A 59,573-nucleotide genomic window follows, 5' to 3' on the forward strand; every position below is an offset into this window, starting at 1 on the left:
AACCCTTTTGGGGGTCTCTTCATCCACTATCTACACCGTAACTGAGCTGAAAGATCACCTTTCCCTAGCCGGTCAAGCTTTGGCATTTGATTTTCTTTTATGTGCTTCTTAGCCTGCCAAGCAGCTGACAAAACTAAAGTAGTAGCAGAACATTCATATGGTACCTGAATTGCTCCCACCATGAATTCCTTTGTAGGTGGTTGATCCTTTTTCACTTGATGGTTATCCTCTTGCTTCTTCTCTTTGCAAACCCATGTCCAGCTCCTACGTTGAATCACTGGAGGCTTGTAATAACTCCTCATATATGCAGCATACTGCCTCTGCTTTCTCCTCAACTGAGTTCTGGTTAGAGGTGCTGGAAACTTCTTATGTTTCACCAACTGCCATCTGTTGGTAATGGTGCTAGCTGGTGGTTGCACATAGCGCGGTTTCCATCCCTTCTTCTCTTTGTGGACCTGAGAACTTTGAGAATTATGAACTTTTGGTTCCCATACCTGAGATTTTTCCTTCAGTTTCCTTTTAAGCTCCAGGTAGTCACGAAGATCTACATTAATTGCATGCATTGTGGTTGCCACCGGAGGAAATGGATCTTCATCTACCAGCATCGACTCCTTGTCAGGGAATCGCAGGACACCCTTATTTATTTTCTCCTGAATCATGTTCTTCAGAGTCCAGCAATTGTTGGTGGTATGAGACCATAGGTCATGGTATTTGCAATACTCCTTCCCTTTCATATCCTCTTGAGACGGTATTTTATGTCCAGTTGGAAATGTAACAAACTTTTCCTGCCATAGAAAGTCAAAAATCTCCTCTGTTTTGGTCACATCAAAAGTGTAATTGATGTTACCACCCATGGGTTGTTTCTTTGTTAGCTCAATTGCTTTTGGTTTGGATAATGCGGGACAAACCCACACTTTCTTCTCTGAAGTCACCTCTGCAGCAGCCATTTCCATCTCCTGGTAATAAGTTCCCATAGAAGATTTCTTTCTCCTACTTTCTTCTTTCAACAATTCTTCATACTCTGCTACCCCTGCTGCCATCTCATAAAAGTCATAAAATTCCATACATTGGAACTTTTTGAACAATTTAATGTTCAATCCTCGCTGGGCCATCTTGACAAATTCTTACTCAAGCAGATAGATACGGCATCTATTTCTCAGCCTTTTAAAATGAGCAATATAAGCATCGGTGGTTTCTTCTGCCTTCTGCACCAATCTGGATAATTCAGCCACAGACACCTTTGGTTCAACTCTAAAGAACTGAGTATGAAATGACCGTTCCATCTCCCACCATGTGTTGATGGAATTTCTTGGTAATGTGGAATACCAAGTAAAAGCAGCTCCTGTCAAAGAGTTTGGAAATAATCTGAGACGAAGGTTGTCAACGTTGTCATAGTTTGCCTCGCCAAATTGCACAGTGAAATGACCAATATGCTCCACGTTGGACAACCCTTCTTCTCCAGAGAATAAAGTGAAATCAGGTACTCTAAATCCTTATGGGTAAGGATTCTCCCTATCCACAACAGCTGGATAAGGTTTGTGATACTCTGGCCGACCAACTTGTCTATGGCCGTGGCCATATAAATCTTGAACTAACTGTATGAGAGTCTCCAAATCAACAGGTGGTGTTTGTCTTGGAATAATAGGTTGAACCCTACGAGCAGTACCCACCCCTGCAGCGACGTTGCCTCCTTGTCCAGCAAGTTCAGTGGTTGCATAGGCAGTTGGATTAGTCATAGGATTAGTATTCCCATATGCAGCAGGCCTGAAATTCTGACCATTACCAGATGGAGAGCGCATTGGGGGAGGAGTGTAATTGCCGTAACCACCATCAGCCTGGTAGTTTGCTCCTTTCTGTGATGGGAATTGCCCCCCCATAGTCATATCTTCAAACTTCTGCTCCAACTTTCGCTCAACCTACTTCATGGCATCTTCAATTGTTTGGTTAGAACGTACCTCCAGATATTTTTATACTTTTGACCAAATGTTCAAACAAAATGGTGGCTTCATCAGATAGGCCAGCTGGTCGTTCAATGAGCTCTTGCTTTTCTTCAGTGCTACCATCATTGGCGGCCTCTTCCATTTCTACCAGTGGGTTTTCCTCCTGCGGATTCTCCCCAGCAATTGGTTCTTTTCCTGACAAGCAAGTGCCCGGAGCCATGGTAGCTTTCAGATGCTTCTTCTCCATCCCACCGGGTGTGCCAAAAAAGGTTGTTGTCACCAAAAAGTGGCCCAAGGTGATGATGATTTGCAGGTGTGCCAAGGCTTATAGTTTCCTACACTAATTTGAATAAAATGCACCAAATGTAAATAAGACTTCTATCTAGACAATTGAACGAACTATCTTGGGACCTCAATAGTTCTAGGTTCCCCAACTCCACTGAAGTGCGCTTTGTTGAGATTGAAATGAAGAGACATAAATAGACACCAAGAACAATTTACACAACGATGGTTGGCATTGAAACTTGACAAGAAACAAATACAAGAGAATTTGGAATGAATGACATAATACTTGCTTGAAATTGACACGAGTTTGGAAATGTAATTGAAATGCTAAAATGCTAGGAAGCTTGAAAGTGCTTTTAGGCTTGAGTTTTTGTTGTCTGTTTGACTGGTCGTGTGTGTGTGTGTCCCGATCTCTGTCTGTCTACCATCTTTTATACCTTCTGCTTTGCACGAAATCCTCCTCCATAAACCATGATCCTACTGCAGTTATCCTTGATTTACTCCATGTTCTGTAAGTTGGAAGTTACTGCCATCTTCTCACAACAATTTTCCTCATTTCTCTCATGCGCTGCCACCTGGACTATCTTGTTATAACTGCCACCACTTCTTCCTCTTTTCATGGGCCACTTCCAGCATAACTCCACCTGGGCAGTTACTACAACTGGGCTTCTCTATGGGCCTTGTACATGAACTAGGCTTAGCCCATAATATTTTTGGTGCCAACAATAATTAATTACCTTCATTGAATGTAGCAAGAATGTCAAACTGTCTCGCCAAATGTAACATAACCAAGAATAGGGATGGCAATTTGACCCACGGGTTCGGGGACCCGACCCGAAATTTCGGGTTCGGGTGTCACCCGAATGAAGTGTTGTCGGGACGGGTAGGGTATGGTAATGTCATACTCGCCCCCGAACCAGACCCGAAAATATCCCTTTAATAAATAAATATATATTTATATAGATATATCATATATATTATATAATATATTTAGGGTTTAGGGTCCCTAAACCTAAACCTAAACCTAAACCTAAACCCTAAACCTTAATACTTTAATAAATAAATATATATTTACATTGATATATCATATATAATATATTGTACATATATATAGGAATATTAATTTGTATTTAGTATACTTATCTTCTTATATTTTTCATAATGAAAAATATGATATGCTCTCCTAGTCCATAGGGTCCCTAAACCCTAAACCTAAACCTAAACCTAAACCTAAACCCTAAACCTTAATACTTTAATAAATAAATATATATTTACATTGATATATCATATATAATATATTGTACATATATATAGGAATATTAATTTGTATTTAGTATACTTATCTTCTTATATTTTTCATAATGAAAAATATGATATGCTCTCCTAGTCCATATTATATATAATTATAAATTATAAATTTTTTGTTAAAACATTTGATCATTAACTCAAATACTCAATAACCCAAATATATTTTTTATTAAAACATTTGATCATTATAAATTTATAATCATATAAACCCTAAACCCTACTTCCTAAACCCTAAACCCTAACTAAATAACAAAACCAAATTTTTTTTTTTGTAATTTGGATCATTATAATCATATACGTAAACCCTAAATTATAAACCCTATGTAGTCATAAACCCTAAATAAACCACTAAACCCTATACATTATATAGTATAAATAGTTAAATACTTTATACTATGATGTATATATTAGTATAATTTCTTTTTAAAGTTTACGACAAATTAAATATTTAAACATACTTGTTTGATAATCTCGACACTCTAATTCTCTAAATACTAATTTAAATATAAAAAAATTTGAATTCTCCCGGTCAGGTAGGGGTCGGGGTCGGTCGGGACGGGGATGGGGATGGCATACCCGCCCCCGCCCCGCCCCGTTGCCATCCCTAACCAAGAAGTAAAATATTGGATGATTGGGAAAATCAAAACACATTCCATGCAGGTCCCACTTGATATATAAAGTAATAATCTCCTTATACATGAAAATGATATATATACATGACTCAATTAAGAGGCCTTTGTAAATATGACACAAATGTCACTTGTTTCCTCTTGAAATTGATGTCCCATTGGACCTCATCTCTTACTTTTCTTAGTTTATTATTAAGAAGCTCTAGTGTAGTATTCTAGTATTGTAAGAGAAAATTATGTAATGTGATTGTTGTTGGACCAAGACTTAGCGTCTAAGTCAACATTGTGTTTTTGATGATTGTGTGTCAAAATGTGTGTGGGCGTACTTGACTTTAATATGTCTTAAAATTTGGGAAAGCATGTTTTGATGTTTGCTTCAACATACATGCTGAATATTCTGACTTGCTTGTGCATCAATTTTTTCTTAAATCATACTTTGAATACATGATCTTAATTCTTAACTATGATTATATCTTGATTCAATTATTCATGTGCTAAATGTTTATGCTTATGAACTCTATTAACCGAGCTTACAAGCATTTTTAAGATTATTTCAAGTTATAATTTTTAAGTCTTTCCGGCAGTTCAGGAATGGTCTTGGAAGATCTAGGACGTGCATGCTAAGAAATACTTAAGCACTTTGACAATCCACTAAAAGCAAATTGGAGCAAATTTGAAAATTTCCATGTTGGCAAGTGAGGTGGCCAAGCATGCAATATTGCGTGGATAAATGGCAAGTTTAAATTATTATTCAAGGTTGCCATTATAAATTTCTGTTTGCATCTCTCTTCCCTACACTTTTACAGCTTTACTTATTGCTTTGATATATTTGATTTATTTCCATACATTGATTAGTGCTTCTAGTTAATTCATTTATTCATCCGGGAGGTCGATTGTGCACCAATCTGTTTTATTAAAATCATATCTTGATTGATTGCTTTTATTAGTGAATAACTTGAACTTGGACATTACATATAAAGTTAGAACAAATAATTAGGTTCACGAGCCATACTTAGAGACAATTCAGAATTGGATTTTTGCTTGAACTTGAATAGATATTGGGTAGTAACACTTAACCGTGTGTGTTGTGCTTTGTGTGATGATTTTGTGAAAGAGGACTCCTAATAGGAATTTGTGGACACAATTCACCCTCCTCTTATGTAGCCTAGCTCCTTCAACCGTTATTTAATTTGAGTACATTTTTGCGTGAAACAGGCTCCAGTACAGAATTATCGTCTTCAACGATTGTCAAAGATACTAATAAATATGTAGGATGCTGTAAGTTCTACTGTTAATTAATTTATATAGGTCCAACTTATTGGTTCAATCACACAAAGAATACTTTCGTAACTCCCAACCAAATTACATCTCGTCAAAATAGCATACATAAACTATGCTTCACAATTAATTTTCACACACCAAGTAAAATATATATATTTAACGACAAAATGGAGAAAATATTGACTAGTCCCATTGATTGTGGTGTTTTATTAGTCTCCATTTCATGGCTTTTGTCAGGTAATTTGGTTTGTGGCAGTTCTTCATGATGCATGATTTTGCTTAGGGTTAATATAATTATTGGCCATTAAAATATGGTCAGTGTTCTAAATTGGCCACTGACAATCAAGTTGTTCCAAATTGATCATCGATACTTCAATTTGAGCCAATTAAATCACCCGGAAAGAATGAGACAATTTCGGTCAATCAACTTGTTAAGGTGGCAAATTGACCGTTAAATCAAAAGTTAAGAGTTTGCACATGTGGCAAACCACGTTTCACATTTGGCTAACATTGTAGAGGTGTCAAAAACCCTAAAATCTCTGGAAAAATCTTCACCCATTCTGAACCTCACAGAACCCTAGTTCCTGAGGAGAACACCTTCAATTCAAGCCTTGCCGCGCATCAACTGTGCGATGAAAACATCAATGGTCGATGGATGTGCAAAATTGGATCTTGACAAGGCAGGTGCAACCGCCGGCGAAACATTATTGTGGGTGGATCTGCAAAATTGGATCTTGACAAGATAGGTGTGTTGACTATGAAATTTAAAAGAACAAACAACCCATAATACTTGTATAGGAGACAGCAGCCTCAAACTTTCATTGAACTTCCACACAATACAGAGTGCGGCTAGGGTTTTGTTCTCACCTCAATTTCAGACAGTGTGCACTCCAAAGCAGGATCACACGATCATAGCTTTACTGAATATGTCAGCAAGCTATTCATCTATAACACAGTGCTCCAGCTTCAAAAGCTTGGCTTCAACAACATCCCTAACATATTGATACTTAATGGCAATGTGCATAGTCATCTTGTGGTCAACTGGATTCCTTGTAATGGCAATGGCATACCTGCTATCACACAGAACTTCAGTTGCACCTGACTGAGTTAATCCAAGGCCGTCCAAAATCCTCCTAATCCACAAAGTACTTCAGCAGGCCCAAGTCACTCATTTCATAGGTCTCTGTCATGTTGGTTTTGAACTCTTGAATCAGGTGCTCATCATTCCCAGTAATTACTAGGTCATCCACATAGATAGACACAACAAGAACTGAGGTTCCTTTCTTCAAAAAATACAAGATTTCTTTCATTTCTACCTCCCTATAACCCTTTCTGCCTGAAAAGCTTGTCAATTTCAGAATACCATGCTCTTGGTGACCGTTTAAGTCCATAGAGGGCTTTTATGAGCTTGTAGACTTTGTCTTCTTCACCTTCAACTAGGAAACCCTCAGGTTGATCTACATGGTCCTCTTCTTCAAGCCTTCCATTTAGAAAGGCAGATTTGACATCCATTTGATGTACCCTCCACCTCAGTTAAGCTACTTCTGATAGTTTCCAGTCTAGCCACTAAAGCAAATATTTCATGGAAGTCTATGCCTGGTTTTTGTCTGAAGCCCTTTTCTACTAATCTAGCTTTGTACTTCTGAACACTCCCATCAGGATTCAGTTTTGTTTCATAAATTCATTTGACACCTAATACATCCCTCCCGGGGGGGTCTGGACACTAACTTCCAAGTCTTGTTCTTCTGAATCATAGCTATTTCTTCTGACATGGCTTTTCTCCATACTGGGTCAGCTTGAGCTTCTGCAAATTTTTACAGGTTCCTAAGTGGCAAGGTTGCAGGACTTATTATATAGATCTGACATTCTTCTCATCTTTAAGGGAGGAGACTGGTTCAGAGGAGTCTGAATCACTGCCTTCCCCTAAATCTCTTTCACCTACTCCTGTCCCTAGATCATGTTCAGGCAAAGTGTGATCAGCTTGTACAGAAACTTCATCTCTAGCTTGTACTGCAACTTCATCTTCAATTCTAGTCTCCCCCACAATTTGAACTTCAGTAAGGTCTTCAGACTCCAGAATTCCTTTGCACTTTTCTGTATTCCACCAGCTTGACTATCCCAGTCCCAAGTAGCTGGTTCATTAATCATTACATCTCTGCTCACCAACAGTTTGCTAGTCTGCATATCAAAAACACTGTAGGTTTTTGAGTTGGTGTTGTACACCACCAGAACACATTTCTTTCTCTTATTATCCAATTTGTCCTCTCTTTAGATGGAACATGAACATAACATACACTCCCAAAGATTTTGAGATGGTCTACTAAGTGTTTAACACCACTCCAAATCTCCATAGGATTCTTGTCATTAAGTGCTCTTGGGGGACTCAGATTCAGTAGATACACAGCTGTGTGTACCGTCTCTGCCCAGAAGGTGCTGGACATACCCCTTTCGGCCACCATAGCCCTGGCCATCTCCATAATGGACCTGTTTTTCCTCTTAGCCACCCCATTCAGTTGGGGGCTGAATCCAGCAATTAATTGTTTCGAAATGCTTTCATCTACACCTAATTTTTCTAATTTAGTGCATGTACACTCACCTCCCTTGTCACTTCTTATTTGTTTGATCTGCTGTCCACTTTGTTTTTTTCACTAATGCTTTGAATTGCTTGAAAATGTCCAGTGTTTGAGACTTCTCCTTCAAGAAATAAAACCAGTTCATCCTTGAGAAGTCATCAATGAAAGTCAAAAGAATCTGCATTGGCTAAAAGAATGTTCTTTTATTGGTCCACAGAGATCTGTGTGAACCAATTCAAGTACTGTTGCTACTCTCCAGTTGCTTTGTTTTGGGAAGGGTTGTCTGTGTTGTTTACCTAGCATGAAGCTTTCACACAAACCAACATTTTTGGTAATTTTAGCCAATGCAAACACCATTTCTTTCTTTTTCAGTAACTTATGACTGTTAAGATTAAAATGACCCATCCTCTTTTGTCACAGAGAAGTCTTCTGATTGTTCTCACCAGTAGCTAAAAGGGTTTTTTTTTCTTCTGGTTGAAAATATACCAAAAAATTCCTACTGTCCTTTATGGGTATTAACATGAGCTCCTTTTCTTGATCAAATACCTTGCATCCTCCATTCTCAAAGAGAAGTTTGTACCCCTTCTCAATCATTTGACCCACACTCAACAGGTTACTACTGTTCAGAGTTGGAAAATACAGGACATCACACATGGTCTGCATCCCTTCCCTAGTATGCAATTTTACTTTTTCCCTTCCCACTGGCTTCTACTACTGAACCATCTCCCAAACATATTCTGGAAGCTACAATGTAGTTAATTGAGTTTGATAGCATGAAATGTTTATGTACTTTATGCACTTCTAAGTTCGGTTTTTGTTGAGTTTTTTATGAAACTTTGTACATTTCATGCCCATATATTGTGTTTTGTAGTGCATTGAGCTTTATAGCTGATTTTGGAGAAAACCATTGATATTTGAGCATTTTTGGGTCAAGAAAGGAAGAAACTAGAAATGTAGATTCCAACCGCTCAAATAAATGCAAGGCGTGCTAACTACAATGATGATTGTGGATTAATTTATAGTTGTTTGTTCTCATGTCAAGACTTGCCCCAAAGCCTAAAAGTTGTGACATATAGGAAGACTAAGACCAAGTAAATGCATGGCGTGTTTACTACGATGATGATAATTGACTAATTGATACTTGTTTATTCTCAAATTGGAACTTGCCAAAAGCCTGAAAATTATAAATGATAGGAAGACCAAGACTAAGACCAAATAAATGCATGGTATGCTTACTACAATGATGATTGTGGACTAATTGACACTAGTTTGTTCCCATGTACTTGCCCAAAAGCCTACAAGTTGTAACATATAGGAATATTAAGACTAAAGCCAAGTAAATACATGGCGTGCTTACTATGATGATGATAATGGACTAATTGATACTCGTTTATTCTCATGTCAAGACTTGTCCTAACAGTCGGAAAGTTGTGACATATAGAAAGGCTAAGACCATTTGCCCTGTAAGACCTACAACACAATTAATGAATGAGCTACAAACAAACGGATTCTTTTTGATAAGGGAAGGGGATGAGGCTTGAACTCAGGATTCGAGATTATATATAACGTAGTTCGCCAATTGAACTACCAGGGGTTGGTACAAACAAATGGATTCTTCCAAATGCAAATATCAAATCAAGACGTGAATGAAGACATTGGTTGAAATTATTTTCATGAATTTCGATCATCAAGATGACACAGCAGCCATATCTATGAATTAGGACACCGACATAGCAACGGCCTATAAGGTACTAGATATCCGTTGAGACAACGAATTGGAAGTGCAGATTCAGTCCACAAAACAGCTGACCCGGCGTGCAACGGCGGAGCCGGTGATGGTCCTAACGTTACGGGCAGAATTTGAAACTCAAACTGCTGGAAAATGTACGGATGGTATGCGACTGTCAAATGGCATGGAGATAGCTCAGAATAGGTCTCTTGGCATGGAGACAGATCAGAATAGGTCTGCTGACCTACGTCACTGTGGTACAGGTTTGGAGAACATCACTAACAGGGAGATAGACATGAACAAGGTGAGTGATATGGGCCTCTCTAATGGGCCAGAATGTTTGGATAGGGGTGATTTCAATTTAAGAGTTGAGCCCAGGTAGCAGAAACACCATGATGTAGTAAGTGAGTGAAGTTGCTTTAACTGAAGCTAACTTAGGGCTTGAAATTGGCCCACAAGAGCTTAACAAAACTCTAGCAGCAGAAGGAATATGATGTGAGATTTAAAATCCGTTAAAAATATAACGATTTCAAACCCAAATTATACTCGCTAGTGCACGAATCAATTGTAGTATAGAAGTGGCAAATATGAGTGTCGTATCCACAAGGAATGAATATTAAATATCTGTAATTCCAACTCTTTGTAATTATTAGTGGAAAACAAAATGAATAACAATTAACACCAATAGACAAACACTAAGGATTCGATTTCATCAACTTTATTGTACTTAAATTATTTATCCGACAGTTATCATTTCATTCATGCATGTCAAAGATCAAGTCTCCTAATTTATGTAATAGTCATGGGCATCTAACTTACCACGTCTATCCTTAATTGCAACCATCCATAGGTGTTTGGATTGGCTAGGACAATCAAGAACGCATTAGGATCCATTGTAACTTATGTAGCGATCACAAAGACCCTAGCATATGACATTTATGTCTAAGTAACTCCGATGTTAACTGTAAGAAGCTAGTCTCAAATTAAACATGGGCATATGCCTCAATTTACATCATAGTAATCAAACTTATATGGTAGCTAAACATCAGGATTTAATTATGAATAAAACATAGTTAATTAACACTTGACATAGCATAAATAAACTAACAATTAATCAAATCAAATTTATTTAAACATAATAGAGTGGATCCATCGTCACCCTAGAGCAAGGATTAGTTCCTCGTGCTAGGCTTAATTACACAACAAATAATATTCATAAAGCAAATAGGCCTTGTTCTCCTTTGCCGCACGAGAACCCTTTCACTTTCAATGTAACTTTCTTGTATGTGTTGTGCTCAATTGTAATTAGGTGTGGGATACATTGATGGAGGTGGACCATAGGTGGAACTGAACTGATACACATATGTCGGTGACGGATTGCAGAAGCTGAAAATATGGATGAAAACTTCAAGTAGAGCAGAGGAGTTGGTGATGCATTTATGAGATGGACTTTCTAATTGTAGGCTTTTAAATTAGATCGTTAACAAATAAATGATGGGCTTTCAAATGATATTAAGAAGATGGGCTCCTCAAGAAATGGACCAGCAAATATCCAACATGGGTTGGCATGAATTGAGCCTCAAAATATAAAAAGAAATACAAAGTGATTAAAAATAGTATTTGTATTTTTTTTTTTTTGAAAGGCTCACAGACCACACACACGCTAAGTCATGCCCGAGGGGCATGAAGGCCACCACAGCGGATGGAAAACTACCCAAATCCCAAACCCCCTGGTGAGAATAGGACCCTGGATCCCAGGATCCTAGGCAGACAACCTGATCAATCAAGCTATCTCCCATTCTCTAGTATTTGTACTTTTTTTTTTTTGAAAAGGTCAAGAGACAATATATGTATTCATATACTCAGCTCGTGAGTAAAAGAAATGGATGCCATTATAGGCACTCGGGCCACCATATAGGTGGAATACAATCAACCTCATAAAATGAAGGACAAAACAAAACAGTTTTTATCTAAAACAAAACATAACAGAATAGCTCAATAGCAGTCATTAGCATGGCTTTGACGAGTTAAAGTCCAGGAAGACTTCTCCGCCTGAATAATATGCACAACCGAACAAAGTACCTCCTCAATCCAAACCCGCATGCCCTGAATGAGAAAGGCATGCTTAGCCATGGAATGGGCGGCTTCATTGGCCGTGCGTCGTATATGGACAAATTTCCAACTCGACAAGAAGCGCAATAATCTCTTTATCTCCATGATAACCGGACTCCAAATAGCACGATGGACATCACTTCCATTAATGGCTTCCACAACCACTGCAGCATCTCCTTCAAAAATCAGCTCTGTGAAACCCAACTCCAGTGCTAACTTCACAGCATGAAGGGCTGCTAAGGCCTCAGCTAAAGAAGGATGAAGTGCAGTCATTCTCAACAAAGAACTACTTGCCATGACCTCCCCACTAGCATCACGAAATACGACACCCATACCCGTACGATCATTTTGAGATTGGATTGCTGCATCCCAATTGGCTTTAATAAGGTTTATTTGTGGTCCTTTCCAAACCTGCTGGAGATTACTTGAAACTGAATCTCGCTGAACATTAACTCCATCTACTTGAGCAGATTTAAAATCATTTGCTAAATTCATACCTTGTAGAGCTACTTGTGTAGGATGTGTAAGAGTCCCCTCATGGACAAACTTATTCCGTCTAAGCCAAATCAACCTCATTGTAATAGCTAGAGTAGCTACCTCATGTGAAGAAAGAACAGCTGAGGAAGCAATCCAGAACTGGGCGAAAGAGCCTTGAAAAATAGAATCCATCTTTTGCAACTTCTTGAGGCTCATAGAAAACACATCTTTTGCTGCCGGGCATTCCCACAAAGAATGCATAACTGATTCTTCAGCACTTTTACAAAGAGGACATACCGAACTATCACATATTTGTCTCCTATGCAATTGTGAAAAATTGGGCAGAATATCATGAACTGCACGCCATAAGAAGACCCTTGTAGATGGAGGCACCACAAGCGACCATATATGAGTCCATACCGAATCTAGAGGATTAGCCAATGGCTCTGAACAGCAAGCAGACTCCCTTCTTCTTATATCAAGTGCATGAAAATATCCACTTCTCACAGTATAATTCCCATGCTCAGTTCCATTCCAAAATATCGAGTCTTGCACATGTGGAGAACCAAGTGGCTGGGACATTATCATTCTAGCTGTGTCAACATCAAATATTTCTTTAATTAAACTAGCATCCCACCACCCAGTGGTCCAGTCTATTAAAAATTCAACTAAGATAGACTTTTGAACCCCTTTATCCACTAATTGCTCATCATAAAAGATTGCTTTCGGCAACCATGGATTACCCCATATCTTCACCGTCCTCCCATTGCCTATCCGCCACTTCAATCCATCCAACAACAAATATCGTGCACTCAGGAAGCTGGACCATAGAAAAGAGGCATTTCTCTTTTTCGAAACCTCTAAAAATCCGGAACTTGGGAAGTACTTTGCCTTCAAAACACGGCTGGATAGAGAAGTTGGATGAACAATGATTCTCCAACACTGCTTTGCTAACAATGCATCATTAAAAGCCTCGGTATTTCGGAAACCCATTCCTCCATTCTTCTTTGATTCACATAGTTTAGCCCAAGGTAACCAAGCCATATAATTATTCTTATCATTCACTCCCCACCACACCTTACGTAGAATTTGATCCACTTCAGTACAAAGGCCTCCTGGAAATTTAAACAATTGCATCGCATAAGTAGGAATCGCCTGAAGGATTGATTTAATAAAAACCTCCTTGCCTGCTTGAGATAAATTGCGATGAGACCAGCCCATTACCTTCTTCCTTATTCTGTCTAAAATAAACATAAAAGCCTTCTTCCGTGATCTACCAACAATAGCCGGTAATCCCAAATAGTGATCAGAAATCTTTGCTTCCACAGCTCCAATCAAAGAAATCATCTGGCTTTTTTGCTGAGATGAAGTATATCTGCTAAAGTAGATACTAGTCTTGCTATAATTAATCATTTGGCCCGAGACTCTACCATACTCCGTCAGAATATCGTAGACACACATCCAATCCTCTTTTTTAACCCGACAAAAGAGGAGACTGTCATCAGCAAAAAATAGGTGTGAAATCCGCAACCGACCTCTACCAAAAGGAATTCCACAAAACATATTAGTATCATGTGCTTCTTTTAAATTACTACTAAGACCCTCCGTACATAATACAAATAGCAAAGGAGAAAGAGAATCACCCTGCCTTATACCTCTTGTTGGGATAATCAAATTTGTAGTAGCTCCATTAATAAGCACTCTATAAGTCACAGATCTAATACACTGCATAATCCACCCCTGCCATTTGTCTGAGAAACCCAACCGAGACATAATTTCTTTTACAAAATTCCATTCAACCCTGTCGTAAGCTTTGCTCATGTCAAGCTTAATAGCCATGTAGCTGGTTCTGCTCTTGGCCATCAGGCTCATAGAGTGTAGTGCTTCATACACCACTATCACATTATCCGTAATCAACCTATCTCTAATGAAAGCAGATTGGTTACCTCGAATAATATTGGGGAGAATGAGACTCAATCTATTAGACAAGATTTTGGAAATGATCTTGTACGAGACATTACATAAACTAATAGGGCGATACTCAGTAACGCTTAGAGCTTCTTTCGTTTTTGGGATCAAAGCAATAAGAGTACTATTTATCTCAGAATCCATAATACTCGTATCAAAGAAATCCATCACAGCATCCACAACACTATCTCCCACAGTATCCCAATGACTATGATAAAAACCCGCTGAAAATCCATCGGGGCCTGGAGCTTTTTGACTACTAATACTTCGAACTGCATTCCAAATTTCGTCTCTTGTAACCATCCTACACAAATACTCATTAACATCAGCATCAACTAGCCTTGTTATTGAATCTAAAAATGAATAATTCTCCACAATACTTCCAGCTGAGAAAAGACTAGTAAAGTAGGCATGAAAAGCCTCAGCTATTTCCGGTTCAGTAGTTCTCAAACATCCACCTTCATCCAGGATTTTGTCAATGCCCTTTAAATTCTGCCTCCTCTTCATACTATTATGGAAAAAACTAGTATTTTGATCACCAGCTTTTAACCAATGTTGTTTACTTTGATTTAACAGCACCTTTTCTTCTAGTTCACATAGCTCTTGCAGCTGATGTCTCATAGCCGAAATAGCTTCTTGATTTTCATGACTCTCCTTTGCAATTAGTGAATCAAGTTTGGACTTCAAATCTTTCTCTGTATACGCATGTCTCTGTCTCTCTTTCACTACCCACTTTTGAATTTTTGGACCAAAAAACTTTAAATTCAACTGCAAATGCGATAAGGCAGACTGAGCACCTCCCCTATCAATTCTCCGGACCCACTGCTGTCTCACAAGTTGGTGGCAAGCATCTTTAGCACCCAAATTTGGTTCATATCTGAATCTTCTTGTAAGAGCACTTCTTCTTAATGATCTATCATCCCAGCAAACATACATACAACTGTGATCCGAAGATATAGTTGTTAAATACTCCACATGATAGGTACCCCATCTTTGTAACCAACCCAATGAAGCCAATGACCGATCTAACCTCTCTTTAATAAATGATTCCGGACTTTTTCTCCTATTACTCCAGGTGTACTTATTTCCTTTGAAGCCCAGGTCGACAAGCTTGGAATCTGATAAAGCATCATTAAAGTCATTCATCATAGTACCCCCTCTATCACTACCACCAACCTTCTCCCCCCCATTTGATATGGCATTAAAATCCCCCACACAGAGCCACTGATTGTGGATAGTATTTGAAAGAAAACGCAAGAGGTCCCACGAGCACTTCCTTTTAGAGACATCAGGATGGCCATAAAAGAAGGTTATATTCCAAGGGAGAGAACCACTCCCTTCTTTAATCGTAACATGAATATGCCTTAGTGAATAAGAATGTACTGTAATATCTATTTCTTCTTTCCACAAAAGCATTAAACCACCACTCTTCCCTACTGAGTCCACTGCCAGACCATGCTTAAAATGTAGTTTATTACGGAAAAAATCAACTTTAGATGAAAGGATTTTTGTTTCAATTAAGAAACAAATTTTTGGGGACTTCAGCTTGACCAAGAGGCCAAGTTCACGAATTGTAGATGGGTTCCAAAGCCCTCTACAATTCCATGATAAAAGACTCATTGATCTTGGCGGGGCTGTACAACAGCCGCCGCCTCACTAAAGCAATGTTTTTTCTTCACCAACTCTTTCTCGTTCACCAATCTCTTACCTTGGCTGTTCATCACTCCACCAGAATCGAGTTCAATCTCCATATTGTGATTATTAACCAAACGTGCTCTCCTTTTCCAACTTGATTTTGGACGTTTTTTTTTCATCTGTTAGCACTATCATAGAATTCATCTCCTGTACCACCATCCCACTAGTCTCCGTACAGTTGGCCACCTGGACCACCTCATTGGAATTATTAACCCCATCCCCAGGTGGGCCCAACACTGATGTTGATACATAAATAGAATCAATATTTGAATTAATTTGGACCTGATTTTCAACACCAATTCCCACAATTAAAGGCAAATTATCAATCCCGTGATTTTCTGAGAATAACTCCACAAAATCAGGTACCACTTTTTCCAGCTCACGCGTTTGACTTCTAGCTGAACTGTAACTCTGCTGTTTGCCATCATCGGCGCCCTTCCGATCATCGGACATTGATGGCTTATGTCGAAAATCATCACTATTCATGCCAACATTCCGCCTCATAAAACTTGGTGCCCTCATCCAACTCCCATACTCCGGCTGCTCCGCGTCCCCATGTAAACGGTTAGAACTAACAATCAGACAGCCGCCCTTGTCATGCAATATACGGCCACATTTGTAACAAAATTTTGGTAGAAACTCATATAAGAATCCTACTGTCACAGATCTATCCGGCAAATCAATCTTCTTTCCCCTTGGGAGGGGCTTATGTAAAGAAATCAAGACTCGAATACGAAGGTAAGGACCCCACCCTATTCCATTCTTCTGTGTATCAACATCAACACAAACTCCTATTGAATTGCCAATGAGACGACCCACTTTCTCCGTCATTGCTGCAAGTGGCAGATTGTGTACTTGTACCCAGAAAACCTCATCATCAAACGGGATCTCCCTCACAGGAACAAAACTCTGCATCTCTTGAAGAACCAAAAGGTGACGATCAAATAACCACGGTCTTCCCTCCATGATTTTCAATTTATCCACCTCATTGTCGAACACAATCGCATACAAGTTTCCACCCAAATCTCTAAACGAAGGGTGTTGTCGTAGTTTCCAGATTCCTTTCATAGTATTAGAAAGGATTTCTCCAGTAATGTTTCTCACATGATGCAACCTTCCTAATAGACTTAACTCCCCCTGCTTTGTTGAAGGTTCCAGATCTTCTTCTCCCAAGTGTAAACCTTCCTCTTCCATCCCCGTAAGGGTCAGATTCTTCCACTTATCTGTAAGATCTTCCATTGGAAAATCTACAGATTCTACTCCCTGCACCAAGACAACAAGAACTCTCCTTAGACCCTTTCGTGAGAAAGAGAGAAAACCCTTCCTTACGAGAGAGAAAGACTTAGGTTTTCATTCTAATTTCTCTAGTATTTGTACTTAAATGGTGTAATAATCACTTTAAGTCTTAATTGCATAACAAAAGCTCTTATAAATTATCATTAGAAGTGTACATTTTTGGCAGTTATCAGAATACTAGTCTCTGAAGAATCAATTATCTCAGGCTCACAGGACACCACGGAGAGTATACCCCCAGGTTTTGAACCTGATGCTGTACATGTGGCCTCCTGGAAACGAAGAAGAGAAAAGGGGAAAAATTGGAGGAAGAGGGTAATATTTAAACCAACTGCTGCTAGAAGAGTGGCTGAGGAAGCAGGGAAAAAGAGCAAGCAAAGGCAACATGCAGCTGCTAAGAGGAGACGTATAATCAATTTGAACCCTGAAAACACTGTGGGTAACACAGATGTAAGTGCATGACAATAACTCAGGTGCCAATCCTTCAAATACGCACAATAAGCTTCCTATCACAAACCCCCTTGTGGAGGAGGTTCAAGGCACAATAGATGTTTGGGAAAAGTTGGGCTTGGGAAGTAAGACAGTTGCATGTATAATTTTCTACTCATAGAATTGTGTAATTTTTGTGGGATTTATGAGTAATTGGTTTTTGTATGTGTGCAGGAGGTTTAGTGAAATATAAATGAGATTTGTACCCATTACGCCAAATGAAAGGCGAAATTGATTGTTCCCAAGTTATTTCTTGTCCAATGCCTAGAAATTGTAAATGAGAGGAAGATCAAGACTAAGACCACGTAAATGTATGGCGTGTTTAATACGATAACAATAACGAACTAATTGATACTTGTTTGTTCCCAAAGTAAAGACTTGCCCAAAGCCTAGAAGTTACAAATGATAGGAAGATCAAGACCAAAACCAAGTAAATTCATGGTGTGCTTGCTACAATGATGATAATTGACTAATTGATACTTGCTTGTTCCCAAATTAGGACTTGCTAAAAGCCTAAAAATTATAAATGATAGGAAGACCAAGACTAAGACCAAATAAATATATGGCGTGCTTACTACGATGATGATTGTGGACTAACTGATACTGTTTTTTCTCATGTCAAGACTTTCCCCAAAGTCTAGAAGTTATAACACATAGGAAGACTAAGACCAAATAAATGCAAGGCGTGCTTACTACGATGATGATAATTGACTAATTGATATTTGTTTGTTCCAAAATTAGGACTTGCAAAAAGCCTGAGAATTGTAAATGATAGAAAGAACAAGACTGAGACCAAATAAACGCAAGGCGTGCTTACTATAATGATGATTGTGGACTAATTACTTGTTTGTTCCCATGTCAAGACTTGCCCCAAAGGCTGAAAGTTGTGACATATAGGAAGACTAAGACCAAAACCAAGTAAATGCATGGCATTCTTACTACGATAATGATAATGAATTAATTGATACTTGTTTGTCCCTAAATTAGGACTTGCCAAAAGCCTAGAAACTATAAATGATACGAAGACCAAGGTCGCGTTTGGTAGGAAATGCTGTGGGAAATATGCTGAGCTTAAAGCTGTGGAATATGTTGTGAGGTGTTTGGCGAACTAAAAATTAGATTTTATCATTTTGAATTAAAGTATTATATTATTAAATTTTATAATTTTTATATCAAATTTTGTTATTAAATTTAATATAATAAATATAATTTTGTCCATAAAACTAATAAAATAATTATTTTTATTAAATATTAAATATAATGATTTTATAATAATTTTTCTTTTTATCAATCTTACATTTAATTTATTAAATAAAATTTACTAATAAAATTAATGTTAAGTATAAAATTTAAATATTTTAAATATTATAATAATTACCTATGTAAAATTAATTAAGATACGTGCTAAGTTAAAAATGTTAAAAATAAAAAATAATGTTGTAAATATTAATAAAAAATAAAAGAAATTAATGTTGTAATGCATGTGGGCCAACCTTTATTAAAAAAAGTAATAAAAGTGTAATCATTATCTGGGACCCACATAAAAAATTTTGAAAAAAAAAATAATGTACATCGGAAATGCTGTATAAGCTCCCAGTGGGAGCTCATAAAACTCCAGTAGATCCGCTGGACCCGTTGTGCCGTTTGGCACAGCGGAAGCCGAAAGCGGCTCCTCTTCAGCTTTTGCTGTGCTAAATAGGCAGCAAATAAATGCATGTCGTGCTTACTACAATGATGATATTGGACTAATTGATACTTTGTTGTTAGCATGTCAAGACTTGCCCCAAATTAATCCTGAAAGTTATAACATATAGAAAGATGAAGACCAAAACCAAGTAAATGCATGACGTGCTTATACGATAATGATAATGGACTAATTGATACTTGTTTTTTTTCCCTCAAATTAGGACTTGGCAAAAGCCTGGATATTGTAAATGATAGGAAAAACAAAGACTAAGATCAAATAAATGCATGGCGTGTTTACTACAATGATGATTGTGGACTAATTGATAATTGTTTGTTCCCATGTCAAGACTTGTCCCAAAGAATGAAAGTTGTAACGTATAGGAAGACTAAGACCAAGTAAATGTATGACGTTCTTACTACGATGATGATAATGAATTAATTGACACTTGTTTGTTCCCAAATTAGGACTTGCTTGTGGTGGCTGAATCGTTAGATCCAATTGGGTATTGTCATTTGTTGTTGATTTGAGGTGATCATACGTGTGTTCCGCTGCACTATACCCGAACATAATCCTACCGTTATATCAGCCGATTCCCATTGAGTAGTTGGGTTGCAAAATAAATTTTGGTATGTGCGAGTTAGGCGGACGTACCCAAATTTTGACTCCATACTTGGAATTATATTCACTATTAATAAGAGATATGTAATGACATGTACTGTTGTTATTAATCCATGGTGGATCCCGGAGTGAACACTCTTGGCCGTGTATTAATGAATGAGCTAGAAAGAAACGGATTTTGCCAAATGCAAATATCAAATGAGGACCCAATAATTTGATTAATCCATGTGAGTGCAACACCCTTATAAATCCATACTTATCCCCTTTCAAAAAAAGACAATATGCAAGGAGAGAGACATTATATTATTGTCCCACTTTTATTTGAGTTGGCGTAGGACCACTTTTGCATATGTGCATCAAAAAAAATTAGAAAATTATGAAAAAATTATAAAAATGTGGTATATGATTCGATGTTTCGATCGGGCTGAATTTGATTTTTATTTCGAACAAGAGATATATCATTGGGTTCGTTATACTAAATACTACACATTTATAAATTTTTAGATTTTTTCCAAAAAATTTTGTTGAGACAAAGTGGTGTTAATATATTAATTAGATACTATAGCATCATGACATATTGACATGACATGAGGATAATGTCTAGATATAATTTCCTTTAATCTTTAACCGTTGATCAGCATGATTAAATAATGAATTTGGTTAGGCCTCAATCAAATTAGTGTTATAATTTATTAGAAATATAGACCCTCATATATGTTAATAATATTGTTCGTTTTGGATTATTCGATTCCCGAAGATACATTGGACCCACACTTCCTAAGACCGAAGTCACATACTCACTGGGTCAAAGCCCAACTACTAATGAGACAAAGTCTAATTCACTCCGCTTGGAAAAAAATCTTGTTGTATGTAAGGGGTGATTTCAATTTAAGAGTTGAGCTCAGGTAGCAAAAACACCAGGATGTAGTAAATGAGGCAGTTGAACTAACTGAAGCTAACTTAGGGCTTGAAATTGGCCTTCAAGAGCTTAACAAAACTCTAGCAACAGAAGGAATACTAGTCCCTGATGAATCAATTAGCTCAGGCTCACAGGATACCACGGAGAGTATACCCCTAGGTTTTGAAAACCTGATCCTGTGGATGTGGCCTCCTGGAAACGAAGAAGAGAAACGGGGAAAAATCAGAGGAAGAGGGTAATATTTAAACCAACTGCTGCTAGAAGAGTCGCTGAGGAAGCAGGGAAAAAGAGCAAGCAAAGGCAACAAGCAGCTGCTAAGACGAGACGTATAATCAATTTGAACCCTGAAAACACGGTGGCTAACACAGATGTAAGTGCATGACAATAACTCAGGTGCCAATCCTTCAAATACGCACAATAAGCTTCCTATCACAAACCCTCCTGTGGAGGAGGTTCAAGGCACAATAGATGTTTGGGAAAAGTTGGGCTTGGGAAGTACTTAAGACAGTTGCATGTATAATTTTCTACAAATAGAATTGTGTAACTTATATGGGATTTATGAGTAATTGGTTTTTGTATGTGTGCAGGAGGTTTAGTGAAATATAAATGAGATTTGTACCCATTTTGCCAAGTGAAAGGCGAAATTGCTTGTTCCCAAGTAATTTCTTGTCCAATGCCTAGAAATTGTAAATGATAGGAAGATCAAGACTAAGCCCACGTAAATGCATGGCATGTTTAATACGATAACGATAATGGACTAATTAATACTTGTTTGCTCCCAAAGTAAAGACTTGCGCAAAGCCTAGAAGTTACAAATGATAGGAAGATTAAGGCCAAAACCAAGTAAATTCATGGTGTGCTTTCTACGATGATGATAATTGACTAATTAATACTTGTTTGTTCCCAAATTAAGACTTGTCAAAAGCCTAAAAATTATAAATGATAGCAAGACTAAGACTAAGACCAAATAAATACATGGCGTGCTTACTACGATAATGATTGTAGATTAATTGATACTTGTTTTTTTCTCATGTCTAAGACTTTCTCCAAAGTCTAAAAGTTGTAAATGCATGGTGTGTTTAATACAATAACGATAATGGACTAATTGATACTTGTTTGTTCCCAAAGTAAAGACTTGCCCAAAGCCTAGAAGTTACAAATGATAGGAAGATCAAGACCAAAACCAAGTAAATTCATGGTGTTCTTGCTACGATGATTGATAATTGACTAATTGATACTTGTTTGTTCTCAAATTATGACTTGTCAAAAGCCTAAAAATTATAAATGATAGGAAGACCAAAACTAAAATCAAATAAATACATGACGTGCTTACTACAATGATGATTGTGGACTAATTGATACTTGTTTTTTTTTTCTCATGTCAAGACTTTCCCCAAGCAAAAACACCAGGATGTCGTAAGTGAGCTTGTTGAACTAACTGAAGCTAACTTAGGGCTTGAAATTGGCCCACAAGAGCTTAACAAAACTCTAGCAGCAGAAGGATTACTAGTCCCTGATGAATCAATTAGCTCAGGCTCACAGGATACCACGGAGAGTATACCCCCAGGTTTTGAAAACCGGATCCTGTAGATGTGGCCTCCTGGAAACGAAGAAGAGAAACGGGGAAAAATCAGAGGAAGAGGGTAATATTTAAACCAACTGCTGCTAGAAGAGTGGCTGAGCAAGCAGGGAGAAAGAGCAAGCAAAGGCAACATGCAACTGCTAAGAGGAGACGTATAATCAATTTGAAACCTGAAAACACGGTGGGTAACACAGATGTAACTATGTAAGCGCATGACAATAACTCAGGTGCTAATCCTTCAAATACGCACAATAAGACTTGTCAAAAGCCTAAAAATTATAAATGATAGGAAGACCAAGACAAAGACTAAATAAATACATGACCTGCTTATTACAATGATGATTGTGGACTAACTGATACTTGTTTTTTCTCATGTCAAGACTTTCCCCAAAGTCTAAAAGTTGTAACATATAGGAAGACTAAGACCAATTTAATGCAGGGTGTGCTTACTACGATGATGATAATTGACTAATTGATATTTGTTTGTTCCCAAATTAGGACTTACGAAAAGCCTGAGAATTGTAAATGATAGGAAGACCAAGACTGAGACCAAATAAATGCATGGCGTACTTACTATAATGATAATTGTGGACTAACTAATACTTGTTTGTTTCCAAGTTAATATTTGCCGCAAAGCCTGAAAGTTGTAACATATAGGAAGACTAAGACCAAAACCAAATAAATGCACGGGTTTCTTACTATAATGATGATAACAGATTAATTGATACTTGTTTGTTCCTAAATTAGGACTTGTCAAAAGCCTAAAAATTGTAAATGATAGGAAGACCAAGACTAAAACCAAATAAATACATGGCGTGCTTATTACAATGATGATTGTGAACTAATTGATACTTGTTTTTTTATCTCATGCCAAGACTTTCCCCAAAGCCTAAAAGTTGTAACATATAGGAAGACTAAGACGAAGTAAATGCAGGGCGTGCTTACTACAATGATGATAATTGACTAATTGATACTTGTTTATTCCCAAATTAGGACTTGCGAAAAGCCTGAGAATTGTAAATGATAGGAAGACTAAGACTGAGACCAAATAAATGCATGGCGTGCTTACTATAATGATGATTGTGGACTAATTGATACTTGTTTGTTCCCATGTCAAGACTTGCCTCAAAGCCTAAAAGTTGTAATATATAGGAAGACTAAAACCAAAACCAGGTAAATGCATGACATTCTTACTACATGATGTAATAGATTAATTGATACTTGTTTGTTCCTAAATTAGGACTTGCCAAAAGCCTAGAAAATGTAAATGATATGAAGACCAAGACTAAGACGAAATAAATGAATGACGTGCTTACTACATTGATGATATTGGACTAATTGATATTTTGTTGTTCGCATGTCAAGACTTTCCCCAAATTAATCCTGAAAGTTGTAACATATAGAAAGACTAAGACCAAAACCAAGTAAATGCATGACGTGTTTATTACGATAATGATAATAGACTAATTGATATTTGTTTTTTTTTTCTCAAATTAGGACTTGCCAAAAGCCTGGACATTGTAAATGATAAGAAAAACAAAGACTAAGACCAAATAAATGTATGGCGTGCTTACTACAATGATGATTATGGACTAATTGATACTTGTTTGTTCCCATGTCAATAATTGTCCCAAAGAATGAAAGTTGTAACATATAGGAAGACTAAGACCAAGACCAAGTAAATGCATGACGTTCATACTACGATGATGATAATGGATCAATTGACAGTTGTTTGTTCCCAAATTATGACTTGCTTGTCGTGGTTGAATCTTTAGATCCGAATCTTTAGATCCAATTGGGTATTGTCATTTGTTGTTGATTTGAGGTGATCATACGTGTGTTCCGCTCCACCATACCCGAACATAATCCTAACGTTATATCAGCCGGTTCCCATGAAGTAGTTGGGTTGCAGGATAAATTTTGGTACGTGCGATGGTGAATCCCGGAGTGAACACTTTTGGCCGTGTATTAATGAATGAACTAGAAAGAAACGGATTCTGCCAAATGCAAATATCAAATGAGGACCCAATAATTTGATTAATCCATGTGAGTGCAACACCCTTATAAATCCATACTTATCCCCTTTTAAAAAAAGACAATATGCAAGGAGAGAGACATTATATTATTGTCCCACTTTTATTTGAGTTGGGATAGGACCACTTTTGCATATGTACATCAAAAAAAAAATTAGAAAATTATGAAACAATTATAAAAGTGTGGTATATGATTCGATGGGATTGAATTTGATTTTTATTTTGAATAAGAGATATATCAATTGGTTCATTATAATAAATACTACACATTTGTAGTTTTTTTAGATTTTTCCCAAAAAATTTTGCTGCCCCAAAGTGGTGTTAATATATTAATTAGAAGATTATAGCATCATGACATATTGACATCTAGACCCCCTATATGTTAATAATATTGTTCGTTTTGGATTATTCGAAATGTCAAGACCCCCTATATGTTAATAATATTGTTCGTTTTGGATTATTCGATTTCCGAAAATACATCGAACCCACACTACTTAAGACCGAAACCACAAATTCACTAGGTCAAAGCTCAACTATTAATGGGACAAAGTCTAATTAACTATTCTTGGAAAAATATCTAATTCACTATTCTTGGAAAAAAAATCTTATTGCATGTAAGGGATGGGCTTCGCCCTTATAAATTACTTGGTTGGTACAAGGCCATACAATGTGGGACAAATCTTAACAACAACAACAAAACTAGTTTTGACGGTCAACAATGAAATGTGCTAAATGGTGCAAAGGAGCAGCCCTCGCAGCATCAAAATGTGCAAGCTCTGCTACCGCTTGATCAACCAATTTTCGCGCAAAATTCCTCGCATTCTCAATCCCCATCAGCTTAGGAAAAGTCGCCTTATCGCTCGTCAAATCCTTTCCGGCAGTCTTCCCTAACTCGGCGGTGGACTGTGTCACGTCCAAAATATCATCCACCACTTGAAACAACAACCCAATACGACTCCCATACTTCCTGAGTCTTTCCACATCCGACACACTCCCTCCCCCAATTATCGCTCCGCAAACAACCGACACCTCTATAAGCCTCGCGGTTTTGTGTACATGAATATACTTCAATTCCTCCAAACTCACTTCCTTCCCTTCACTCTCTAGATCCGCAAATTGCCCCGCCACGAGTCCGTCCGTCCCAATCGCTGAACCCAGCTCCAAGATGGCTTGAACCACCCGCTCCGCCGGAACATTTTTGGTCTTTGATGCTATGTGCTCAAAGGCGAGACAGAAGAGAGCGGCGCTAGCAAGAATCGCGACGTTTTCGCTGAACATTTTGTGGTTTGTGAGATTCCCTCGCCTGAGATCGTCGTTGTCCATACAGGGAAGATCATCGACAATCAATGAACAAGTGTGAATAATCTCCATCGCACACGCGATTGGCATTGCCGATGCTTCATCTCCACCTACTAATTCACACGAAGCGATACATAGTATCGGCCTCACCCGCTTTCCTCCTCCAAGAAGCGAGTACCGCATCGCCTCCTGGATCGTTTTCGGGGTTTTTACTGGAACTGCTTTGTCAAGTGCACTGTTCACTCGTTTCAGCTTCGAATTCATGTAATCTTTCAGTCTAAACTCGCCTAATACGTTACTCTGCAGCTCCGTAGAACTGAAATTCTTGTTGGGCTTTACTAGATCAGAACTGGGTGGGTCAATTTCAGCCAAAACGAACTTGAAAGCAACATGTTTCAGAAGGAAAATCAGGACATGGACAAGCATGTTTTTGTATTTGCGGAGGAGGATTTTGAGGAGTGAAATTGTGATTTGCGCAAGTTTTCGATGGAGCTTCAATGGGACTATTCCATCAAGTGCCGTGTTGAATCTTCTGATCTTCAAAGTGATGTACTCTCTGAGCTGAATTATGCTGAATTCCAACTCTGTAGTGATAATTTGTTGGGCTAGAGAAGGTTTTGGTGGTGATGAAGAACCCAATAGTATATTTTCAGAAGTCAAAAATTTGAGAACAAGATGAATGAGAAATAGAAATGCAAATCTAAGTAGGTATTTGTAAGCAGTGATGAGGGTTCTCAGAAGTGAAAAAGCCATTGAAAGTACTAGTGGAGTCAACAGTGCTTATAGAGAAGTACTAATTTAGCTTCTATGGGTGTTCTTTTATAGAGAAGATGTATCATAGATTCATAGGATACCCTGGATTGCCATTTTTTAGAAACAAAAACAAAATATATTGAATAAAATTCAAGATTCCCTTTCACTTTATCATATCATCAATAAGATATATTTTTTTAAGACTGGCAATTAACCAACTGGAAATGCACTAATTACACTTAAAAAATTAAAAGACAAAATATTTTGAATCGAATTCAAGATTCCCTTTCCTTTATCATCATCATCATCAATAAGATATATATATATATATATATGTTGTTTTAAATTGAGGTTTGGAGTGGGGTAGAATTCGAACTCATGTTTTAATGAGTGTGTGATTCCTTACATACAATCATGGTAGAGATAAATAATAATTGAAAATTGATCAACATTAAAGGACAAAATATTTTGAATCGAATTCAAGATTCACTTTCCTTTGATCAACAAATATTGTCGATGATTTTTTATATTTTAAAATATAATATTAATAATTTATAAGACTAGACTAAACCTATTTATTGGATCCTTTTATATTTCTTATGGACTTATGGTTATGGTTTAGTAAAATTTTAAGATACATAAATATTAGTGGGGTCAAAATAAAAAATGTTATATATGTATATGAAAAAAAAAAATTCGATCAGGTCAACTGATCCACTCTCCATAACGTGGGTTTGCCCTTGAATAACTCTGTCTCGAGATAAATCCGAATAGACTACACAAAAATAGAAACCAAAAAACAACACATATGGATTAGATCAAGATTCTTGAATTTCCCTTCATCACAAAAGACCTATCTCCATCGGATCTAAGAAATAAGAACCCCATCACTGTGCATCAAATATGCGTAGTTGGAATACATCAACATAATCGGTACAAACTAAACCTTCAGACATTTGTTTTTTGAAAAAAAAAAAATCATAGAAATTTGAAATGATGATAAATAATGAAAGGCCAGCAAATTTTTTGATAAATAAAAAACAAGAAAAAGTGTTATGACTTATGATGGTCGTATTCCAGAATCATGTAGGGATATGAAATTGTTTGGTGAGTGTTGAAAGGAATCATGAACAAACTTGAGGTTATTTTCCTTTCCACCTAAAAATGAAAGTTGAAAGTTTAAAGTCGAATAATGAAGAGAAAAAAAGACCTTTTTTGTGGAGCTTTTTAAAGTCATAACTACTCTCATTAATTACATACTGGGACACTCATGAAATACGTGCTTCTTTAGTCAATTCCATGTGAAAAGCCGCTGAATGGAATCATTTCTGGGTCAGTTAAATCACCCCATGCCCTGTCAAATTTGCTATAATATTATAAACTCTTAATTAATGGACTGGTTGTCAACTTAGTTTTGAACACTATAACTTGAATTTATTTAGCAAGTCAATTCGTTCATACTCACTATTAATGTACCGTGGATGACATGCAGCTGAACATGTATCTTAAAGAAGCTGCCTCAACAATAAATCTAAAAAATCTTCAAGTATACATGCATGCTTACCTAATAAGACAACAACAAATCGTTGATTGAGATGGTAAACTTGATCGTAATAATTCTTAATGCAAGCAGGAGGTTGTGAGTTAAAGTTTCATAGGTATTTTCATTACCGCAATTTCTAAGATGGGCCCTTACTCAATTTAGCACAAGCGATAGTGAATTCAAGTTTCATGAGTATTTTCATTATCGTAATTTCTGAGATAGGTCGTTGCTTAGATCAGTTTGTGTTAATGTCACCTTACTTTATCTTTCCGTATTGGGCCTTGACCGAAATCTCAATTAGTTTTTTGGTGGAATTACCTAATAAGAGGACATTAGTACATGTATTTTATTCCCTCTGTCGCAATTTGTCTATCATTCTTTAAAAATCCAACTTCTTAACGAGACATTATTTAATACAATTTAACTGCACAAAATAACCATGTTATTCTAAATTTACTCTTATTTATAGTAGTACTCTGTGAAAACAAAGGTAATTTTGACATACAATAATAAAATTATTAATTAATAAAGAAGAGTGACATTAGTTTTGAGACAATCCAAAATAAAAAAGAGAATAATTAAAATTGGAGGGAGGGATTAATTACTATTGGTAAATGTATTACAAATTGGTACTTACCTAATTAATACACCCTAATCTCTACAACTCTATCTCTCTCTCTCCGAAGTGGTGTCAGCATCAACATGTGATACTCATCTTCATATAGCGGGAAAATCAAAGCCACCACACACCACAAGAAAAGACAAGACCATGGTCTATGTCAGCCAACTCCCGTAATTACAAGTACTCTCGACTCATGTGAAGGCACACCAAACGCAAGATCTCTTGGAGAAGTGGGGAGTGGAAAACTTTGTTAAATTATTCCGTTAGACCAGGGAATAGGGATCCAGGAGCTGACAATAATATTGTCATCGAAGGCCCTACGACAATGTGGGCACGCATCACGCATGCGTCCTATTAGTATTCATATTATTAAAAATAGTCAAACCTCGCTTTCCATCTAACTCATGGTCATAAATTTTTGTTTTAATTTTAAAAAAAAATTATATTTATATTTTGATCGATTTTACGAATCTAATGATATTTTTTTTTTGTTTGAAACAAAAAATCAAATTCAACATGAAAAATGTTTGTAATGCTCTTGATTTATATCCAATGATCAAGAATTATTATGCACTTTTCTTGTTGAATTTAATTTTTATTTCAAACGAAAAACAAAATACAAGAATGGTCATGCACTTACTGGGTGTTGCATGGAGGATATATTCGTACACATCTCACATGTTAGAGACAGTTTCTATATAATAAAAGTCTCAATGTAAGAATCGTACGTCTCTATGAATTCATCCATAGTTCAGGTGGTGTTAGACAAACATTGGATTGAAATATTATTCCTAATCATAGCGGGTTTGACAATAAAGGACAATATTTTGGGAGCTTAGATTTAATTATATGTCATATGGAGTCCCCTTGGTAGCCCTATTTTAGTCTTTTGTCCTATTTAAGGAATATCAACAAAGTTTACCATACCACAATAGTTATTGGGATATTAGAATTTGTATGACAAATAGATATAATTCTATTGGGTTTTGGTCTTCCAAAGACAACCCTAAGATAAAATTATTTTTTTTCAAAATATACAAAATTCTTGTAAGTGTATTAATGATAGAATAATAAGTTCGGAATTTTGATTTAGAATATAAAATAATTATTTTACAAAATCTAAATTAAAGTCAAGAGTGATGAAGGAGCAAAATAACATTTGAGCATTGAATTCTTGAAGGATTGAGTCCAAGGGCGGGACCAGGAATTAAAGTTGCGGGGGGCTATTAGAAGTTGGCGGGGGTCCGGGGGCAGCGTGCCCGGAAAATTTTTTAGGATTTTTTTGTTATATTACACCTATTTAACGCATAAAATAACATTAAAACGTTAGTATAAATACATATTGAAGTTTATGAAACAATAGACCATACACAAGATGAGACTAAGATTACCCATATCCCCATAAGCCATAATCGTAATTTACCCTGTTACCCATAATCCATAACCCTAAAATTAGCAAATTAGGTATTTCATATTTGGACAATTGAACTTACTTAGATTGAGAGAGTGAGAGTTGAGACTTGTGAACCAGAGAAACAATCAGACGAAAGCTGAAGGCATAATTCATGCTGCATGAAGCAAAGCCAATAAAGGATTCATCACTCACCAGATGCACAACAACACAAGAATGACACAATTCGAAGAAATTGTGTGGCTGTGTCGTTGTGTGAAAGTAGCTTAGTTGTGCTGGGCCATATTTTATTTAGATGTATTAGTGTTAGTTGGGCCTTAGTTTATTAAGATCTATTAGTGTTAGCTCATAGATGTGCCTTAGTTTTAAAGACAATTCCTAAGTTATGTGTATACCGGGTAATGGATTAATGGGCCTTAGTTTATATATATCTTTTAGGCTTTATTGTGTATTTGTCTTTCATTTGTGTATATATTCATATCAGTATTATGGGTAACCTATTTATGTATATATATACATGTGCATAAGTATATTTTTTTTTTATAAATCTGCACTGGGCTACAGCCCACCCTGCATCCGCCCTTGATTGAGCCAAAAAGAAAACTTAGAAGTTGAATAAAGTTGGACAGATTCTAAAGGTTACGTTTTGGGCCGAGCAAGGCCCAAATGAGGCCTTGCAATATAAGACACGCCGGCCCTACGGGCAAGCTAGAATCGGCGCTACAAATTCACACAAGTAATTGGTAATTTGGTATTCTGATTTCTAGTGTGGTTTGACTTCCAATAGAATTGGAAGATTATATCCTAAAGAGACTTGATATCTAATACTATATAATCTAATATATATATAAAATAAGTTGTGGATGTCCGCACTTGAGAATGTAAAATAAATATCATTTTTAATAGTATGGATGAGTGAGATGACAAATGAGACTTATTTTTTTGGATCTCACATATTTCAAATGAATGGTGTAAAGACATTTACTTTACATCGTTAATAATGGTGTAAAGCCATGATACAGTTTTGAGGACTTTCATCCGATATAAAACGAAAGGAGAATAGCAAGGGTGTAGCACGGTTTTAGAGGCAAATTTCTTTTGAATAAAATTCTGGAGAGAAATTATAGTGTTGCTTGATGAAAGGCCGAGTTACATATATTCCATAATAGCCGTGTGTGTTTTTGGTTCATCACCAATCGATGTTTTTTGCTTTGCTCGTTCGCAAAGAGATTAAGGGGAATATCGAGGAAATGACGTAGGCATTCAAAGTGATGGTTCGTGTGTTCAAGAAAAGAAGAAAACGTAGGACCTCAATATGAAGAGGTTGGTAGTTTTCTGAACTTTCTCTATGTCATGATATGTACTTGTATGATCTAGATTTAATTTTGTATAGATATAAATTTTGAAGCATCCTAAGATTATTTACGAAGATTAAAACTTGATCTAATATGTTTGTATGTCATGTTAAAAATATCATTTGTAACCAAATAAATTTTTTATACACATGCTAGACAAACATACTTGGGCCATTGGATACAAAGGGGTTGTAGGGTATCATTTGTTAAAATTTTGATTTGTACCTATACTAACCCGATCCTAGAAAGCTTCTGTTGATGTCTAAAATAATTTCCACAACCAACAGATACTTGCTAGCGAGCTCGAGAACAAAGAACCCAGTGTAATTGATGGTTTTTACTAGGGGTGTCAAACAGTCGATTCGGTAGGGTTTTTTTTTTTTCCCAGTTTTTTGATATAAATTTAACCTGACGGTTATTTATCGGTCCTAACTAACATATATTTTATAATAACTGATCAATTGGTCGGTTTAACTGTCTATGCGATTTATGCAGTTTTTTTTGAAAACCCTAGTTTTTACAAGTTTACCGATTTTCAATTTTGATAAACGAAAATGAAATTTTGGGATTCTCTTCGGATATGTGCAATTATATCGACAAATATTCAATTGATGAGGAATCCCTTTTCATTTAATCATCAGGAACAATTTATGGATTGCACTCAAGTGCCATGCACTCATTATGTACAATTCAATAAATTAAGATGCTAACCACGTGTTTTAACGATTTACCTAAAAACTTTCATTGATTAGTGAAAACTTACTCAGTAATATAAAATTTATATGCCAAGTACCTTATGCCATCATGTGTATATTAAATTGCCTATATATCTATTACTTATAAATTAAGAACTATGTGTTAATTACTTCGCATGTTATTGCAATGGTTAAATACGGACATGAATGATTAGAAGATACCAACTGATGCACGGTAGCGTGATGAAAGCAACATTATACTTAAAACTATTAATTCGACTCGCAAATATCAAATTAAAAACTTCGAACACTTTGCTAATTTTAAAAGAATAGTAATACCGCTCGTCTATTAATTTATCAAAATATTGTTATGGATTCTTTCAAGTTAGACATTGATTTTTTACAATGGTTTAGGTGGATGGATTGTTTACGATATTCCACCCCAGAGTGGGAGGACTTTTATAATAGTCTTTTGTTAAGGAATTCGGACCTACTAAATTTGAGGATTGTGCAGAGTTAGTACTTAAGTTGAGACAAAGTGGTACTGAAATTAGTCCAATGACGATGGAAAGTTATTTTTTTTGGAGGGCTGAAACCTGAATTAAAGTTTGATGTGAGGTTAATGAGGCATGCATGCAAACACACAAGAGCAAATGCTTTTGCTACACAATTGGATGCCAAACTTAACCACTTCAGACCTAGTGTTTCAAAATCATTACCTGTTAAGAAAAATATCTCCAGAAGAGGTATACAATATCGAAAAATGAAGGGATCATCCAGCACTTGAATTCCAACAGTTAGAGCTTAGTGTTTGTGTCTTTTATGGTATAGCAGCTTCATAGCCAATGAAAATTATGAAGATTAAAGGCTACCTTAAAAACTATCCAGTATTAATTCTGGTATACTCTGGTAGCACTCATAATTTTGTGGACTCGAGATTGATTAAACATTTGGGTGGACCTATGAAAAGACTAAAGAGTTTGAGGTCATGATTGTAGTTGGGGGAAAGATAAGAACCATGGGATGTTGTAGGTCCATTAGTCTCACAATGGGAAAGTATAGTTGCGAGACAAATTTCCTTTGGGGGCTGTGACAAAGCATTGGGAATTCAATGGATTTTTACAGTAAGTCTAGTTTTAAGGAATTTCCAAACATTAATAATGAAATTCTCTGTGGGAGACAAGATATTCCTGTTAACTTATCGCTATGGTCTACTACAAGCGACAAAAATAGAGAAAGCTGGATACAAATTCCTACGACTTATTGATGACTTGTTAGATGAACTGCATGGTGCAAAGTATTTCTCCAAGCTAGACCTAAGATCGATCAGGTTACCACCAAATTAGGATGCACAAAGATGACGTGGAAAAAATGCTTTTAGGACTCATGAGAGTCATTATGAGTTCTTGGTCATGCCCTTTGATTTAACAAATGCACCAGTCATTTTTCAATGACTTATGAATGATATTTTCAAGCCATTTTTCAGGAAATTTATGCTGGTACGCCAGTTGGGACCTCCATTAAAAAAGCTTAAAGCAGTCTTTTGATGTCTTGGCGAAGCATCAACTCTTGGTGAAAAAATAAGAGTGTGCTTTTGGACAAGGTAGAGTGGAATATTTGGGACATATTTGGCTCTAGAGATGGGATTACTGCTGACCCATCTAAGTTGGAGGCAATAGTGGAATGGCCTCTGCCTAAAACAGTAAAAGAATTAAGGAGATTCTTGGGTTTAACTAGATATTATACGAAGTTTGTCCCTCGATACGGAAAAATTTATCAACTATTGTAACAATTGACAAAGAATGACAGTTTTGTTTGGTCTACAGCTTCAACTGAGGCATTTGAAAGTCTTAAGAGTGCAATAGTTTAACCTTAAATACTGGCTCTTCCAGATTTTTCAGCCCCTTTTGAATTAGAGTGTGATGTCTTAGGGATTGGGATTGGGCCAGTTTTACAATACAGGGGAATGCCAATTGCATTCACTAGTCAAGCTTTGGGGCCTAGGAACCAGCCGTTGTAACTTATTAAAACAGATCATAACAGTTAGAAATATTTCCTCGACCAGAGACCTACTACTCCATTTTAGGAGAAATGGATAGCTAAGTTGCGCTAGGTTTTGATTATGAAATTCAATACAAGCAAGGAAAGGATAATGTTGTAGCTGGTGCATTGTCTAGGATGTCGGGATCCACTTCACTTCCTACAGTGCCAGTCTCTTCCAATGTAAAGTGCAGTGCTGTTTCATATCCATACTTTGGATGGATGGATGATTTGAGGAGGCATTTGGAACAAGATGAATGAATTTTGGTAAAAATGCAAGAAGTAAGGAAAAAAGATATCGCTGCTGCTTCTTCTAAATTCTCAATAGATAATGGATTTTTAAGATATAAATTCAGAATTGTATTGAGTCCTACTTTTACCTGCAAATCCAAACTATTTGAGAAGTTTCATGCTACACCTACTCTACACTTACTGTAGGTCATGCTGGAGTTTTGAAGACTTATCGAAGGATTAAAAGAGGCTTCTATTGGCAAGGTGTGAAGAAGGACGTCAAGCACATGGTGGCTGCTTGTAATATTTGTTAGCAAAATAAGCTATGAGACCATTTCACCACTTGGATGTTAAGGTATGTTTTGATACAAAATATGCTTGTTGTGTTTGTTGTGCTTAGTATGTATCTATAATCAAATTTCTAGGGTTGTTAATGCTATATGATTAAGTTTATTATGTCTTCATAATGTTAAATACTTCCCTGCATACTCCATTCATAATTTTGACTAACTTTTATCAAAGACATGAAGCTTACTTATAAGCTTACAAGCTGCCAAGTTTCAGGACTATATAAATCTACTATGACAACATATGATGTGGAAGATCTTTGCTGACCTAGACACTTGCTGACTAGGCTCAAGTAATAGGCCATGAAATTGGTGTAGATTTTAGAAGTGTGAAAGCAATAAGAATCACAGTAAAGCTGGAAACAATGATTATGACAATATCAAAGCAAATTGGAAGATATGAGTTGATTGAGCAATCAAAAGAAATATTCTCTGGAAAAGGAAAGAAGATTCTTGGAAAAGAAGTAAGGAAAGAAAATTTGATTCCTTGAAGACAAGAAAAGAAAGAAGAAATGATAGGAAGGGAATGGAGATAAATTAGGATGATTTCAACTCCTACAATCAAGGACATGATTCAAACGGTCAAGAGAGAAACCCTAGTCCTATATAATCTTCTCAGAGGCTACCTAAAAAGACACATAAATTTTATACGAGCTTCCAAGCAATTCTTTTTATTCATATCTCTAGCCTACTGTTTCCTACTCTTTGTTAGAGGTTCTTTACACTCAAAATTTAGTTTCTAAACCTCTAGCCATATCAAAAATACAAATTTATAAAAGTGTGGTTGGTACTTGAGCCAAAACCAGTTGTGTAAAGAGGTGGGCTTGTCTCTGCATCAACAAGCTGTCATAGTGGATTTTCAAATCTCAAGGAGGAGCCTTGAATAGTAGAGTAGGTCCAATTCTGGCTGAACCACTCTAAAATCATTTGCACTCACTCTACCCTTACTTTTTACGGTCTTTACATTGCTTGATTGTGTTTTATTATTTGTTATTGCTCTGCTCTTCTTATGCTTATTTGTTTGATCAAATTGTGTGAACATTATTTGAATATTCTCTGTTAGAATAATTTTAGCATCTTGTTTGTTGAATTCTATTCTAATCCTAGACTATACAGGTTAATCAATCAGTTTCCAGAAGAAAACCTAGTTTAGCAATCACAGAAACCAAAAACGAGTTTTAAAAAGACTTACTTTATACAATTCACCCCCCTCTTGTATTAAGTCTAAGGTCCTAACACTAGATTACTTCAGCCTTTACCAATTCCATAGTAAATTTGCAAGGATATATGCATGGATTTTATTGTGGCATTACCTAATTGTAAAGGTTAGACGATGATAACGGTGGTAGTTGATTGTTTGTCAAAATATAGTCATTTTGTGGCTTGGCTCATCCATGTTAGAGATAAAGGAGATAGAGCAGTTACCAATGTTGACGTTCTCCCTAATAGATAATATGCACCCATCCATCTGTTGTTAGCTGTAACTGTGGGCTATGTACATGTGATGTTATTTATATCAATTCTGTTGTATAGGTATGTTATGTATATCCTTGTATTTGGTGTAACTTCTTACCACAAGATGTGGGTTAGGTTGTACACAAGCAATATAATGAAAAGCCTATCATGAGCTCGGTCTGGTATATGTTTTGATACCAGTCTTATTCTGCATTCACTTCTTTAACTTGGTATCGGAGCTTTTGAGCCAACGCTTGTCAATTCTTCATCCAATGGCAAATGCTAATTCCTCCTCCATATCTTCTGACATAACAATTGCTTCTGCCACCACTACCGTTCCCTATCTAAACATAATGCAATTGGTGTCTGTCAAACTTGATGGAACCAATTACCTTGTATGGGTGGCTCAATTCCTGCCACTACTGCGTTCACACAATTTCATGGGTATTGTTGATGGTTTAGATACTTGCCTAGTATAGTTCATTGATGATGTTGCAAAGGCCTCAGGGAATGTTAACTCTACTTATCAAATATGGCAGAAGAAAGATCAGCCATTACTCAGCTGGATCAATTCCACCTTGGAGCCTTCTCTTGTCTCAACCATGTATGGCCTCAATACAGCCAAACAAGCTTGGGACTCACTGGCCTGCAAGTTTGCCTCACCCTCACGCTCACGCTCCAGAATCTCACATCTCAAGAGACAACTGCAAGGCATCCAACAGTCTTCTCAGAACTGCATCACGTACCTTGCACAAGCCAAGCCCCTAGCCGATCAGCTTACAGCAGTTGGTAAGCCAATTAGTGATGAAGATCTCATTCAACACATTACAAATGGTTTGAATGTTTCATTTACAGCCTTTCTTACCTCACTTTCATTTGCTATGCGTGATAATTCAATGAGTTTCACCGACTTTCAGGCTGAGTTGTTGAATCATGAACTTCTTCTTGATCAACAACAAAGCCGTAATATATCACCCGAATCTGGTTCTATTGCTTTCTATAGCAACAGGAATGCCCAATGTAAGCCTCATTCGTCCACTCAACATCAGCTATCCAATCGCGAGTATCATTCCATGGGTCGCGGCACTTCCATGCCAAAATTCAACTCCATGCAACCACCAACTAGCCATGAAAATTGTGAGAAGTGTTAAATATGCAAACCGCTCTAGACTGTTTCAAAAGGATGGATTTTTCGTTCCAAGGGAGACGCCTACCTAGTGAACTTGCTGCCATGGTTGCTGACACAAATGACAGACTGATGAACACTCAATGGTTTGTCGACAGTGGGGCAAATACCCATGTCACTGCTGATGAAAATAACATTGACAATCCGCAGAGCCATTTACTGGTAATGATGGTGTGAATGGTATAGGTACTGGTTCATCTCTTCCTATGCCTAGTATTGGTTCCCATTCCTTACATACATCACATAAACCACTGCTTCTCACGGACATCGTTCATTGTCCACAAGCCTTAACAAACCTACTTTCTGTTAATAAATTTTGCCTTGATAATGATGTGTATTTTATACTCATTGGTTGTGGTTATGTTGTGAAGGACATGCAAACGGAGACAATGCTACACTAGGGCAAAGTGAGAATGACCTATATCCTTTGAATTTCCGGCAGCTTTCTAGGAATCTTTAAATCTGATACATGACAGACAACCGTTAAAGTTCTAATAGCTCCAACTTACAACTGGATATGAATTGAGCATTTCCCAACAATCTTGCGGAAAGTACCGTTACCCACCAAGACTGTGCCACCTTTGAATGAATCATACGTATTGAACGCATCTCTATAAGGAGACACATGATAGGTGCAACCCGAATAAAAAATCCACTCCTCCTTGGTTCTCAACTCTTTCGAGTTCAAAGATGCCCTGACATTGACCAAGGAGATTGAATTCCGTCCATATAGCGTAGAATTAACAAAGGAATCATAAGAAGCTAGTAGCGAACACAAAAGAATAAGAGTTTGGTCCTCCTCGTCAACCAAGACTTCAATGTTCTCCAAATCCATGATAATTCGATTAAAATTATTAAAGTGTTGTTGTATTGACTTACCTGAGTTCATCTTGAGAGTATACAATCGTTGTTGCAAATACAACCGGTTCGTAAGAGACTTCGTCATATTCAAGCTTTCTAGCTTGTCCCACAACCCATTGGTTGTTTCTTTGTCTGCTACCTCCCTAAGAACTGCATCCACAAGAGATAACTGAATTACACTATACGCCTTCTCCTCCATCTCTGTTGCCTTTTCTTTGGGTAACTTGGCTGCCACTTTTGCATCCAAAATCTTCATTAAACCATGTTGTCGTAAAAGTGCGAGCATCTTGACACGTCACAAACTGAAACTGTTATCTCCATAAAACTTTTATATCTCAAATTTTGCTAGAGCCACTGAACCTAAGCTCCGACACCAATTGTTGGGATTTAATGAAACAAAATTGAATATAGAAAACGTACAGAAACAAAGGAGAGAAAGAAGACACAATGTTTGACGAGGTTCTGCACAAGTTGTCTAAGTCCCCAGGCGAAGAAGAATTCCACTAATATGATAATACGAAGATTAAAAAAAAGGATGAATTCTTGAACTCAAAAACTAACCAACAAATCTCTCTCTCACAAATACTGCCTTTTTACTCTCGGTTCAACTCATTCGGTACTCTCCCATTTAAAAACAAAAATTTGAAGACTTCTCCACCTAATACAAGGAAAGAGAAACCAATTAAAAGACAAAAAGGTCACAACTTTTACATAAAATTGAACCCAGACTTTGTGTTCTATTTTTCTCCACATGGGCCCACCCGTCCTTAAAAGGGAGACTTTGAGTTGTATCTAAATTTTAGTCAAATTCTAATAGTGATTGCTTCACGTGATTCCTTGAGTAAGAAAATCTTAGTGGGTGATTGATTCTCTATACTCTGTGTTCTTTCTCGTCGATCCTTTTGTTCTTTCCAATACCCAATTTGCATTGTTTTTTTATCCCAAAAAACCCTTTTCTTGGGTTTGGGTGGGTTCTACATTTCTATACCGAAATAATGAATTGAGTTCGTATAGGTATTTTTGAAGCCGCTTTCGTCGGGTTACGTCATTGTAATAGTCTCCCATCTCCTTTGTATTTATTATTTTCTTCGCTTTCTTCGAGTTTGTGTGAAAAAACTCGTGTGTTTATACAATCAGATAATCAACACTTTATTAAAAGAAATGCGGAATTAATAAACGAACCAAACGCCATAAAATTATCGAGGAAAACCCTCCCGAGAAAAAACTTGAGTCTTTCAAGCGATTAACCTAAAAGCAATCCACTATAATGAAGTTGAGATTACAAAGGAATTACTTAACTCAATTGAAACATTTAGTACATCTAAACTCAACGTATGTCTTAGTCCAGCAAGAGTCCACCATTGCTGAAGTTGCTTTGGAGTCCACCAAAGATTTTCGACTTGTGTAGACCTTCAATCATAATCCACCAACATGAATCAACTCAGTACCGCGAGCTTTTCACTGCTACGGCCTTCACCAGTGTTCCACTTGAGCAGAGATCACTCAGACTACCATTCTCTCACTTGTGTATAACAGATACTTAACATTCATTAATAAAGTAACAAAGAAAAACACGAAACTCAGATTTGGTAATTTTGCAGTATTGAATTCCTTTCATGAGATCATTATCCTAAGAACATACAAGGATTGACAAAGGACAAAAAAATGCTAGATTCATCGAATGAAATGTCTATATGAAGAGTCATAACTAAGAAGATAAATGTATAAGTAAGACTCATGACTTGGAAAAGGGGAAGAAGAAATGGGTAGAGCAACATTCTGCAATGACCGTCAAAACATGATAATTTTAAAGAAAAGTCTTACTCAGATTTGGTAATTTTGCAGTAATTATTAATGTCTTTATCATTTAGTTTAATCAAAGGGAAACCACAATTGACTTTTTTTGTTCCAAGTTGTCTATGAACTATCAAAAATGTCTGAAAATGAACAAAGAGAAATAATTTGGCAAACAATGAAAAATGATTAATTAATTTAATGACTCTTGAGCAAAGGTACTCATTATGTACAGATCATTGGTTTAAATACACAAAACAACAACGGTAATAAAAAAAATAAATAAGCAAAAAATAAATTTGCTTTAAAATGCATATATGATCTCCTATTTTCCTCCTTAATGTTTATCTTTCCTAAGCTTGCTTTAGTCCACTCATTAGCTATTGCCTCAGACCATTCATAACAGAAACTATAAATTTACAGTAAAAATACACTTTTCACATAATTATAGTTTCTCTAACAGTATCATCATGCAACACACACTCTAAATCATTTAAATATTCATTTATACAATCATTTTTTTTTTATTTTTTAAACTCAATTTATTTTACCACTTTCATAATATAAAAATCACATTAAAATAATAAATCATTTGAGATTAATATTTTTATAAACCTAAATACATAATATAATAATTATTTTATTTAATATTTAATATTCCATAATTTATTTTCTCACATTATTTTTTCCACCGAATTAACTGCATGAATGTGATATATATATACCTACTGCACGAGTGTGTGTATTGTTTCAAAAAGATCAAAGAAAGTTAATATAATAATTTGAAATCTGGGTCCACAGGAATTAAAAATTCTTAAAAATGACATCAAATTTGCTACAATAGCCTATAGCTTTACAGTAACACTGTAAACAATTTCATAACTTACAGTTTGGTATACAGTTTCTGATGGATGGAGGCCATTTTTGCTTAAAAACTCAATCACAGACTCTACATTTACAGTAGAGTATGCATTCCCAGTCTTACATAGAATGAGGTTTGTCTCCAACGATCCAAGAGTCATTTTCTATTGTACAATCTCTTTCTCAGTCATTAAATGCTTCGATATTGGCTTGGTTTGTGTCGCTGTTATCAGTGTAGAATGGTTGACATTATGAGGATGCAAGTCCAAGCTAGCTGTCTAATTAGTCATACGAGTAATTAATTAGGACGGCCCACATTGGAAGATTCATGTGATCATAAAGTGCCCCGGCCCCATTAAGTGATGTCTACAGAGAAAAGTTGCCAAATTGTGTGGACATCTTTGCTTGGGAGTTGGGACCTCACACCTCCAATAATGAACATTGGGAGAACATGCAAAGATGTAGAGTAATTGTTACAGCCTACAGGTCTTATCTTTTACACTAATCTAATTAAACTCCTCTCTCTTGCTAGCACAAGCAAACCATAGATTAATATCCGTTAGGGTAATATATTTCTTTTAAAATACATGAAAGAGGATGGAGAGGCATGAACTCGAGATTTGTATGAGATACCATACACATAAATATCATTTAAGTTACTCGTAATTCTCTAGAGTAGTAGATTTAAATAAAAAAAGAGATTTACTCTTTTTACTACCTTGAACTTTTACTGAGAGAACTAAAAGAAATCAAGAGTAAGTACCATCAAAGATCAAACTCTCAAATTTTGAGAAACATCTATAAAATATCAACACAAACACACGCATACATTGTAAACATAAGAAGGTAGCTAGTGCTGTGTAGGACTTTTCTGGACAGCGGGGCTTCTACTTCTTGGATGGAATACCAATTCGTTGGCATCTAATACCCTGAAGGAACAAGCTCTGTCCTCATCAATTTTCCCAATCTTTCCAACCCCAACACTGTAACTCTTAATCTTTGTAATTCCACTAGACTCCCCTCGTACTGTCTGCTTCATACCGGGTTTCGAAGAGCCGAAACTGACACTCGGACTCCTTGGGGTGTTTTGAAGTTTTGCATGTTGATGTTGTGGGGAAGGACAGGGTAGCATCCCTCCCGACGAAACATTCTCCATGCTCTTCATATACATGGTATTAGCCCTCCCAATAACTCTAAAAGTTGCTAACACAAGCTTCATCAACTTCCCTCTCTTGCTTGCTTTGCTTCTCGTCTTTGAGTTAGTTGAATCGATCATTTTTGGGGCAATTACTATCTAGAGATGGAGTAGAGTTTTCTTTTCAACGAATGTTTAGTTTGTGAGATGGTGATGAAATGAGTCATCACCACACACACACACACACATATATATATATAAACACACACATATATATGTACAAGTGGGGTTTTTCACTCGGGTGGTCCATGGAAGTAGGTTTGAACAAGCGTATGCCAGAGTGGACAATTGACTTTCCAAGCCCAAAAAACATGTCATGTTTTCAAATATAGTTGAAACCAATTATTCTTTTATTACAAGAAATGGTGTTTGGATGGTCGAAGCCAAAATTGAAAGGGAGAAAAACGTGAAGGATTATTTGATATTATCAATCATAAAAGGACAAGGTTGGTTGTGTGTTTTGTGGAAATGTGTATATAAGTAGTTTAAAGCGGAGTTGGGGTCTCCACAATTCCGAGTCTACAATCCACATTTAATGGTATAGAAAAAGCTAGCCAAATTTTAAAAATGAAAAATAAAAAATATAGAGTGATGTGACACACCTCCCAAATTATTATATTCAAATAACACTCTAGAATTTTAGACAAATTGAGGAGCTCCATGTCAGTTTAAAGTGGGCACGTGAAACCAAAGTTGATAATTATATCGTAGGCAGGCGTAGGAATAAGTAAATCTTGGACCACCAAGGGAGAATATACACTTGATCTATATTTTTCAAGTTTTGACTTTTACATGAGGAGATAAATATTGTACAGCTTCGACTCTTTCTTCTCTTAGACGCTCTCGACCGTCTCTAAAGAGAATGACGAGTCTCTTCTCGTGAGAGTTTTAGTTTGTTTCCCGATCTCCTCTCTTCTCAGTTCAATGTTTTTCTTCTTTTTCGGTTGGCTAGTGTGGAGGATCTAACTTTGAAGGGGAGTTAAATTTTTCTTACAGTAGAAGAAGGTGAAGCTATTTGCATACCAGATCTAGATCCAAACGTCAACAAATCTGTCTCATAGTGCAGTATTGTGGGGAAGATCTTGATGGAGCGGCCAATCAATAAAGCCATCTTGGCTAAGACAATGGGGAATATATGGAAACTCTCGGGGAGTCCCTCTTTCATGGAGGTAGGGCAGAATACATCTATAATAACTTTTTCTAATATTCGAGATGCGAAATGCATAATGGCAGGTCATCCGTGGTCTTTTGACCATCATCTTTTTGTTCTAAATCAGATCGATACTGCTATCCCTATTGAGGAAACGACATTTGATTCAGAGGTTTTTTGGGTTCAAATCCACAACCTTCCTCTCATGGCAATGACGGACGCAGTATGGAAGTAGATTGGCTCTTCATTGGGAGAGTTAATAGAAGTTGATGTGAATAGTGATGGGCTAGGCTGGGGGATTTACCTCCGTGTTCGTGTTCAGATCCAGCTGAAGAATCCCTTACTTAGGGGGAAGCTCCTGAAACTTCCTCAGAAAGATTTTATGTTGGGCTTTTAATATGAAAAGCTCCCTCGGTTTTGTTTTAAATGTAGGCGAATTCTTCATCACCAAAGGGTTTGCCCTATTAGTACTGACGATCGTCTTCATCGGAACAATAATGGGGATGAATATGGGCCCTGGTTGAGGGCTAGTCTGTAGAATCGCAAATCTCAAAATACAGATAGGCTTAAGACTTCTCAATCTGATTCTATGGGTTTCTCAGCTGAAGATACTTGTAGTGACCATGAAGTTTTAGAAGGTGATGATGGTGTGTATGACTTAGCAGTAGGTGGAAATGCGGGAAAGCAATTGCTAGTTATTGAAGATGGGGTGAATGCAGGAACTAAGGTGGATTCACACCAGATAACGAAGGGGGGTCCTCTCATGGCGAGGTTAATATAGAGGAAGAGTCCGCGACAAAGGTTTCTCTCGGTAAGGACTCTATGGATTCTTCTCCCGACATAAAAAAGTGGAAGCATAGAGCAAGAGCTAAGGGTGTAGTCTCGGGTACCACTACTGTCTTGGCTAAGAGAAGGTTGGATGGCAATGAAAGTGCAGTTCAGGGGGACATCGGAAGGCTTCCAAAGAAGGGTATATTTGCTTTTTCATATGATTACAGCAATATTGAGGTTGAGGCGGCAGCTAGTGACCAGCCCTGCATAGAGTTATAAAAACCTTAGTTTGGAACTGTAGGGGGCTTGGGAACCAGCCTAGAATTTGTGAGTTATATCAGTTGGTGACTAATAAGATGCCCAATTTTTGTTTCTTAATGGAAACAAAGATTTGTTCTGCTTAAGCTCAAAAGATTCGAATTAAGCTTGGGTTTGATAGTGCTTTTTCGGTGGACTCTATTGGTAGAAGTGGAGGTCTACTATTGTTGTGGAGAGATGATGTTAAAGTGTCTCTTACTAGTTATACTATGTTTCATATTTTTCTGGATTTTATTGCCATCCTACTTCATCTATGCAGGCTCAATCTTGGAAGTTACTTCGTAAGCTCCTTCCTCCTAATCAGGCTTGGCTTTATGTAGGACTTTAATGTTATCTCCAATTATCACGAGAGGGTTGGGGTAGCTCAAAGGAAGGCCATTTCATGCAGCGGTTTAACCAAGCCTATCAAGATGTGGGCTTGTTTGATTTAGGCTTTTCAGGGTCAAAATTTACGTGGACTAACAAGAGATCTCTTCCAGCGTCTTTCATCATGGAATGCTTAGACAGAGCGATGGCAAATGATGTCTAGTTGAATACCTTTCAGAATTTTGAGGTTTAGAATATTGCCACTTCTTCATCCGATCATTGTTGTTTGTTAGTCTCATGGGAGGTGGAGGCTACGCGAAGATAGTATACTCGTCCACGTTTCAGGTATGTTAACTAGTGGGGTAATTGGCCTGAGTGCAATAGAATTATTCAGCAGCAGTGGCATCAAAGCGGGGCTGGAGCGTGCCCCAATTCTAAAATGCGAGGTCTCCATAATAATTTGTTGGGGTGCCAGAAGAGTATTCAGAAGTGGGTGGTGAAGTTCAAAAATGATCAGAGTAGCCAGACTAGCTCTTTGTAGTCTCAACTTTCTCAAAATCTCCATGGTGAGAGCATTTAGAATCAAGAAGCGCTTTCTAGGATTCGTTCTTCCTTGGATTTTCCTTGGGAGACCGGGGAAAGTATTCGTAAGCAACAATCTAAGATTCAGTGGTTACAGGAGGAGGATCGAAATACTAAGTTCTTCCACCATTGTGTTCAACAAAGGAAAAAGGGTAAGTTAATTGAGCAAATTCAGGATTTATACGGAACCATTTAGTCTTCAGAGGAGCTGATTAGATCTTCTTTTCACTCTTACTTCTTAGGTTTATTTCATTGTCACTACAAGAAATTGGGGTGTATGGTAGTGGTTCTCCTGCAACGGTTACCAAACTGTTGCTAAATAGATAATTGGCAACGGTAAAATTAACCGTTGCCATAAATATTATTTTTAGCAACGGTTTTTGTACACCTATTGCTAATATTAATGTTTTGCAACAGTTAAAGTCAATCATTGCCTGTACTTAAAAGGAGTGCAACCGTTATAACAACGGTTGCTAATGATTATGCTTTAGGCAACGGTTATCGTAAACTTATTGCTAAAATGAATATTTTGCAATAGTTAGAATTAATGGTTGCCTAATGTTTATGCTTTTAAGCAATGGTTATTACCACAACCGTTGCCATATATGGTGAATAAGAAAATTAATTTATATTAAAAAATATTACTACTTACTATATAATCTTGTTGCTTTAGCATATGGATGTTTAATTTGCCCAAAATTATTTATTGAGCACTCTTTATCAATCTTCTATAGTAATCATACTCCTCTCTCAACTTCTCTAGCTACGATCATAACACCATTTGACAGCATTCATCTACATCAACACATAGCCCTAGAGAGGTGATACAATTTTCTGCTTTAATAGTGTTTGAGTGAACTCAAAACATATTTTTGACAGAGGATATGCTTGAGTTGAGTTTTAAGAATAACACTTGTTAGCTAGACATCCCTTTATCTGATGATTTTGGGTGCTATATGTTGCTACTAATTGAGTTTGTGCTCATACTTCATGATATTAGCCCACGAGCAGGTTTAATAAAACTTTACCTTGAAATCTAAATTTTTTCCATCCTTTTGTAGGTTACCAAAAACGACAATGATGGTCGTGATGAGGAGGATCATGAAGAGGATATAATGGATGATGCATAATAGGGATTAGGAGTGAACTCTTGACTTCTCTTTGGAATTTGTGTTAATTATTAATGAACTAGCAAGTAGTTGTTATTTTGCATTATGTTTGATAAGGTATGTAATTTTGTTGTTGCTCGGATTATAGCTTTTATGGATATTAATTTGGTGGGTTGATTTAGATTGTGATGATTATAGGATGTGAAATATGTACATTTGATTTGATTCTGGAAATTTATTAGGCATTACAGGCATCAGATATGAAAGAATATAGCCAAATTAATTTGCAACGATTTTGGAACTATCGCAACTGTTGCAAAATAGTACCTTAAACTGTTGCCTAAACAAAATCTACAACCATTGCAATTACTAATTTCAATCATTCTCGTTAATTAACCTTGCAACGATTTTAAAACTGTTACAAATAAACATCAATGGTTACCCAATACAATCGCAACGGTTTGAACTCGTTACAAATAAGTAGGCAACACTCTAAGCATCTTGTTCAGCAACGGTTAAAACCGTTGCTAAATATCAATTATAGCATGCAGCGGTTAAATAACTATTGCAAAATATAATATAGACAATGGTTTACACCCGTTGCTAATAAGTTTTGGACTGTTGCATAAAGTAGTCACTTGCAACGGGTATAATAACTGTTGCAGTAAATTACAAAACCGTTGCCATAACCTTTTGCAACGACGATTTATGCAACGGTGATATGAACTGTTGCAAATGTTACTAGTAACGGTTTAACATAATTTTGCAACGGTTACCGTTGCAAAATACCCCAAATTCTGGTAGTGTGTTCAGTTGACCCTTTGCATCGCAATGATTTTTTATCTGATCTGCTTAGTAAGGTGTCGGCTTCTATGAATTCTTTACTGTGCAGATAGTATTCAAAGGATGAGGTTTTTAAGGCTGTGTCCCAAATTGATCCTAATAAGTCCCCTGGTCCAAATGGTTTTTCTTTGACTTCTAATAAGGAAAACGGGGATATTTTTGGTGAGGAGATGTTGGCAGTTGTTACTGAATTTCTTCAGTCGGGCTCCATAGTTCCCGATATTAACAACACATTTATAGCTCTTATCCCTAAAATGAAGAATGCTTTGAAGCTCACTGACTTTAGATTGATAAGCTTATGCAACGTCCTCTACAAAATTATTGCAAAGCTTTTGTCTAATCGATTGAAGTTGGTCTTACCATCTATCCTATAGGACAACCAATCAGCCTTTATCCAAGAACGATTAATCACTGATAATATCATAGTTGCCTACGAAGCTTTATGCTCCATGGAAACGAAGCATCGTAGTAGCAAAGATTACATGGCAGTTAAGCTCAATATGAGTAAAGCCTATGATATAATTGAATGAAACCTCTTGGAGGCGGTTATGGTGAAGTTGGGCTTTTGTGTTACTTGGGTGCAGTGGATCTCCCAATATATCCGGACTATTTCTTACTTGGTTCTCGTGAATAGCGTCCCTAGTGATCCAGTTATTCCCTCTCGTGGCTTGCGTGTAACAACCGGGGTCACGACGCGAACCGACGATGGAGGATGAAAAACGTTTAGGGTCGCCACCAATTGAGTTAAGGTGCAATTGGACACCGTAAAGACCTGCGAACCAGAGAAAATGGGTACAACGATCGATTGAGTGTGGGCAAGGTGTTAGGCACCCCACAACTCCCGTTTGAAAACGGTTACCCTAATTAATTTAATGGCTATCTCATGGAAACTTACTCTTTGCAAGATATAATTGCATTGAGAAAAAAATTTATATGAAAAATACTATCAACTTATGATAGTTTTGGAAAAAGGTTTGGAATAACACTATCAACTTACGATAATTTTTGAAAAAAAAGTTTAGAATAATACCATCAACTTATGATAGTTTTTTTTTTGAAAAAACATTGGAGTATTACTGTCAACTTATGATAGTTTTTTGGAAAAAAAGTTTGAATTATTACTATCAACTTATGATAAATTTTTTTAGATAAAGTTTAGAATGATACTATCAACTTTTGATAGCTTTTTAGCAAATGGTTTTTAAGATACTAACAGACTATTTATTGAAATGAAAATAAATGGTGCTTTTAATAAAATGCACTACCAACTTTTGGTAGGTTTAATTTTAAATATCAACTTATGGTATAAATGATCTATTGAGAAAATGTCACTTATCAATTTAACTTATGATTGTCAACTTATGAAAAATTCATAAATGAAATCAAATAAAGTCCATAATCCCAATAAAGAAAATCAATTTATGATTTCCTTAATTGAAATGACTCACACTCAATTTAAACTTACACATTCGTAATCCATACAAATAAAGATAATCCGAATAACAAATGTCCAAATTATACATGCCAATATGAATGAAATAAATTACCCAACATAGGAGCCAAATATACTTATATACATACGTAATTGAATAACAAAAACATAAAACAAACTGAAAATTATAGAAAGGTCAAAAGAACGGATAAAACCCAGCATGTATATATTTCTGTGTATAAACACTTCATTGTAGAGTGAGCACACAAAAAATCACCTTTACCATCACTGACCTCATCTCTTTCTACAACAAGAGCCATGCCATAACACATAAAAAAAAGTTCAAATGATACCGATCTAAAAGCCTAGGAAACCAGAACAAAAATAAAGCCGCAAGATAATCCTTAAAACCAACAGAAAAGTCCAAACGTGATATGCCTAAGGGAAGCACTATCCCAACCCCCCTACTTTCAACCCCCCTACCTTCTCTAGACTACTTTAATGACTTTTTTCAATCTCATCCGTTGAATGACTTTTCAATGGTTTGAAATTGTAAAAAAACATCACCTTTTGCTTAGTGGTCCTTGCATCGTAAAACTCGCCAACCCCTTTTTTTGACCGTTCATGTATTCAATCCACCACTCTCTCATGGACTCCAACTCAATATATATTCTCTGTATAGGACAGAGAATATATTCTCTGACTATACATGTGTACATATATGGCTATAAATTGAGAAGAGTTTGCAGAGCATTTAAAGAAGCTGCAAGAGATAGCAGTAGTGTGTGAGAAAAAAACGAGAGAGAGTCTTAAAGTAGTCTGTTGTTGAGATAAAAAGAGAGTGAACCTATTGTGGATATGGATTACTTTAGTGATATTTTCGACTACCACTTGTCAAGTTGTTCAAGTGAACAGGTAAATACATATACTGATGTAAATTATATTGTTGTTTTTTTGTAAATGCACTCATATGGATTCATCAAATCTTCATCTGAAGCTTTTATTCATGTACTTGAATAAATTATTATCTATGTCTTACAAAATTATGATAATTAAAAAAAGCAAACAAATAATCTTAATCAAAACATTTAAATTAATAAATGTATATATATATTCTCTGTCTTATATGTGTGTATGTATATATCTATATATATATATGTGTATGTATATGAGATGAGACATGATGAAAAGACATGACATGACAAGACAAATAGTGACAACCTAGGGGGAGGGGGTTTAAAATAGGGGGGGTTTGTTTATCAATTTCCTATGCCTAAACCACGCAATAAACTAAAGCATAACTAGAAGACTAAAAGGGAAAGCAAGTCAAATGTGTAGGTAGTACCCACTCAACCAACCAACCTTCTTTATTCAACGAGCGCCCGTCCTCTCTCCAACTTTCTCTCTCATTTTCTTTTGTTTGTGCGGCCGCTTCCTTCTTTGCTCCAATCAAAAACCTCTTTGTTTCTGCCCTTTTTTTGTTGTCCCTCTCCGCCTCTTTCTTTCTCCCTTTTATATTATGAGACTAAAATCCTATTTTCCTCTCTTTACCAAAAAGCCCCCCAAACCCTATTTATTCTCTTTTTAGAAACCCTACGAAGCTAACCCTTTTTGTAAAAACCTAAAAATGTGCCACCTCTTCTCTTTTTAAGTTTTTATTTCCAAAATCTTTTAATTCACTTATTTTTTAGATATTTTCTAGGGTTTAGTAGCATTGAGGCTTGAGTTTGAATTTTTATGGGCCTATGGTCCAAAAAATGGGTTTTTGCATATTTGTAGGCTTGTGGGCCTGAGAAACAAGGTCTTGGAATTTTTGATTTTTGATTCTTGGATTTTTGTATTTTTGTATATTTTTTAATTTTTTTACTCCTTTTTGTTTTTATTAATTATTCTTCAGCCGGACGAAAACCGATTACTACAGGACCCACTATCACCACTCTTGTTTGTTATTTGTATTGAAGCTTTGAGCAATAGGTTTCACCAGCTTGAGGTGTCGGGGAATATGGAGGACATTCCATTTGGTGGTGGCAATATCAGGGATTCCCATTTATTCTTTGCGGATGATTGTCTTCTCTTTTATCGGGCTACTTTAGAGGCTTGGGAGTATGTGCGATCTGTTTTGACAAAGTACGAGGAGATTTTAGGGCAGAAACTTAATGTTGAAAAAATGTCTTTTTTCTTTAGTAAGCACACTTCTGATGGAGTGAAAGATCTGCTGAAGGCAACTATAGGTGTGCAAGAAATCAAAGCGTATGAAAAATATCTTAGGCTGCGTATAGTGATTGGTAGATCTAAGACTGAGTCTTTGCTTTTTATGGTGGATATGGTGAGAGATAGGACTCAAAATTGGAAGAACCGTTTCCTCTCTTATGCGGGAAGGGAAGCTCTTATCAAGTCGATTCTCCAAGCAATTCCAACTTATAGTATGTAAGTTTTCCATTTCCCTGGTGGTTTATGTAAAGAGCTTAATGGTTTTATCTGCCAATTTTGGTGGTAGGGGGCCTTGAAGTGCAAAGGTGTATGCTGGATGTCGTGGGATAAGTTTTGTAAGGCCCAAGACAGCTGGAGGCATCAGCTTCAACGACTTTGAGTCCTTTAATGAAGCCTTCTTAGCCAAATAAGGCTGGAGAATTATCAAGTTCCCTAATTCTCTTGTGGCAAGGGTTCTTAAGGCGAAATACTTCAGGAAGGTGGAGCAATAGACATACCTCTAGTATTCTCACATCCTCCATAAAGAAGGAGTACGACCTAGGATGTCCACATGATGACCACTACCAGAAGGATGTTGCGTTTATGAAGAGTTCTTTTGAGGGGAGCTGTTAAACAAGATAAGAACAAGATGTTGATGCCTCAAACCAAGACCAAGATGTAGCTGTTCATAGTTCTGTTACATAGCTGCTGTTATAGCTTTGTATTTGTTTCAACTAATAGATAAAGTATATATCATGTATAAACAAGTTTATTTATCTCTCATAACAAATCATATTATTTATTGAGATAGGAACAACTGATAGATGAATATGTTTCTGTGTGCATTGGGTGCGGATTACTTTGTTGTAATATTCTTCCACCTACTTTGTATTTACTATTTTTTTGGCTCAAAAGTGTTACTGATCCTAACAATTGGGATCTCAGTTATCCTAGTTATTGAGGTGTATGTATAAGTTTTAATGTACATGTAGAACCCATCATATGGACATTAAATCCTGTACGTACACCTCAACAATTGAAATAACTGGGATTCCAATTATTGAGATCTTTATCTTTTTTCGTTCTTTGCTTTCCTCAACTTTGTCTAACCTCGGTTTTGCTCTGTTATAAGTGAGGCTAACAATAAATATTGGAGGTACGGTCCTCTTTTATATATATAAAAAAAATCTTACACAAAAAAAAATTCACACAAACTCCTACAGAATTATTCTTTCTAGCCCATGCATGAGAAGTACATAATCAAGGGGCTCATACAACTTGGTCAAAAAAGGAAACCACTATGAAGAATCTCTCAAACAGAACAAAGAGAAATAATTTGGCAAACAATGAAAAATGATTAATTCATTTAATCACACTTGAGCAAATTACTCATTATGTACATATGATTGGTTTAAATACACAAGACAACAACGGTAACAAAGAAATAAGGGAAAAATAAATTTGCCTTAAAAGGCATATATACTCTCCTATTTTCTCCTTTAATGTTTGTCTTTCCTATGCCTTGCTTTAGTCCAAAAGAGATTTTCTCTTATATAATCTCTGATATTTAAAGAGGATATATCACACTCCGGCCCACACAATCCTATCAAGAAAACAAGGTCCAAATGGAACTAAGTAACTAGGGCCCATATTAGTAACTTCATGTTAGGCCTAGCTAATGTCTTTATTTCATATTCCTTGTAAGTCTTCTCCCAACGACTAGTTGGTCAGAGAATGTCCTGCCTCTGTACAATCTCAGAACTAGTTTGTAGGCAATAGCCGTTATGATTTCTTGTACTTATAATCTCTGTATCTTCATTTGTCTAGTAATAAAAGTAATTTCATCAAACCTCTTTAATATTGACTTGATTTGTGTGGCTGTCGTCGGTCTAGAAGGTTGACATTGTGAGGAGGCAAGTCCAAGCTACAAGAGCCGCTGGAGATGCCCTAACACCTCAAATAATGAACATTGGGAGAATATGCAATATGTAGAGTAATTGTTACAAGTCTTTTATCTTTTACACTAATCTAATTAAACTTCTCTCTCTCTCGCTAGCACAAGCAAACCATACATTAATATCCATTAGAGTAATAGTTTTTTTTTAATGCATGGGCAGGGGAAGGGGATGGAAAAAGATCGAACTCGAGACTTCTATGACATTTCACACACATGAGTATCATCTGAGCTACTCTTGATTCTCTAGAGTAATAGATTTAAATAAAAAAAAGAGATTTACTCTTCTAACTACCTTGAACTTTTATGCCAAACAGATGAAATTCGTCAACGGATCCACTGGCTAGAAAAAAGCTCCCATAGGAAGCTTCTTTCACAACGGAGGCAGCGGATGCTCTAGATGTTGCCTCCTTTTATTATTTTTTTATATGTGGGGCCCATGTTATCATTGTGTTTCTGACTTTTTTACATAAATAAATATGGGCCCCACAACTTTAATAATATATATTTAATACATTATTTAGTTTTATAAATAATTTTTCAGAAACAGTAAATATTTTGTCAATGAATTTAATATTTATAATTGATATTATAAAAAATAATTTAATATTTATAAAAAAAAAGAAAATACACATTAATAAGCTTAACATTTTACTTCTGACATTCATCCACTTTTAATTATATTAATATTTTTTATTAATTTGTGAGATTTTAAATAAAAATAATATTAACATTGTTACTGTAATGTGGGCCCGCCCACAATATTAAACATATATATTTAATAAAGTAATTAATTTATGGAATAAATACACCTTAAATATAAAATTAAATTCAATATTTGTAAAGATTTAAGTGCAAAATTAATCAAATCATTTGTTTAATAAGAAAATGATTAAAAATTTATTATTAAATTCAAGATAACACTTTTAGTCAACAGTTTTTCCGCTAGCGTCAACTTTGAATTCACCAAACACCTCACAACATATTTCACAGTTTTAAGCTCAGTTTTTTTTCTACAGAATTTCCGCTAGCATTGAAAATCAAGCTTTCCGCTCTACAAAATGGAGCCATTATCTATCTAATAATTGACATTTCGGGGCATTTGGTTCATATATAGTGAAATGAACCTAAAAACTGGGAATTGGAAACAAAAATTACTGAGAGAACTAAAAGAAATGAAGAGTACGTACTATCAAACTCTCAATTTTTCTGTAAAATATCAACACACACACTAACACACACGTATATATAGATGATGAACATAGTTAGATAGGTAGCTAGTGCTGTGTAGAACTTTTCTGGGCAGCGCAGCTTCTACTTCTTGGATGGAATACCAAATCATTGGCATCTAATACCCTGAAGGAACAAGCTCTGTCCTCATCAATTCTCCCAATCTTTCCAACCCCAACACTGTAACTCCTAATCTTCATAATTCCACTGGACTCCCCTAACGTCTGCTTCATACCGGGTTTCGAAGATCCGACACTCTGACTCCTGGAGATGTTTTGAAGGTTTACATGTTGATGTTGTGGGGAAGGACACGGTAGCACCCCTCCTGATGAAACCTTCTCCATGCTCTTCATATACATGGCATTAGCCCTCCCAATAACTCTAAAGGTTGCTAACACAATCTTCATCAACTTCCCTCCCTTGCTTCTCGTCTTTGAGTTCGTTGACTTGATCATTTTTGGGGCAATTATTATCTAGAGATGGGGTAGAGTTTTGTTTTCAATGAATGTTTAGTTTGTGAGATGGTAATGAAGTGAGTCATCACCACAGATATTTATACACACACAAATATATGTATATACACAAGTGGGGTTGCGACTTGGTTGGTTCATCGAAGTAGCTTTGAACAAGCGCATGCCAGAGAGGATAGTTGACTTTCCAAGCCCAAGAAACAAGTCATGTGTTTATATATAGTTGAAATCTATAATTTTTTTATCTAAAGAAATGGCGTTTGGATAGTTGAAGCCAAAATTGAAAGGCAGAAAAACGTGAAGGACTACTTGATATTATCAATCATAAAATGACAAGTTTGGTTGCGTGTTTTTTTTTGGAGATGTGTATATAATTACTTTAAAGCGGGCATGTGAAATTGTTCGCTATCTTCTGTGTTGGATATGAGATATCCAAATTTCGATTCTTTGCAGATAGAAGTGTTTGGGTTATGGATAATTTGTATTTATGTGTGTCAGAACTTATTGTCTATCTAAATTTTTTTTATAACATATTGCACCAAATCTAACATCTTCACCAAACAGACTATGTCCAGATTGAGAACGCAAGACTGCTAACTCGAGGTTGCCTTCTGGGAAAATAACTTAAAATTTGTTTCGTAAACTAGAAAAATGAGACTGAAGACTATCGCCGGAATGAAAGAACTTATATTGAAACAAAATGGAAAAAAAAAAATTGTTGGAATGTATCAAGAATTTCATTGAATGGAAATACATCATGGAATGTATTGGCTAGAGCCATGCTGATTGAAAAGATAAGTGACCGAAGTCATTGCCTATATTAGCAATAAAGATTTGAATACATGGAGTTTGTGTTTTGACGCGGGGTGCTTGTAAACTTCTCCTCTTTCTCCTTTTATACTCTTCATAGTAACCATGGTGATCTGCAACTCTTGTTCCTTTGGCACGTTATGAACTTTTGCAAACGTGGAGAATCGTGGGGAGCTGCCTTCTTACTCATTGCTACGATTATTGGGTCAAAACTCCTTATAATCGTAACATTCCCTTGATAATAGGTATCATGGTGGAGATTGGTTAATCCTTGCCGAGTGCAGGTCCCATTCTACCGGGTGTTAGTAGATGAGTGGAGGGTATTTCTGGTATAAATCATACCCCCTTCGAACCTTCTTCTTATTTAAAGAGAATGACTTGGATTCTGACTTTCAAATCAACCCTTAATTCTGCACCTCTTCAAATTTCAAATCGTCCCTCTTTGTCAATTAGTAAATTTCAAATTTCAAATTTCAAATAAGGTGGTGTCAGCTGCTTTTACTATAGACGTTTACCTCCACAATAACTCTCTGACAAAGTTAAACCCTTCCGTCTTTCCTCTAGCCTCTTCGTCTCCACTTTCTCTCAAACCCTTCTTTTCTTCCAAAGTTCCCCTTTGCATTTTGCTTTCATTCTATAATGGCGAACCCTGACACTAGTCATCATGCATCTAGCCCTGAAAATCAAGTCTAAGAGATCACCTTGAAAGAAGAGATACTCATCAATGCTCACCCTTTCCTTCAAGTACCAACTCCTGCCTTCGACCTTGAGCGTTTTGGCATGGCCCCTTCTTTTCCTAGCTCTTTTCTTGAGTCTCTTCAGCGATTTTACCCTCTTTTTGGTCAAAGACTCCCTTTCACTCACCCTCATACATGGACCATCTAATTCAAGACTTCCCTTATCTATCTCTAGCCTACCGAGGATCCACGATATGGGGCATGGTTGGGTCACCTATATCTTCATCGACAAGACTTGTGGAGGAGGTTAGGTATTCATGACTACTTGCTAATTAGTGAATAAAAGATCCACGTGGATGAAACACTCATTTGCGTTGCTACTCAGTTCGGGGATATGGGGACCAACTCTTTTCACTTCTGAGCTTAATTTATGAGTGCCACCCTTCAAGATCTTTCCTTTATCCTTGAAATATGCTTCAATGGTCCAAAAGCCAATGATGCCATGGAAACCCCTGATAACGTATCTTTCCCTTACCCCAAAGTCAGAGATAAGTCATATTCATATTGACTGAACACACATGTAGAGGACAAAGAGAATGTCTCTTAAGAAGAACATACCCATTTCTTTATATTATTGCTCAACAAATTCGTCTTTCGTGTTAGTTCCTCCAAGATAACTCAAGATTTTACTAGGCTTGTCCTATGTTGAGCTCACACTATTGAATCAGGCATTGAGAGTTGCCCGACTAGTCCCCTCTAGGCCATGTAACTTTGGTTATGGGCATACTTCAAGCCTTTGCGCCCTGAGCACAATCCCAACTCTTTTGACCTTGACTACTTTGGCCTTCAATACAAAGGTATAACTCCCCTAGACTATGAGTTCAAATATTGCTTTTCTTATTTTTACCAAGATTTCACTGCCATGGATGACTTTCCCTGGTTCCCTTTCGATCGCAATCAAGCTTTTGACTTGTTGAGTACTAACCCAAGGGACCTTGAATTTCATAAAGATGGTGAGAATGCCATCCTTCTATGAATAAACTTATTGTCCTCCATAGATTTGCCTTATTACTTTAGTGAATCCCCTCACAACAAGTGTGAGGTTGAATATTACAATGCTGCCCAACTGGCCTAGCAGTTTGGATTAGTCCAGATGGTTTCTCCTGCCTCCATATCTTTCAGAAAACAAGTCCTTCTTGGGTAGGGGGTGTGGTCGGCTAAGGTTTTGAGCAGTATTTACGCTATGTCTGCCTCTGTTTTATCTTCTGCCAAGTTTTCCTCCTTCATCAAATGCTACCAAGCCACTCCAAATTTCACCCATTGGTGGGCAAAATACATAAATCAACAATTTGTGCAAGACTTGGAAGAAGTACAAATCGTTGTGATTCCTGAACCTAGGTAAATGGCTCTAATGGTTTTGGTAAGCCCCTAAAATGTGCTACTCTTTGATCATCTATATTGGTGCGAATCCCTGCCACTCTTAAGAAATTTAGAAAAACTGTAGTCAACAATCCTTTTGTCAAGAGATCAGGGGTTGGTCAACATCTATGATCAGTAAAGAGAACTCTGCTTGCTAGTGGTTTTCCAAAGGTTTACACCATTCTCGATTCTCCTAAAAAGGTAGCTTGTTTACTTCAAATGAAACAATCTATAGAGACTAACCTTGAATATAATTATTTATCTGTGGCTTTTCCAGATTGATTATGACCCTCCACCATCTCAAAAACCAACCAAGAAGATGAAGATCACTCCTTCTATCATCCTGCCTAAAGCTATTAATGGTCAGGGTTTCGTGGCAAAGCTAGCCAACAGGACTCCAGTTTTTGCTGTTAAAGCTTCAGATACAGGTAGCTCCAATTCTTCAACTCATACACCTTTTACTGAGGACCAGATTAGAGCTGCCAAGAAACTCCTAAAGAATCTTTATCAAGAAGATCTCAAGTTCTACCTCCACCATAACATGAACTCTAACCTGAGAATCACCATTGAGAATGTTTTACAAGTTCCCGACCCTTTTGAAACTACCCATGAGAACCTTCGGTCTTTCCTAAAAGGCCTTCCAATTCTGGTTAAAAACTTCAACAGCAATCAAGAGCATCATCTTACTAGAACTGAACATTTACAAAAACAAAAAGGAGCTCGATATCAAGCTGTAGGACCTAAAGACTGAATTGGAATCCTCCTTTACCATTGACACCGAAGAGAGATATGCTATTGTAAAATTAAACAATCAAATCACAAATCTCCAAGCTGGGGTAAGGACTCATGAGAAGTCCTTGGCTGGCATTCTACAAAAGAACGCTGCCACCCTCAGAACGAGATTTGTGATGAGCTAGTGATCCCTTTTGAAGAAGTGACTCCTCCCAGTACAAGTGTGCCAGTAGAAGATGCACCTCAAGCTAGTAATGAAGCAATTGCAACAAGTCCTACTGAAAATACAACTTTCCATGCTAATCCCTGATAAATTCTAGTTGTTGTTTGAACAATTTTGGGACTTGCTACAATCTTGTAACTTTTGTGGAATATTTAGTGTTTTTTCTATTTTCTGGATGTTTTTTGGCTGAATATTTTGATCATTTTTTTATGTGGATGGTAGGCTTATTTGTGCTAGCTAGTATTTCTGAATAATAAGAATTTTATTTCAGATGTGGTATTTTGGCTTTTTTTGCAAAATAAAGGACTAGTCCAACATAGTTCTATTCATGGCTTCTCATAAGGTATGATAATACCTCTAAAGATACTTTCCATTTATTAGATGTTTGTGTTGGGTCCCGTCTAGATCTTGTAACCAGTAAACTTCACCTCTCTTTACTTCAGTCACCTGATATTATCCAACTCAGGATGGTGAACATTTGTCATAGGTTGATCTCTGTGGCCAATTGGAAGAACAACCCTCCATACGGACCATACCAAATCTACTATGACAAATATTTTATGTTGTACCCTCTTGTTATAAGCTTTCACAACCTTTTGCTTCTGAACTTGGAGATGATCATAAGCAAGAAGTCTGACCTCATCTAGATTTTCCAACTCTATTAGCATGGCCTGATAGTAATGTCCAGGAGATAAAGTTGACCTTATAATTTTTAAAATTTTATTTTCCACATTGGCATCATGCAGTCTAATGAGAGACGGCTTTGTGAAGGTAGATAGGTATCTATCGGCTTTGTGAAGGTAGATAGGTATTGTTAGATGTAAGAAATGAGTAAAATTCTAATCTAAGGGTTTGCCTTCATTCATTCTTCATTCTCTCTTAGTTGTAGTGTAGGTAGAATAGCTCTCTTTCTAGATTTCTCTTGTTCTTCCTTAGATTCTTCACAGATTCTTGTGTAAACTTTGATTTTAATTAATGAAATTGATGTTTATTTAAAGATCTATGGGTGTGGCTAAGTTCTTTTATAGTCTCTAATCCCTATTGGTAGATGTGAAGTTCAATTGTTCATGATATGCTTTGTAGTTCTTAAT

The 59,573-nt window shown here is 36.5% G+C and overlaps 3 protein-coding genes and 1 long non-coding RNA gene across 4 annotated transcripts; 2 read left to right on the plus strand and 2 right to left on the minus strand.

Moving 5' to 3' along the window:
• Window positions 1-11,637: 11,637 nt before the first annotated feature.
• LOC120003559 lies at window positions 11,638-16,053 on the minus strand. The gene is made up of 3 exons (XM_038852577.1): window positions 16,011-16,053; window positions 11,828-15,747; window positions 11,638-11,715 (listed from the first exon to the last, which is right to left on the minus strand). Exons 1-3 carry the CDS (start codon window positions 16,051-16,053, stop codon window positions 11,638-11,640), a joined length of 4,041 nt encoding a protein of 1,346 aa, XP_038708505.1.
• A 9,141-nt stretch (window positions 16,054-25,194) lies between these two features.
• On the minus strand, window positions 25,195-26,792 carry LOC120003733 (geranylgeranyl pyrophosphate synthase, chloroplastic-like). Its single transcript, XM_038852789.1, has one exon. The coding sequence runs from the start codon at window positions 26,668-26,670 to the stop codon at window positions 25,318-25,320; it is 1,353 nt and encodes a 450-aa protein (XP_038708717.1). The 5' UTR covers window positions 26,671-26,792; the 3' UTR covers window positions 25,195-25,317.
• A 16,283-nt stretch (window positions 26,793-43,075) lies between these two features.
• On the plus strand, window positions 43,076-46,718 carry LOC120003833. Its single transcript, XR_005469384.1, has 3 exons — window positions 43,076-44,386; window positions 44,765-45,545; window positions 46,455-46,718. It is a non-coding gene; the product is annotated as an uncharacterized LOC120003833 (long non-coding RNA).
• A 797-nt stretch (window positions 46,719-47,515) lies between these two features.
• Window positions 47,516-51,208, plus strand: LOC120003560. The gene is made up of 3 exons (XM_038852578.1): window positions 47,516-47,698; window positions 47,930-48,019; window positions 50,675-51,208. Exons 1-3 carry the CDS (start codon window positions 47,516-47,518, stop codon window positions 51,206-51,208), a joined length of 807 nt encoding a protein of 268 aa, XP_038708506.1.
• Window positions 51,209-59,573: the final 8,365 nt, after the last annotated feature.

The sequence above is a fragment of the Tripterygium wilfordii genome, chromosome 8 (genome assembly GCF_013401445.1).
Source record: "Tripterygium wilfordii isolate XIE 37 chromosome 8, ASM1340144v1, whole genome shotgun sequence".
Lineage (NCBI taxonomy): Eukaryota > Viridiplantae > Streptophyta > Magnoliopsida > Celastrales > Celastraceae > Tripterygium > Tripterygium wilfordii.

Coding starts and splice junctions, on each gene's coding strand:
- LOC120003559 (XM_038852577.1), bottom strand. CDS start 16,053: ATGGAGATTGAACTCGATTCTGGTGGAGTGATGAACAGCCAAG. Junction 15,748..16,010: donor TGGAGTGATGAACAGCCAAG/GTAAGAGATTGG, acceptor ATGGTCTGGCAG/TGGACTCAGTAGGGAAGAGT. Junction 11,716..11,827: donor TGCGGGTTTGGATTGAGGAG/GTACTTTGTTCG, acceptor GTTTTGTTTTAG/ATAAAAACTGTTTTGTTTTG.
- LOC120003560 (XM_038852578.1), top strand. CDS start 47,516: ATGTTGGCAGTTGTTACTGAATTTCTTCAGTCGGGCTCCATAGTTCCC. Junction 47,699..47,929: donor TGTCTAATCGATTGAAGTTG/GTCTTACCATCT, acceptor ACTTGGGTGCAG/TGGATCTCCCAATATATCCG. Junction 48,020..50,674: donor TTCCCTCTCGTGGCTTGCGT/GTAACAACCGGG, acceptor ATTATTCTTCAG/CCGGACGAAAACCGATTACT.
- LOC120003733 (XM_038852789.1), bottom strand. CDS start 26,670: ATGGCTTTTTCACTTCTGAGAACCCTCATCACTGCTTACAAATACCTA.